The sequence below is a fragment of the Nicotiana tabacum genome, chromosome 24 (assembly GCF_000715075.1).
Source record: "Nicotiana tabacum cultivar K326 chromosome 24, ASM71507v2, whole genome shotgun sequence".
Lineage (NCBI taxonomy): Eukaryota > Viridiplantae > Streptophyta > Magnoliopsida > Solanales > Solanaceae > Nicotiana > Nicotiana tabacum.
The window spans coordinates 71539355-71611443 of NC_134103.1; the positions used below are offsets into that span (position 1 = coordinate 71539355).

A 72089-nucleotide genomic window follows, 5' to 3' on the forward strand; every position below is an offset into this window, starting at 1 on the left:
GGGCTTACGGTATTTCCGCGTCCTTAATAATTCTACATGTTAGTACAAGCAGGGTCACAAAAATAATTTCAGAATATTCGGGGTGCTACAGTAAGTTCTTACAATGCACCACCGGTAGGGGATTCCTATGATGGTTATTCCAGTTATCCGGTACATACTTAGTGTGAGCAGCCAAATCCGCAGAGGGGTTGTTATGAGTGTGGTGACACTAGGCACATTATGAGAGATTATCCCAGACTTGGGAGGAGTGGATTTCATCAGAGTACTCCAGCTACAAGCTTTATTCCAGTTAACACTCCACGTGCACATTCAGCTAGAGGTGGAGGACAAGCGGGTAGTGGGCGCCTAAGAGGTGGTGGCCCGACCCGTTGATATAATCACTATGATTTGGCTGAGGCCGATACACTAGATGGTGTCGTTACATGTACGATCCTGATTTTTGTTATAAAAGGACTTCCAAATAAAATTCCGAACACGCTCCTAAGACCAGAATCACAATACGGAGCTATTCCCAAGCTCGAAATTTTAAACGGACTTCGATTACTCCAAAACCTACTCCAAACCAAATTTTAAGAGTATTAAACCTTCAAATAGTTGAGTTTTACTATTAATCGCCGATTCGAACATATGCCCAAGTCCAAAATCATCATACGAACCTATTGGAACCGTCAAATCCCGATTCCGGGGTCATTTTCTCAAAATGTTGACCGAAGTCAAACTTGCCTTTTTAAAGCCAAACTAAGGAACCAATTGTTTCGATTTCAACCTGATCACTTCCAAATTCTGAACCAACCGTCCCCGCAAGTCATAAATAATAAAAGCACATACTGGGAGTCTTATTTAGGGGAACAGGGTTCTAACAGTCAAAACAACCGGTTAGGTCATTACATTCTCTCCCACTTAAATATACGTTCGTCCTCGAACGTGCTAAGGACTGTTCCGGAGTTGTCCAAAATCACTGTTTAACACTTCGAGCACCTACCCATGTTACCACACCCAGTTGAGCACATTAGCTCGAGGCAATCTGAAGATTCTCACCTTTATTTAGGCAATTAAGCCTTAGAGCCCAATTCTAACATCCAGAATTCTCCACCATGCCTGTTCCCAACCTACGAATATCGTATTAATCACTACACGACGCTCTAATACAGGATTGCATACCTTTGTTTAATTTAGACCATGCACCGCACCATTCACATGCCCATAATAACATCCTCCGTTAACAATAGCCGAAATTCCACGAATCGGATATTCACAACACACCTCATGATACATATAAGTCCTGTTCCAACTCTTGAAATGCTTCCACGATGGAAGAAATGTGTAGAAATTCATAACCAACTGTCGAGTCAACAAATTATTGAGTTTCTCTTTCTGACAAGAACCATTGCCTCATTATGAACCAAATAACGATATTTGCTCCTTAATATGTTTCATATAAATCTGCTCGCACTGATCCCGGGTCCAATAATCTCGTCTCCCCCAACATGAACCACTCAGGAAATAAGCTACCTCAGATATTGCCAAAAATCTCCTATGATGCCATAATGTGCCCAACAACTACAAACTCGAATGTGATACATAAAGAAAAATGAACTCTGGAAAGAGCTACTCAACTCGCGTAACTAATTTAACAACTCAAAAGATGTCATGAATCTTTCTCAGAAAATGCGAACAAAACACATAGGAATAGATATAGGGAACTGTGCTCAACATCACGCTATTTCGGCGTGCAACCCAATTCACATATGTTACCCGTGGCGGTGTGCCACTCGATCCAACCATGTTACCCGTGGTGGCATGCCACCCGATCCACACACAATAATCTAAGGAAAACACACCTCGAACCGTAACGCTTATACTCACGAATTCCTGAATTTCATCCATAAGCACGCCAAGTGCATAATGTAAATACCGGGAAGACGGGTAGCATCATACGCCATGAAATTCAAGCACAACTAAGGTGCGATATATGATCTGCATCTCGAGAGCCATCCTGCTCACATAACACCACTCCTGTGCGGGACCTCAACACATTGTAGAAATAATCAAGCTGCCTCACAGTTCACATGGTACAATAAAGTATCACATGAAATAGCTGGCGAAGAAATTAACATCCCACACCCGAATATTCTCCCATAAGGAATGCTATGCTGAATGAATACGCCCAGGCTGGTGTAGAGCACACATCCACATTTGGACCCATCAACGGACCTTAAACCGATTTTGATCATACCATGCTTGGTAAATAATCTCTCAAGGATCCACAATGACCCCTTTTCCATAACACGCAAGAACAACCGTCGAATTCGAAACAAACTTTCACAATTCTCAACCAACTGAATATAGAGCCCTTCAGGCATAAATTCTCACATTAGCGATAGTACCAAAAATCTCCATATTTGGTTGTCAAATATTTAATCAATCAAGTGACTACTTGTCACATTTATACAATCTTCCCGTGGAATACGCTCCCACAACCTTCCGCAATAGATAACAAGTTTGCACATCCATACCACCAACCATACTAATGCTGTAATTAGAATCAAGGATCCGCAAATCAATACACAAAGCCTCTTACACATAACACCGATCTCAGGTGACGCTGAAGATAATACCATCTTGCTTTAAACCTCTAAATCCTTTCCTGCTCGTCCGAGCTCTAAACATTCTTGTCGACATCAACTGCAACCTTGATCCTTAACTTCCAATTCCCATGCCGTTCACTGCACCTAACATCCCGATATGCAAGAGTACAAGAATTTCATCATAACTCCCGAACAACCAATAGGGTACACACTTCCTCATATAGAAACCTTTCATTTAACTCATTTCAGGAGAACCATTGGCACACGTGACTGAATTCTCATAACCGCAGAAACTACCACCCCACGTAGTGGTCTAAACCACCATGTCCTTTACGAGATCCATCTACTCAGAACAGGCCATAATAACTAAATACCTCCAAATAAATCAAATTATGGCGGCCGTCAAGCCTCGCACATACCGCCACAACCACATGTAAAACTTAACACATTGAAGGAACTGATCATTGCCACCAGCATGCCAATTCAACCATTACTATCCGACCCCGCTTCTTCCAATTTATTCTCTACTTGCCTTAGAAATAGTAACAATAGCTCCATTCCAACGTAACGAACCAAATCCGCACTCGTCCTGAGTGACCCTTTTTCACGGGATCACATTGTCTTAAAACCCACAAACCATCTCATACCCTCCTTGTGCGCACATTCGCATCTTCAGCTGATACGCCAAATTCTGATATTTCCTTTATGAATCCGAAGTCATATTTTCCCATTCCTCCAATGCTACACCGCAGACCGAAGATAACATAGAAGATCCCAAACCCTTTTCAAAATCTGCTGCAAAAGCTCAATACTTATCCATACTACAGGCTCGAAATCTTTAGGCACCACACTTTAACGTTTTGAATCCACTAGGACCATTGTTAAGAGTCACCCATTCCGACCTGGTGTCACGACCCGGAATTCCCACCGTCGGGACCCTGATGGCGCCTAACATTTCACTTGCTAGGCAAGCCCATTAGAGAATCATTAAACCAAATCCTTATTTCCATTCCGTAAATAACAATAATTAGCTAAGATGAAATATAATAAGTGCGGAATAATACAAAAACTGTATTTAATTACTACCACCTGGATCTGGAGTCATAATTCACGAGCATTCTAGAATTTACTACAAGTAATAGTCTGAAAGAAATACAACTGTTTGAATGAAAGAAACAGTAAAACAGAAGGATAGACGAGGACTTCAAGGTCTGTGAACGCCGACAGATCTACCTTGAGTCTCCGGATAGCGGGTCCAACAACTAAAAATCTCGATCAACCCGAGCCGGTACCAAAATCTACACAGAAAGTGCAGAGTGCAGTATCAGTACAACCGACCACATGTACTGGTAAGTGTCGAGCCTAACCTCGACGAAGTAGTGATGAGGCTAAGGCAAGGCACCTACAAATCAACTTGTACAATTTAACAGTGTTTATACAAGTAACAGTAATGAAGAGCTAGACAAGAATTATCGGGAGGGGGAGACATGCTGGGGGGAAATACGAAATAAAGAGCTACAACAGAATGAGAACTGGAACAACCAATATACTATGAATCAACAGGAGCACGAATACAGTAAGGGAAAAATGCACGGCATCACCCTTCGTGCTTTTACTCTCAATCTCACCATAAAATCAATAGAAACGACACAACATCACCCTTCGTGCATTAACTCTCATATCATGGCACGACATCACCCTTCGTGCTTTTACACTCACAATATGGCACGACATCACCCTTCGTGCTTTTACACTCACAATATGGCACGACATCACCCTTCGTGCATTAACACTCACGATATGGCACGACATCACCCTTCGTGCATTAATACTCTCCCTTACCATAATGCAATGCATAAATAACAACAGGGATATAGGATAACAAGTACAAGCCTTACTTCAACATTTGGTTCCACAATATCAATCTCAACTTTAAAATAAATGCTCTATTATCACCAAAAAAATCTGTAAACATGATAAGAATGAACATTTTAACAACACTAGTCTAAACACATAACAATTAGGCACATGAAAGAGACAATATAAGAAAAACGGGAGAAAACAAGGGAAAACAGGTAAATTGACGGCGCATAAGTACTCGTCACCTCACATATACGCCGCTCACATGAATTTCACATAGCAAATAATCTAAGGTTCCTAATTCTCTCAAGTCAGGGTTACGCACGACATTTACCTCGCTCCGAAGGCCACTTAATACTCAATCACAGCTTTTTCCTCTAGAATTCACCTCCAAACCACTCGTATCTATTCAAAAACAACTCAATAATATAAAATATTGCCAAAGGAATCAATTACATTGCTTAAATTTAGATTTCCCAAATTTTCCTCCAAAAAGTTAAAAAATATCGACCCCGGGCCCGCTTGGTCAAAACCAGAGGTTCGGACCAAAATCTATTTACCCATTCACCCCTGAGGCCGGATATATAATTAGTTTTGGAATCCGACCTCAATTTGAGGTCTAAATCCCCAAATTTCTGAAATTCCTAGTTTCTACCCAAACCCCCTAATTCTACCATGAAAACTCTAGATTTTAGGTTGATAATTCATAAAATGTAATAGGTAATTGAAAGAAAATGATTTAGAATCACTTACCAATACTTTGGGGAAGAAAAAACCTCTTGAAAATCGCCTCTAGCCCGTTTGTTTTATGAAAAGTTGGAAAAATGGCTTAATCCCGTGTTTGATTCTGTTTTATGTTCTGGGCGACAGTGTTCATCGCGATCGCGTGAACACTGTCGCGTTCGCGAAGAGAAGCCTCCTAAGGACTTACTCGATCGCGAAAGGCTCTACGCATTCGCGAAGGTTTAACCCGCCTTACCTTCGTGTTCGCGAGACAGGGCTCGCGTTCGCATAGAATTTTCCCAGGTCCCCTGCCCAGCCTAGCTAAAGCTACGCGTTTGCGTTCGACGGGTCGCGTTCGCGTAGAGCAACTCCCCCAATGCTCCGCGTTCACGACCATGGTCTCGCGTTCGCGTAGAGTAAATCCTCCCCATCCCAGGTTCCCCTTCGCGATTGCGAGAGTGACTATGCGATCGCGAAGCACAATATGTATGATAACAGATACAGCAGAAACACCAGATTTTCTTAACTCTAAAATATCTCATGGCCTATCCGAAACTCACCCGAGCCGTCGGGGCTCCAAACCAAACATGCACACAAGTGTAAAAATATCATACGAACTTGCTCGCGCGATCAAATCGTCAAAATAACCCCTAGAACTACGAATTTAGCACCAAATCAAATGAAATTCTCAAGAACGCTTTTAAATTTCTATCTTTACAACCGGACGTCCGAATCACGTCAAATCAACTCCGTTTCTCACCAAATTTCATAGATAAGTGATAAATATTATATTGGACCTATACCGGGCTCCGGAACCAATATACGGACCCGGTATAAAAAATGCCAAACATCAACCAATTCTTAAAAACAATTAATTTTTAGACTTTTAATTTTCATCAAAAATTCATAACTCGAGCTAGGGACCTTCGAATTCGATTTCGGGCATACGCCCAGGTCCCACAATTCGATACGGGCCCACCGGGACTATCAAAATATGGATCCTGGCCCATTTATCAAAAATATTGACCGAAGTCAACTAAAATCAACTTTTAAGGTAAAAATTCTTATTTTTATCAATTTTCAACATAAAAGTGTTTCCGGAAACACGCCCGGACTATGCACGCAAATCGAGAAGGGTAAAAATGAGATTTTTAAGGCTTATGAGTGCAGAATCGAGTTCTAAAATATAAGATGACCTTTTGGGTCATCACACCTGGTCCTGAATATAGTCAACTCCAAGGCTTTGCTAGCAGTTGAACACTCTCTCAAAGAAGCACACAGCCGAATCATCTTCCTTGTACATCACATCAGCATGAAGCATAGACTCTGAGTCTTCCCAAAACCTGAACATGAATCGATAAGGCCAAATATGGCACACATTCCCCAAATCCTTTGCTCAAATTACCACTGATGTTTTCTTTCCTTAGTTGAAATGACCCACCAATACACCGATAACCAGAAACCTCACAAATAGACAACCATGCAATCTAATTGTAGACGGTGGGGCTCTCCCACTTAGCTTAAAGCTACAATTATAAAACTCTGGAACCCACCAAGACTCCTTATCCCCTATTGACATAATCTCGCATAATCGACCCACCAAATACCTTGGAATCCTTATGTTAAACATTTCATGAACATTCTGAATCACTAGCCACATTCACATACTTGACCTCTTACTGGATAGTCAGTAAAATTCTTCGTGAAAGCTCCATCAACACCATTCAACTGCTAACCTGCTCACAGGAGATATCCCACCTATGGAAATTCCATGTTGACATCCTCCCACAACGCTGCACCGAACATTATTACCACGAAACTAATAAACCATCCTGAGCCCGTGCTCGTTCACCAACTGTACAAGTCCATTCACTCCCGATTGACATCAACTAAAGGTGCAACGCTACATCCCAACCCGAAGTCATGTTGCACTCCTCTTCATATCAGGCAAACTAATTTCTGTCGCATCCAATCTCCCCCCAGTATAACAGCCAACATTCCAAATTAAGTCTGTAGACCTAGTCACTGCCCACCATAAATCCCAAATCACTCCAAACTTTCCTCAAGACGTGTAGTTATCCTATCACGTAACCCATATGCTACCTTGCCACTCTCCCACTTTGGTCAAACCCTCTCCATTAAGCAACTACTTGACTTCTGTTTCTCACACCTGGCCTTCTAGGAACTTAACCACCACAAGACACCTCCCGCATATCCTTCCTCATCCTTCGCTGCCCAATTGTTGCCTTAACTCAAAATCCGTCTCTGTAGCACTTGAACCAATAAGTCGTTACCAGCTTTAAACCTCTCCAAAGACCATCCTTCTCGAGCCATCAACACTAGGAACACCGATTCGATCCTGAACCACTGCACGCTGTGATTTCTGACAACTGCTACCCCGATACCAATTCCTAACACCCCGCCGTGAAGGCGAGTTAAAGAAAACCATAACACCGGCGAACCTTAATGCATATAACAAGGCGATGACACCACATCACAATTGAAAACTCTACCACACTCGAAAATATCAAGCCTCATTACTCCATCAACCCCAAACCTGAATATTCATAGTATGATTACCTTTCCTTTGCTGGGATTAAACGTCGAACCTCTACATCATGTACTGAGAATAACCTTCTTTCAAGTCATTCACTACGCCGGTACATAAACGAGCACCCCGCCATTACATCAATTCCGCGAGATAATAACTCATGAATATCGTAGCAACCTGTGCATAGCCTCAAAACCATCCAAAATATAGCTACTAAGCTAAAATGATAGAATATTGTTCTGCAAGGCGACGACAATAGCCCAATCAATTACGCAGGGAGAAACATCCGTCACCACATTTGTAGTACCATTACAATTCCTCAATTCTCGATCTATAACAAGCGTTCTACGTCGCACAAGATTGAATAGGAAAGAAACAAAGGCATAATCCTCAAAGGAATTAAATCGCACGATGAGGAATCAAGAAGGGAAGTGCTCCTAACAGCCGTGTAGGCTCTCGAAAAAAAGTACAGATGGCTCTGTACCGATCCGCAAGACTCTACTAGACTTGCTCATGACTTGTGAGACCTAAGTGAACCAGTACTCCGATACCATGTTGTCACGACCCAAAATCCATTAAAGGTTGTGATGGTGCCCAACACCACTTTCAGGTAAGCCAACCATAATTGATTAACTTAATTACTCATTTTAGAAATTTTCAAATCATAATTTCCTTAAATTTAAATAGTAAAAGATAGAACTCACAAAGTAAGTGATAAATATTTTCTCAACTAGAATACCAAACAACCCATAACCACTCCCAAAACTCGGTGTCACAAGTGCATGAGCATTTACTAGGGAGTTAAAATAAAATACAAAATCTGTCCGGAATACAAATTAAACAGGAAAAATATAAATAACTCTAAAGGAGACTTTGTTAGTTGCGGATCGTAATATAGAATGCAGCTCACCTATGTCCCGGCATTTTTAACCACACCTCTGCGCCCACAAGGCCGCTAGACATATCTGTACCTGTACAATAAAATATGCAACAAGTGTAGCATGAGTACGTAAATAATGTGTACCCAGTAAGTATCAAGCCTAATCTCGAAGAGGTAGATTCGACACTCACTAAGGGTTAATAATAATAATTGACATAAAAATAGAAATATTTAAATCAACATGATTCACAGAGTTAACAATAATTTTATTTAACCAACAGAAATAATTAAATTCCTTCAAATGCAACAATTCCCAATCCATTAATTAGATTCACAAGCTGCAATTAAAATAGCAAAGTATAGTGTAATTATTATTATTATTAGGCATGATTTCTGCCGAGGTCCTACGGCCCGATCCAGAGTGTCATGTACACTGCCTAGGGATGTGCAGCGCGATCCATATATGCATCTATACTGCCGAGGCGTTCGGCCCGCTCCACAAGAAAGGAGGACATTTTCTTATATAACTTCGAAATGAAGGTTTATTTATTATAAGATTAATTCGAGAGGATGAACAATTTCTTTTAACAATTAATTAATTTAAACAAAAAATTAAGTATATGAGATTTTCATCTTTTAATATCTTTCCCTAACAATTCACGATATATTTCTAATAATTTAATTAAATAAGGAATACAATTTACTCACGTAATTCATGATTTGATTCCTAAACTACCCGGACTTTAGCATAAATAGTAGCTACGCACGAACTCTCGTCACCTCGTGCGTACGTAGCCTCCGCAATTAGCAATAATTATTAATTTAATCACCTATGGGGTAAATTTTACCTCACAAGATTAGACAAGAGACTTATCTTGTCTCAAGGTACAACCTTCCGATCAAAATATCGTGTAAAACCTCAATTCGGTGTTTATTAACAATGAATAATAATGAAAGTTAACAATCCGAAACTAACCAAAAATTCGGATTCAAAAATTCGAAATTCACCTATTAAATAAATTACTGTCACGACCCAAAATCTAACCATGGTCGTGATGGCACCTATTGTGTTACAAGGCAAGCTTACTTTTCAAAATATTACTACTAAACCGATTATAAGAATTTAATAAAACATTTCAACATTTAAATTTTTCATAAACTAAATCAACTCTAAATATAATATAGAAAAATACGGAAACGAGCCCCAAACATCGGGATGTCACTAAGTCATGAGCATCTAAAACTATGAACTAAGATATATAAGCTGTCTAATTGTCCAAAAGAAGAAATGATAAGAGGAGTAACAAGGTCCTGCGGACGCTAACAACTACCTTGCAGTCTCCAAAGATAGCCAGCCTGAACTCAACGATCGTCACCTTCTAACTCACCTGGATCTGCTCATAAAGTGCAGGGTGTAGTATGAGTACAACCGACTCAGTAGTAACAGAAATAACTAAGGAACTGAGCAGTAGTAACGAGCTAAGCAAAATAATCCAATTATTATTTCCACAATTAAGTACAAACAGGAGTAGACAGGTAATTTCATAAATCAGTAAGACTACAAGGAAAATTAGCAGGTAAATGCAGCAACAACAAAAGTAAATGCAACCTCACAGCAATGTCACTCCATCACTCAGCACTTGCACTCAGCACTCAAGGCTCAACACTTTGCGCTCACTAGGGGTGTGTACAGACTCCGGAGGGGCTCCCAAAGCCCAAGCGCTAAGCACGGATAACTCACGTGCCATCATATCAATACCTGAATCCGCATGGTCAACTCACGTGCTATGCGGACAACTCATGCGCTATGGTATCATAACCTGGACCCACAAAGTCAACTCACGTGCTACGCGGACAACTCACGTGCTATGGCATTAATATCCTCAAAACCAGGCCCTCAGCCTCACTCAATCATGTACCTCACTAGCCTCACCATCATCAACAAATAAGGCAACACAACCCACATCAAGTATCACAGCATATTAGCAAATAATAGAGACTAAGGTAAACACGTACAATAATTTCTATGACTGAGTATAAATAATGTGAGCATGAATAAAGCCTAAGCATGATCTCTAACATAAAGGCAGACAAGTTCAACAACAAGTAACTATGTAAACACAGATGATGGCCATGAGGCCTCACGGGATGGACCAAGTCTCAATCTCTCGCGGTACAAACCCACACGTCCGTCACCTAGCGTGGGTATCACCTCCAAACAATCACGTGATATCAAATCTCTGGGTTTATACCCTCAAAGCAAGAGTTAAAACTGTTACTTACCTTAATAGTGTAAAATCCTACTCCGGGATGCCCTTGTCTCTGGACTCGGTCTCCAAAAGCTCCAAATCTAACCATAATCAGATTAATACCATCAACATAGGCTAACGAATCGAATTTCACAATAAAAACTATAAAATATGCCTCTGAAACCGGCCAGAACCCGGCCCCCAGGACCACATCTCAAAATTAGTCAAAAATTACAGAATAATAAACCTCGTCCTCTCCCGAGTCTAACCATATAAAATTCATCAAAATCGGACTCCGTTTGGTCCCTCAAATCCTCACTTAAACTCTCCAAAACTCAAACCCTAACTTCCTCAATTTCACTTTGAAATCATCAATCAAATCCCAAAAACGAAGATGGATTCATAAAAAATAACCAAAACCAAGTAGAGAATACTTACTCCAATCCCTATGGTGAACATTGCCTCCAAAATTGCCCCAATCCGAGCTCCCCAACTCAAAATATGACCGAATGAACAAACCCTTATTTTATAATTATTTCTGCCAGATATTTTGCCTCGTTTCTCATGCCAAACGATCCCAACACTCGCTTTTTATGCCTCCAATGGATTGCTTGTGAAATTCTAGTCAAGTTAGGCTTTTGAATCACTCCATTTGACCTTATAATGAAGGAGATATGTAGGTTTTAATATTTGCAAATCGTGCAGATTTTTAAATAACCGTCAGTCGCAATTTAGTAATTAATCTAAAAAATCCGGCAACCTAATTCTTAATAAAATGAAAATAAAATTCTCATACGATGTCCAAATTCGATGATTCTTTTTGCTACGGGTCCGTAATTATGATACGGATCTAATGCTTCAATCAAAAAAGAAATCGGAGCTTATTTGTTCAATATAATATCATTTATTCTTGAAGAAATCGTGTCGAAACATAAGAAAAACGAGCGCAACACAACCCAAACCTATCCGAAACTCACCCGAGACCCTCGGGACCTCAACCAATAATTCCAACAAGTCATATATTACTACCCGAACTTAGTCGAACCTTCAGAACACCCAAAACAACACCAAAACACCAAATCAACATCGGATTCAAGCCTAAGAACTTCTAAACTTTCAACTTTCGCCAATTCAAGCCTAATTCTACCACGGACCTCCAAATTACATTCCGGACACACTCCTAAGTCTAAAATCACCCAACGAAGTTAATCGAATCATAAAAATCCACATTCGAATTCGTTTACTCATAAGTCAACTTCTGGTTGACTTTTCTAACTTAACTTTCTAACTAAGAGACTAAGTATTCATTTCACTCCAAAATTACTCCGGACCCAAACCTACCAACTCGATAAACTCAACACCGCTGAACAACGCATAAAGAAGCAGGAATAGGGAAACAGGGCTATAACTCTCGGAATGACTGGCCTGGTCGTTACATCCTCCCTCTCTTAAAAGAACGTTCGTCCTCGAACGTGCCAAGAGTTGTTCTCAAAACCATCAAGAACTCTCTCCGAACACTAATGGCACAAAACCAATCCGTCAGGACTGAATCCTTCTAACTCAACCAAGCTACGCAGACCACCAAAACCCCAACGACATTGCCACAAAACACTTGTAGAACTCATTACCTCATACACACCCAAAGAACTAATCATACCCATTACCATGCCGATCCAACCTACTACCAAGATGTCTTATTTGTCCGAATTCCTTCTGAATTACCTTCAGACTGATACTTTGTCCCACCATAATACCACAATCCTCAAACCAGACTCACCACACGAGACCCAAGCATAAAACCACACCGCCCTAAGGCTCATAAGCCGCTGAATACTCTCTTTAATATTCCCAAAAGTACCACAAGCATGCGCTCACACAATCAATACCTCAGTGCTCAAGCTACAGTCAAAACCCGGCCTCATGTCCTCCAGATTGACCCGACATCAACACACAGAAATCACATCTCGCACCTCATCCAGGGAATCACAAGCCATCGATGCACAACTGATACTGAGCGCCCATGTGCGCATACGAATGCGTGGAAGGAATTCAAAAAGTTACACTTCAAACTGAATCAATACCGCACGAAAAGAATTCAAGAATGTGAAATTTTCCTAAAGGTTCTGCATCCTCTCAAAGATAAGTACAGATGTCTCTGTACCGATCCGCAAGACTCTACTAAACCCGCTCATGACTCATGAGACCTATGTAACCTAGGTTCTGATACCAACTTGTCACGACCCAAAATCTAACCATGGTCGTGATGGCGCCTATCGTGTTATAAGGCAAGCCTACTTCCCAAAATATTACTAGTAAACCGATTATAAGAATTTAATAAAATATTTCAACATTTAAATTTTTCATAAACTAAATCAACTCAAAATATAATATAGAAAAATACGGAAACGAGCCCCAAACATCGGGGTGTCACTAAGACATGAGCATCTAAAACTATGAACTAAGATATATAAGTTGTCTAACTATCCAAAAGAAGATATGATGAGAGGAGTAATAAGGTCCTACGGACGCTAACAACTACCTTGCAGTCTCCAAAGATAGCCGGCCTGAACTCAACGATCGCCGCCTTCTAACTCACCTGGATCTGCACATAGAGTGCAGGGTGTAGTATGAGTACAACCGGCTCAGTAGTAACAAAAATAACTAAGGTACTGAGCAGTAGTAACGAGCTAAGCAGAATAATCTAATTATTATTTCCACAATTAAGTACAAACATGAGTAGACAGGTAATTTCATAAATCAGTAAGACTACAAGGAAAATTAACAGGTAAATGCAGCAACAACAAAAGTAAATGCAACCTCACAGCAATGTCACTCCATCACTCAGCACTCGCACTCACCACTCAACGCTCAACACTCTGCGCTCACTAGGGGTATGTACAAACTCCGGAGGGGCTCCCAAAGCCCAAGCGCTAAGCACGGACAACTCACGTGCCATCATATTAATACCTGGATCTGCACGGTCAACTCACGTGATACACGGACAACTCATGCGCTATGGTATCAATACCTGGACTCGCACGGTCAACTCACGTGCTACGCGGACAACTCACGCGCTATGGTATTAATATCCTCACAACCAGGCCATCGGCCTCACTCAATCATGTACCTCACTAGCCTCACCATCATCAACAAATAAGGGAACACAACCCACATCAAGTATCACATCATATTAGCAAATAATAGATAGTGAGGTACACATGTACAATAATTTCTATGACTGAGTACAAATAATGTGAGCATGAATAAAGCCTAAGAATGGTCTCTAGCATGAAGGCAGACAAGTTCAACAACAAGTAACTACATAAACAAAGATGATGGCCATGAGGCCTCACGGGACGGACTAAGTCTCAATCCCTCACGGTACAAACCCACACGCCCGTCACCTAGCGTGGGTATCACCTCCAAACAATCACGTGATATCAAATCTCCGGGTTTATACCCTCAAAGCAAGAGTTAAAACTGTTACTTACCTTAATAGTATAAAATCCTACTCCAAGATGCCCTCGTCTCTGGACTCAATCTCCAAATGCTTCAAATCTAACCATAATCAGATTAATACCATCAACATAGGCTATCGAATTGAATTCCACAATAAAAACTATAAAATATGCCTCTGAAACTGGCCAAAACCCGGCCCCCGAGCCCACATCTCAAAATCAGTCAAAAATTACAGAATAATAAACCTCGTCCTCTCCCAAGTCTAACCATATAAAATTCATCAAAATCGGACTCCGTTTGGTCCCTCAAATCCTCACTTAAACTCTCCAAAACTCAAACCCTAACTTCCTCAATTTTACTTTGAAATCATCAATCAAATCCCAAAAATGAAGATGGATTCATGAAATATAATCAAAACTGAGTAGAGAACACTTACCCCAATCCCTATGGTGATAATTGCCTCCAAAATCACCCCAATCCGAGCTCCCCAACTCAAAATATAAACGAATGAACAAACCCTTATTTTATAATTTTTTCTGCCAGTTATTTTGCCTCGTTTCTCATGCCAAATGATTCCAACACTCGCTTTTTATGCCTCCAATGGATTGTTTGTAAAATTCTAGTCAAGTTAGGCTTTTGAATCACTCAATTTGACCTTATAATGAAGGAGATATGTAGGTTTTAATATTTACAAATCGTGCAGATTTTTAAATAACCGTCAATCGCAATTTCGTAATTAATCTGAAAAATCTGGCAAGCTAATTCTTAGTAAAATGATCATAAAATCCTCATACGATGTCCAAATTCGATGATTCTTTTTGCTACGGGTCCGTAATTACGATACAGATCTAATGCTTCAATCAAAAAAGAAATCAGAGCTCATTTGTTCAAGATTATATCTTTTATGCTTGAAGAAACCGTGTCGAAACATAAGAAAAACGAGTGCAACACGACCCAAACCTATCCGAAACTCACCCGAGGCCCTCAGGACCACAACCAATAATTTCAACAAGTCATATATCACAACCCGAACTTAGTCGAACCTTCGGAACACCCAAAACAACATCAAAACACCAAATGAACCTCGGATTCAAGCCTAAGAACTTCTAAACTTCTAACTTTCGCCAATTCAAACCTAATTCTACCACGGACCTCCAAATTACATTCCGGATACACTCCTAAGTCTAAAATCACCCAACGAAGCTAATCGAATCATAAAAATCCACATCCGAATTCGTTTACTCATAAGTCAACTTCCGGTTTACTTTTCTAACTTAACTTTCTAACTAAGAGACTAAATGTTCATTTCACTCCAAAACTACTCCGGATCCAAACCTACCAACTCGATACAACTCAATACCGCTGAACAACATATAAAGAAGCAGGAATGGGGAAACAAGGCTATAATTCTCAGAGCGACTAGCCGGTTTGTTACAATTATCCTATCAAAAATGGTAAAATTCCTAAAATTCACCTCGGGCCCACGTGCCCAGATTTCAAAAATTTTCGGAGGGAATCGTTACCCATAATCTCAAGAACTTAAATATATAATTTATTCCCAATTCCATGTCCAAATTTTGTGGTAAAAATCCAAAATACCAAGTTCTAGGTCTTTCTTCAAACTCTCAAATTTTTACTAGTTTTCATATCTAAATCCGTATATAAACCTTGTATTTAGCTTGCAATAGGTGGGAATCACTTACCTTGATATAGATTATGAAGATGGAGCTCCAAAATCACTCCAATACCGGCTCCCACGGAGGAAATGAAGTGCAAATGAGCCAAAACCTCAATTTTTTAAAGAATACTTCCCAGGTCTTTCCCCTTCGTGATCGCGGAAATCCACTCGCAATCGCGAAGGCCAAATGAACAGCTGCCTAAAAGTTTCTCTTCGCGAACGCGATGCCCAGAACGCGATCGCATTGCTCAGCCCCTTCCTTTTTCGCGATCGCGAACACCTCTATGCGATCGCATAGAACAACCTTCACCAAATGGGCCAGCCCCATTAACACAGCGCGTTCGCGATAGCCCCGACGCGAACTCGAATAACCTCTAGCTCGACCCTCCGCGAACGCGAACCATTATACGCGATCGCGTAGAGTAAAAATCCCACCAGTCCACTTAACCTTTCGCGATCGCGGACCTTTCTTCGCGATCGCAGAAGAGGAAACCAGATGCCCAGAAACCAGCAATTCCTCAAAGTCCAATATCCGTCCGAACTCGATCGTGATGGGATTGCTTCTGTTAACTCTAGTTCCTTTTCTGGTGTGGTTTCAATCAGTGTCTGAATTCCAATATTAGCAATTTTAATCAAGAGCAGACATTTCTACTTTTCAGATTTTAGAGTAGTGGTTGGTAGAAACACAACTAAAAGATTACTCGTTTAAGATTAAAATATGTATAGCACGCATGAACAGCTATATATGTTGATGTTAATTCTTCAATGGTGACATTGTTTATTCCCACAGTAAGCCACTTTTGTAATTATGTATGAATTGTTTTCAGCATCTTTGGACCATGTAGATTCCATGTTGTATATAATTTTAGCACATCACGGTTTCAACACGAATGCTGCAATACATGTAGCTACTATGACAAATAAATGTAGCTATTATGTCCCAACAATTGCTATGAGATTTGAAAATTGAAGCAAGACTATTCTTTTAGCTATAAAATATGTGCAAACAAATATATTGTGGCTAGAATATTACAATAGCTACAGTGATGTCAAATGCATAGCAAAAAATTAGAATTAGCTACAATACTTATTGTAGCTATATAAATTCGTGGCTATATTATTTTGCCATGATATTCCATCGTAGCTATTGACCCCACTATTGCCATGCTTTTTATGACTTGAAGCAAAGATGTTCAATATTTTATTTGAAATAATTTGTCAGGGCTAAAACATTATTATTGCTACAATAGTTCAAACACGTGGCATAAACTAATAATTAGCTACAAAATTTTAGTATAGCAATAAATTTGTAGCTATTTAGGCAGTTATTGCTATGACATAAATTAACTATAGCAAAAATGAGGTATTAGCTTTGTCAATTTAATTTTTGTAGCTAAGAAATTTCACCAATTTGTGAATAGCCACGAAACTCTAATTTTTATAGTAATAACCACAAATTTTATATTCGTAGTTGTAGATGCAAAATGTTGCAGTGGCGACATTCCCTATTTGTCTGCTTTAGTTGTCGAAGCACTAAGCTGCTTATGCTGATCCTATAGAGCCTAGCCTATCTTTAGAGAAGTATACTCAACTTTCCAAGCAAATGTTATCACTGTATTATATTGATAAATGCTCTTCAATTTCTTCGTTATCTCTTCGAGTGACATCTCTCCAACACTTTAGTAGGAGTTATTAGTTTAAGCTTTCTTGATAAACTTCTCCTCTATATGTGTGTTAGAACATTTTCTGCTGAATGTAATTTCTTTGAAAAGCTTAAAACTCAATCTCCTCTTTCTTAACATGTAGTAATTGGTTTCTCCATAGTTAAGGGATGTAGCGTGTATAGGTATTCCGTCCGCATTAGTCACTTCCCAGGGTTTTTTGGTGTCTATTTTAGTTAACCAGAATGCTATTTAGAATTCTAACAAAGTATTTGTGGATTGTAATATTTCACTTAACTGCTTTCTGCTGAATTTTAGCTTGCCATGTTGCAGAATACAGAGGATACTAACATTCTGGACATAAGTTATTTAAGCTAACAGGACCATAATTGAATTTATATTGTTGTGATTGATGTTGCATCACTTCTACATGAAAGGATTTAATTATCATGACTTAAACTATTCTTTTGAGAAGCTATTAATTAAAGGATCGAGAAGAATAATAATGTATCCATTTAAAACCTGTTTGTATCATTATAAAGTAGGAAATAATTTTTGAGAAGTGCTTCTTTTGGCGTTGTTACAGGCTAAGCCTGACACGATTTCCTCTGGAGCAAAACGGAAAGCTATAACACCAACAACGGAAGTTGCTAACAAGCCTTCATCGATCAGTGCTCCAAAGAAAAATGTCAAGGAGTGGACTTGTGCACTTTATAGGTAAGTGCTACAAGTGAAGCTGGCCTGAAAATGCACTGCGAAGGAAAGAAACATAAAAGCAAGGAGGCTGCTTCAAGAGGAGAGAACTCCAACGTTGGTATTTTTCCGAAGAAACCTAAGTCCATCTCGCTTGTAGAATCTTGCGATGATACGAGTCATCAGGTTCAAGCGACAACGTTGCAAATGCAGATGACTTGAAAAAGAATGCAAATAATACAGTCGACAAAAAGCAAAACAATAAGGAGCATCAGAATAGAGAGTACAAGTTTTGGTGTGAGACATGCAAAGTAGGCACCTTCTCTGAAAAGGTAATGGAGGAACATAGGACAGGAAAGAAGCATGCTCGGCATCTGCAACAACTTATTAGCAAGGACAATCAGTGTTCATAGCAAATGACAAGGGAGATTATTATTACTCCTCTTTATGTTTATGTAATTGTGTTAAAACTGCAGAGGAATGATTGTGTTGAGCAAAGTAAAATGTGGGAGCTTCTGCCAGCCAATTAGTGTAGTAGCTTATTTTTGTTGACAAGGAAATTTGGATGTTATCAACGTTACCTTTGAAAGTAAGTGGTTTTTTATTCTTCGGTATATTTTTCAAGAAAATACATCAACTTAAAGCAGGTAAAGTACTTTTAACTTAGGAAAAAAGAAGTCCAAAACAATGAGATTTTGATACCCTTAAAACCTCCCTGCTAACAAGAAATCCACTCTTTCTCTATACTTGTAGTTAAACTATTGTAAAAGTTAATAAAAAAGTTCTTTTGGTTCTGACTAATTATCTCAAGCTGGTCAGTTGTTATAATAACAAATTTTAGCAAAATTAGAAAACAAGACACTAAGTTGTTGTGCTAACTAGCTAGCGCTAGTGCACTACAACATTTCAGCCTCCTACAGTTCCCTTCATTCCCTATGCCTTAAACAGGCTTAAAATTTTTATTATAATTTAATCAGCCTCGTGAAGAGGTGCACTTCGATATCATTGATGTCCAATAGCTTTTATAGTAATGGCTAGATGTTTTTCAATCGCATATCTGTTCGACATATATGCCTTCACTCGGGCCTCAAAAAAGCAGAGAAATGTTGATGTGACGTCTAAGCGTGTGGTCGCAATGCCGCCTCCATGCAAGCCCTCGGTCACCGAGTTAGTTACTTACTGATTTGGTTGTTAGCGAATTTTTTTATATAGTCAGGTTACCTAAAAGATAATTACGAAGGTAACTGCCTATAATTAGGATACGGAAGAAACATTACGCTATATTAATATCATTTAATAATGAAACGTCTATTGAGATCCGCCAACATCTTGTTGTTGCTTAATTGCAATACACAAACTGATAAACAAAAAACTCAGACCAAAGGCCACCAGTGAGGTGCCGGCTAGATTAACTTAACCAAAATAAAAGAAGGGGGGAAAGATTAAAAGAATCCATGATCATAATCCAAGGTATGGTTATGAGTGTAATTTGATGCATCCATAAATGGCTTGATGTCATAGTTATCAAAAATCCCAACACCATTTGCAATGAAAGAGGAACAAATACTATTCTGATGAGTGGTTACATTCTTGTTCAAGTCTTCCATTGAATCCTTTAAATGCTCAAGCTAATGTAAAGCAAGTTTACCTACAGGGGCTTCCCACCAATATTCGTTTTGCCTAGTTTTCCTCATTTGATCAAGTGTTTCTCCCTTTTTCTTCTCAACTTCAAGTTGAGCAAGAATTTGAGTGAGTTTCAAGTTGAGGTCAAGGATATTGACATGTCGTTGACCCTCGACGAAATGAAGTCGATTGGAGATTATTGGATGAGGATTTCTTGAAAGAAACCTATCAATAATGGACTCAACATTAGGGTGGCCAAAGGAGCAAACATTTTTTGCAGGGGAAAAAACTATAATGGCGATTTCAACTCCACACAGTGTACATAGTTCACTAGCTTTCTTGAAAAGTCCTGAACGACGTTTGGAGAAGGTAACTTGGAGGTGATTCTTCATCTCTATTTTTGCAATTTTTATCTTTTTCCTTCCCATGCTAGGCTTTTTGCCATGTCTAGAACTATAAAACCAAAGACAATTGTTCTTACAAAAGAATGCAAGAGACCAATTGTGTGGATTGAGTGTAAACATGTACTACTATTTAAAGGGGGTTTGGAGTTTAATCAAGTTTTTGCTACTATGTTTTTTTTACATAACTCATTTATGTATTGATTTGGGAGTTACAATATCTTAGCGTCTTAATGCATGGATAAAGGGAAACTGAATGCACCTTAGTTGGCATATTATCATGTAATAATCAATATTCCTCATAGAAGTCAACAATATATTATAAATATTTTCCTCATATGAGTCAATAATTTATTCAATATATCCCATAATCAATACTTACAGCTTGAGCATTTGTATTTAGCAATTGTCAACCCTTTTATTAGTTGCTCCTAATGGAGCTAGTGAGGTTAATGATGATAATCAAGTGGAGTGAATAACCTCTCAAAAATAAATGATTATTGTTTACCCGCAAAATGGTACAGTTGAATTTGTTCGTGGTTTCTAGACAAGTTAATTAATTTGATCCAAAAAGTAACAAAATAAATGATGAAATATAAAGTACTTAGCCTTATAATGCAGAGCTGACGAGTCCGGGAACAGGGTTTTCGGGCACAATAATGATGAGATCAAAAAGCGAGAAAGCAGAATGGTACTTAAATTCTGTATAGAATGTAGTACAAGTTAGCCAGAAAATTCATGTCACTTACAATGATTATTGAACTTATTATTTATAGCTATGAAGAAGGTACTAGGGCCGTGCCCTTCTTTAATGTCAATTATGAGGAGCATTGACGGAGACATAATGGTGAACATAAATGCCAAATTCTCTCACTACTAAAAATCTGCTAAAAACCGACCAACTATTTCCGACCAACGTTGGTCGGTTAAAAAAAGCGACCAAAAACCGTCCAGGTTGGACGGAAACTGGGGAAAAAAACATTTATATTTTTTATAAACTAAATACCGACCAACGTTGGTCGGTAAATTGGTCAACGAATTGACCCAGCTGGTCAGACAAGAAAATTTTGGATTACCGACCAACGTTGGTCGGTAATCTGGATCCAATTTTTTAAATTTTAATAATTATTTTATTATTTAAAATATTTTATAATATTTAAGAATTTATATTTAAAATTACCGACCAACGTTGGTCGGTTAATGTAGGGGAAGCATTTACCGACCAACTTTGGTCGGTAATTATTATTTTCTGCAAAATAACCGACCAAAGTTGGTCGGTTATTATGTCAACATTGATCAAACTCTCGAATTACTTTTATATTTACTATCTAAATAATATAAATATAATTCGTTAACACTTTTGTAATACAAATAATGAATACACTAACATATACTATATATAACATGCTATTTGTAAATTGATTCATCGACTTATAACTTACTTAGATGCATCGATGAATATTAAAAACAAAACGTTTGACCTATATCGACTAATAGTAAAAACAAAACGTCTCGACTTATATCGATTAATCTAGATATGCCATGTATTATTAGTGATGAATGAATGAAAAATAAAAGAATTAATACTAAACATCTTTGACTATATATATATATGGATCACAAATTAAATAAACGAAAGAAGATATTAGTATTAAGTAAACGAGTTAAATTAATAGGTCAAACATGGTCAAATTTTAACAAGCTATATATATACACACTAACATATACTATAACAAGCTATATATATAGTTAAAGTATTACAGTGAAGTGTGTTTGTATGTGTATATATATATATAAGAACACGAAGCGCTAGGACCACAGGGTCGGGTTCTTTTAGGGATAGACTTGGGAAGATACTAATTAGTATATATACTTTATCATCAAATATATCTATTTGTAAATTGATTCATCGACTTATAACTTACTTAGATGTATTGATGAATATTAATCGATGATTCATCAAAACGTCTCGACCTATATATCGATTAATCTATGTCATGCATTATTAGTGATGAACGAATAAAAAAAGAAGTTATTAGCATCAATTACAATATAGTGTATGTGTGTGTGTGAGAAATTACTCACATACTTAATTATAACTTAGAAAATTTACTTAGATAGATGCTATTATAATTTATTAAAATTAAATAGTTAATATAATTATTTATAAAGATTATGCTTATAGTTTATAATTATTTATAATAATTACATAGTTAAATAAAATAAATGCTTGTAGTATATAATATTTTTTTTATAGTTCATAATATTTTAAGAAAAAAAACACAAAAAAAAAGGAATTTAAATTTTTTTTTAAAACAATCCAACCAAAGTTGGTCAGTTTTTGGTCAAACGGTCAACACTTAATGTACCGACCAAAATTATCGACCAACTTTGGTCGGTAATTCTAAAATCAGAGAAGTGAAAAACGGGGGAAACCTCCATTTCTCTGAAATTTTTCCCTCTTCACTCAAAACCTTCCCCTTTCTCCTTCTCCCAGCCCTCGCCCTCGCCGTCCAGCCCTCACCCTCGCCGTCACCGCTGCCACTGCCACTGCCACCCCTCTCCTTCTCCATCTCCTAAAAATTCTAGGTTTGAATTACAACCCATTTATTTATTATTTCTAGGTTTTGTTAATTAGTTATGAATTAGTTTCAATTGATTAGTGTTTCAATTATTTGAACATTGCATTTTATTGAGGATTAGGGTTTAGGTCTTATTTTAATTAGTTTTGTTAATTAGTCAATTAGTTATGAATTAGTTTAGTTTAGGGTATGGGTTGAATTTCTTTAGTTTAGTTAGTTTATGTTTAAACTCGTAGGATATGAATTGAAATTTTAGTTTTTAGGATTTGTTCTTGTGAATTGAACTTTTAGGATATGAATTGAACTTTTAAGATATGAATTGGACCTTTTGGATATGAATTGAACTTTTAGGATATAAATTGGTGTAACTAGGAAAAAATAATTATCTTGAATTAACTAAAAAAGATATAATTAATTTATAATTATAGAATAAATTAATTTGTTCCTGTGAATCGAATTTTTAGGGTATGGGTTGAATTTCTTTAGTTTAGTTAGTTTATGTTTAAACTCGTAGGATATGAATTGAAATTTTAGTTTTTAGGATTTGTTCTTGTGAATTAAACTTTTAGGATATGAATTGAACTTTTAAGATATGAATTGGACCTTTTGGATATGAATTAAACTTTTAGGATATAAATTGGTGTAATTAGGAAAAAATAATTATCTTGAATTAACTAAAAAAGATATAATTAATTTATAATTGTAGAATAAATTAATTTGTTCTTGTGAATCGAACATTTAGGGTATGGGTTGAATTTCTTTAGTTTAGTTAGTTTATGTTTAAACTCGTAGGATATGAATTGAAATTTTAGTTTTTAGGATTTGTTCTTGTGAATTGAACTTTTAGGATATGAATTGAACTTTTAAGATATGAATTGGACCTTTTGGATATGAATTAAACTTTTAGGATATAAATTGGTGTAATTAGGAAAAAATAATTATCTTGAATTAACTAAAAAAGATATAATTAATTTATAATTATAGAATAAATTAATTTGTTCTTGTGAATCGAACTTTTAGGGTATGGGTTGAATTTCTTTAGTTTAGTTAGTTTATTTTTAAACTCGTAGGATATGAATTGAAATTTTAGTTTTTAGGATTTGTTCTTGTGAATTGAACTTTTAGGATATGAATTGAACTTTTAAGATATGAATTGGACCTTTTGGATATGAATTGAACTTTTAGGATATAAATTGATGTAATTAGGAAAAAATAATTATCTTGAATTAACTAAAAAAGATATAATTAATTTATAATTGTAGAATAAATTAATTTGTTCTTGTTTTATTTGTATAGATGGAACATCGTACTTGGATGTACAATAGAAATTATCCTAATCAGCGGGGATTGCGGGAGGATTTTGTAGAAGGGGTTGATAACTTTATTAGACATGCAATGTCACTTCCACCATACCAAAGTGAAGGAGTAATTAGGTGCCCTTGTGTCAGGTGCGATTGTATGAAGTTTAAAAAATCGGAGGAAGTTAAGCTTCATCTTTATAGGAAGGGGTTTATAGAGAATTACTTTGTGTGGACTAATCATGGAGAGATCGATGGTAGCCGTGGGATATTTCATAACATGGTTGTTGGTGAAAGTAGTAGGTCGGTGGAGAATACAAATCTTGATTCTAGAATTCAGGATATGGTTGCGGATGCTTTTGGGGGTGAGCCCAATGAAAATGTTGAACAAACTCATAATGATAACGCAAAACGTTTTTATGAATAGTTAGAGGAAGCTAGTCGTCCACTACATGAAGGAAGTCCAAACTCTGAGCTGTCTGTTGCAGTTAGATTACTAAGTATCAAATCTAATTGGAATATTTCTCAAGCAGCCATGGACTCTTTCATTGACCTTATGAGTGAACTAGTTGACCCTAATATCAACTTACCTGGTGATTTCTATAAGGCGAAGAGATTGGTTTCTAAGTTAGGACTTTCGTCAATGAGAATTGATTGTTGTGAAGATGGTTGCATGTTATATTATAAAGATGATGCAACTTTAGACAGTTGTAAATTTTGCGAAAAGCCTCGTTTCAAGAGGCTTTCCAGCGGGAATATGGTCGCTGTCAAGGTAATGCATTATTTACCTCTTATACCTAGGTTAAAGAGGTTATATGCGTCGATGAGTTCTGCTTCTCATATGAGATGGCACTTTGAAAATAGAAGACCACCTGGTGTTATGTGTCATCCTTCAGATGGAGAAGCTTGGAAGCACTTTGATAGGACATATCCAGATTTTGCTAGTGAACCAAGGAACATTCGGTTAGGTCTGTGTGCCGATGGCTTCACGCCTTTTTCTATATCTGCGACACCATATTCATGTTGGCATGTCTTTCTTACACCTTATAATCTACCACCTGAGTTGTGTATGACTAGTCCATATATATTCTTAAATTGTATTATCCCCGGTCCACGTAATCCGAAAAGTTTGATTGATGTATATTTGCAACCTTTGATTGATGAGCTAAAATAATTGTGGTATGATGGTGTTGAAACATATGACATATCAACCAAGCAGAATTTTAATATGCGTGCTAATTTAATGTGGACTATTAATGATTTTCCTGCGTATGGAATGTTGTCTGGGTGGATGACTGCTGGGAAGCTAGCTTGTCCTTACTGCATGGAAAATAGTAAAGCGTTCACTTTGAAACATGGCCGAAAGCAATCATGGTTTGATTGTCACCGTCAATTCTTGCCTGATGATTATGAGTTTAGAAGGATGAAAAATGCATTCAAAAAGAATAAAGTGGAATATGATTCTCCACCTCCGATACTTTCAGGTGAGGAAATTTGGGAGAGGGTCCAGAACTTCAGTAAAGTTACTGAGGCTCCACCTTATAGATTCCCCGGATATGGTGTTAATCATAATTGGATGAAACAGAGTATATTTTGGGAGTTGCCTTATTGGAAGGATAATCTTCTCCGACACAACCTTGATGTCATGCATATTGAGAAGAATTATTTTGATAATTTGTTCAACACAGTGCTGGATGTTAAAGGTAAGACAAAAGATAACCCGAAGGCTAGAATGGACTTACAAGAATATTGCAGGCAGCCTGAATTATACTTGCAGACAGCAAACAATGGTAAGGTGTTCAAGCCCAAAGCAAGTTACACATTCACTTTGGAGGAAAGACGACAAATTTGTGATTGGGTTACGAAATTAAAGATACCTGAGGGTTATGCGTCGAATCTTGGAAAAAAAGTAGATATGGAGGTAGGGAAGTTGAGCCATTTGAAAAGTCATGACTGCCATGTTTTCATGGAGACCTTAGTGCCTATTGCATTTTTTGGTTTGCCTGAAAGAATCTGGAAACCCATCACAGAGATTAGTTTGTTTTTCAAAGACTTGTGTTCTACCACATTAAGGGAAGAAAACCTACTTCGGATGGACCAGAACATCCGTGTAATTTCTAGTAAGATGGAAAAAATATTCCCATGTGGTTTCTTTGATGTGATGGAACACCTTCCAATACACCTTGTACACGAGGCACGACTTGGAGGGCCTGTTCAATGCAGATGGATGTATCCCTTTGAGAGGTAATATTATAAGTTTGATGTAATATTCTATTTTATTTGAATGTTCTTGGCTAACATGAGATTATGTAGGACAATTGGCAAATGCATATAATTTGTTAAGCAGAGGAATAAGATTGAAGGATCTATATGCGAAGCCTATCTTGCAAAGGAAACTGCACATTTTTGTTCTTATTATTTTGAGAGTAACGTACCATGTTCTAGGAATAGGCCCAATAGGCACACGGTCGAATGTGTGAATGATCCATTATATCCACCAATGTCCATATTCAATCAACCAGGCCGATGTTCTAAGGATGTTAGAAAGAGAAGTTTGAGTGATATGGAGTACAAGTCAGCTACACTTCATGTGTTGCGAAATTGTCCCGAAGTTGTACCATTTCTCAAGTAAGTATTGATTTATTAGTTATCAAAATGTAAAATTTACTATGACTACATATTGATGCAACTACTAAAAATATTTGATATGTCACAGTCACTTCGTGGGTCAATTTGGCTATGATGCTGTATATACAAGATTTGATACGTGGTTCAAAGAGTTTGTAAGGTTCAAACAGTTTGTAAGTGTATATATATATATACATATGTAGTGAATGTATAAAAATTGATTCATAAGTTGTGCTAACTTATGAATTTTTTTAACTCTATGTAGGTAAATAATCCAAATAATGGTGTAAATCAATTTTTGAAAGATATATTTTGGGGACCTGGGCTTCAGGTCACAATAATGTCTAAGTACGTAGTGAATGGTTATAAGTTTCATACAGAGGATTGCTCTAAAAATAAAAATAGCAACAACAGCGGGGTGTGGGTTCAAGGTGGTGATGGCAACCAAGTTGGAGATATTGATTATTATGGTGTGGTCAAAGAAATATTGCAACTAGAATATACAGGTTGGCCATATAAGAAATTGATACTCTTTAGATGCAAGTGGTTTGACCCAAATCCAACAAGAGGTACAAGAGTACACAACCAATACAACATAATTGAGGTTAATCATACGAGGGAGTATGATCGTTATGATCCTTTCATAATTGCACATAACGTTAGGCAAGTGTATTATGCTCCTTATCCATTGCGGTGGAATAAGTCCGATTGATGGGTTGTAATAAAAACTAAGCCAGTAGGTAGGGTGGAAGTCGAGAATGTGTTAGATGTTGCATATCAAAACGATATCTCCAATGTTCACCAAATAGTGGACGATTAGTTAGAAAATAATTTGGAACATCCTGAACGCATATTGGAAGAAGTTGATATAAATAAAGTAACAATTATAGAAAATGAGGACGAAGAATCAACTGATGAAGCTCAAACAAGTGAGGACGAAGAATTCTCGGACGAGGAACAATACGTCGATGAGGATTAAAAAGTTGGTTTTTTAAAGCACTCTCGTTTTATAGCTAGTTTCTTATATGTTTCAATCTAAATGTGTATTATATTATGCAGATGGCAGGCAAGGGTCAAGGTAACAATGACCCTACTAGTTCTCGGGGTCGAGAAAAGGGTAGGAAGGGAAAGAGGAGGGTAGAAAATAATACTCCCTCTTAATCTCTCAAGTCTCAAGGGTTCACAGTCTCATACTCCTTAGCCCAAACACTAAGAACATGTAATATTAGAGTAAATGATAATGGAGACTGAGATATGATGTGTAAATGAAGGATCATGACTGAGCACATAATTACAGTTAAAGCAGATCACTTAAAACAACAGAAATAACCTCACTAGGCCTCAACATAATATGTTAATTGTTACTTAAATTTTATTATATCGTATCGTTCTATTTGTATAGTTAAATTTGTTATTACGTAAGGGTAGGAAGGGAAAGAGGAGGGTAGAAAATAATACTCCCTCTTGTCCACCCTTTTCATAGATGCCTATGTCTTATCCTCCACCACACGGCTATACTGAGCTGCCACAGCATCACGAGCCGTACACCTTCATTCAGACACCAAGTCTTCCATCACAAGGCCATAGGACTATACGTCCGACATACAGTCCAGCTGCCTCACAGCCATCTGCATCACATCCACATGGATCACATCCCTACATATCACAGCCACATGGATCGCATCCACCCATGTCACAGCCACTCGGGTCACAGCCACTCGGGTCACAGCCATCGGTATCACATCCACTTGGGTCGCATCCAGCTATGTCGCAGTCACAGGGATCGCAACCATCTTCATCATCGACTCCATCTATTGCAGGCCTTCGCCTGCGAGGCATTAGCTCTGACCCGCCTACACCGTCTTCACATACCTCTGATACACATGCTTCGGATGGTGATGACGAGGTAGTGCATTATGATCGATATGGCAGGATCATCATAGTCCCTGAGGGTGATGGGTAAGTGTTATTCATTATTTTTGCGTCTATTGATTTGTAACATTTTTACTAAGATATTAATGTGTTTTTATTGTTAAATTGCAGGTTCAGGCCGGGTAATAAGACTACGAGGATAATCACCAATGTCATCAGAAAGCTTTATGATGGCCCTTATGCGACTTGGACTGATTGCCCATTCTCACTGAAGGAGCAAATTTTCAATCAATTTAAGGTATAAATGTTCTTTTAAACAGTTTAATAATTTATATTTATGATGTTTCCATCTAATTTAACTTTTGAAATACAGAGCAAGTATGTATAGGAAGACCGCTATAGTGCGGAAGTGGCTACAAATTTTCATCATAAAGCTCGCAAGAGATTGGCGGATGCTTTCTCGGATGCTAGAAAGAAGAACAAGAGGCCTGGCTGGTTACTTGAGAATTTGCGGAATGATTTGCAAAGGCAATGGCTTACCGCAGAGTTCTTAGAGAGGAGCGTAAAAGGAAAGAAAGCTCGCGCATCCGAGAAGGGAGGCTCCTTGCACACTGGAGGTGCGATTAGTCTAGGGACAATAAAAAGAAGATTGGTACATAATTGCTTAAATTATTTTACTTTTCTAAGTATATCTATTCTGTTTATTAACTAAATTAATTTATTTTCAGGAAAAGAAGTATGGGCGTCCAATGAGTCATGATGAGCTATTCAAGGAGACACATATTGTGAAGAAGAAGAAAGAGGGGGATCAAGATAGGTGGGTAGAGGACCGGGCCTCGACTGCATATGTAAGCTTTCAATTTTATTTAAGTATTATAATTTAATTTTATAAAAAACTTGAAATACTGATTTAATTTAAAATAATATAGGGTCGCTACCAAAGTAACGTAGAGGAATTCATCCGTAGTCATCCAGCTGGTGAATCGGGTAAGCCAACCCAACCTTCGGACGAGGATGCTGAAAGAATATGGTTGGAGTCTGTTGGCGGTCCAAAATGGGGGAAGGTATACGGGCTTCCTACTAAAAACTTCCATCGCTATAAGTGTGGAATGCGAGGAATAGGGACTTTCTCGCAAGGCGAGCAACTTAATAGGGAGAGCCTCTCCGCTATGCGGGAGACAGTGACAAAGCTCACATCAGAGCTAGAAGCGGCCAAGGAAAGAGAAAGGCTTAGAGATGCTCAATTCCTTGGCATGCAAGCTCAGATCATAACTCTCCTATCTAGTGGAGCTTTTCCGTTGCGCCGATCTCGTGAGTCATCTCCAGAGGGTCGACCTCCACGTGATCGTTCCTCCCGTCCTGCTCGTGATCGTTCCTCCCGTCCTCCCCGTGATCGTGCTTCCCGTCCTCCACAAGACCGTTCTCTATATCGTCTTGTAAATGAAAGTTCATCAGACGGTGATGATGATGTTGTAGAAAATACCCCTTGACTTTTATATACTTTGAACTAGACAAATAGAACCAGTTTTGAACTAGTTGTAATTAGTTTTAACTTGGTTTTGGATTTTTATGTTCAATTGAACTTTAATTTGTTAGTTTTAAAGTATTTATTGAATGCTTTGGTTGTTGTTGTTGTGTTGTTGTTGTTGTTGTTGTTGTGTTGTTGTTGTTGTTGTTGTTGTATTTTTGTTGTTGTTGTTATTATTGTTATTGTTGTTGTTGTTGTGTTGTTGTATTGGTATGCTGGCAGGTGGTGTAGCTGTTAAAACAAGCATTTTATGCAAAAATTAAACCTAGAAAAACCGACCAAAGTTGGTCGGTTTTTAATAAAAAAAATAAATTATTCCAAAATACCGACCAAAGTTGGTCGGTTAATGAACATTGAATTCCCAGAATTCAACACTACCGTCCAACTTTGGTCGGTATTTTGCTTGCATTGTTGAGATTACCGACCATAGTTGGTCGGTAATATTTAATTTTAATTATTTTTAAAAAATATATATTTTCAATTACCGACCAAAGTTGGTCGGTTTTTTTTAATTTTAATAATTAATAAAAAAAATATAATTTAGTTAAACCGACCAACTTTGGTCGGTAAAATTAAATTAATAAAATATGTTTCTGACCAAAGTTGGTCGGTAAGTAATTAAACTTGTCAGATGGTCGTTTTAATATACCGACCAAAGTTGGTCGGTAATTTCCGATCAACTTTGGTCGGTAAGCCATTCCGACCATCAAAATACCGTTCACACCGTAATGGTCGCGTTTTGGTCGGTAATTTGCCATAACCGACCAACGTTGGTCGATTTTTTTTGTCGGTTTTTAGCGAATTTCTAGTAGTGTCTGTAACGGGCCGTTGCTCTTAATGTTATGGAATATTCCTCATTGAATGCTACCGGGCGCAGAGTATTCAATGCTTTCATGATCGTTATCTTTTCCGGTAACATACGGGATAACTGCGTCCAATTTCGTCCTCCCGGCTTAGGTTCCACATGTCCTCTTCTTGGGTGACCACGTACCATAACATATTTTATCCAATACAATTATAACGGGAGAAAGAGAGAAAACGTTCCCCTAACATTAGATACATATGATTAGTTATAAATCATTTATTCCAGTAATGAGTTGCAACATAAAGCCAAGCTAGTAAATTCTTATAGTTGGATAATAATTATGACGTCATAATTAAACACTAATTAGGTGACCATAATTGTAGATATTGATGGATGCTAATCATATAATTTACACAAAATAGAGATAAAAATGTTAAGAAAGTGTTGAAATTTGTCTTGGAAGGAAATTGGTGGAGATGAATTCGACAGTGTAAAAATTCTACATTATTGAATTCTAACTTGGCCAATGTCCTTCTCTTTAGACTAATTCTAAATTTAGTCATTCCTGCTCTGTCCATATTATCTTCTATATTACCAAATTAAGCTTATTATAGGAAAATATTTGTTATATGTTATTATTATTATTTTATATTTTATATATATAAAACTTATTTTTCACTTTCACTTTCATATTATATTGAGGATATGATTTGAACTTAAAGAAAGAAGTAAAAATTCTTATAGTTGATCCAACTCATTTGGGGACGAACAACTTGTTTGGATGGTTGTTACATATCGTTTCATAATGTATCGTATCGTATTATATTATATTGTACTTTATCGTTTGATGAATACAATGTTTGGATAGATTATATCGTTTGCCGTTGTTTCATGATATCATGCACCAGCAATATGAAGAATAAACTTGCACTATTATAAAGAAAAATTATGATACGGGATAAAATTATTATATAAAAAGGTATGATAAATGATGAAATAAAATTATTAATAATAATGAAGGGTGAGATGAGAGAAAGAGACCAGATAACGACGCCACCACACCAAATCGGGCGTTACATAAAGTGGCACATTTCGTTGTTACGTAATGACGGAATAAATTGCGTCGAGAAAATAAAATCAAGACCGAAAATATCATAATAATCGTAGTATTTTATTTCAAATATTTGAGTGTTACAATCTCTATGAATCCTCTGATTCTACTTTTCAATTCAAGGGCCTTTGAGGTTGATCTTGAATTTGAATTTGATTTATCCGTCGCGAACGCTTTGATTGTTGCCACGAATTTTATCACGAAAAAGTAGCCTTGATCTTGAATGCCTTGCATTTGATTTGACTTCGTTCTTGATTTTGACTACTTGAAATTTGTGTTGAAATGCTTAGATGCTTGAACACTTGCAGTTTGTGTGGACTTTGATCCACGAGGTGTCTTCTTGTTATAACTTCTAGTGTCTTTTTTGGGTTATGAAGACACCCTTTTATAGTTGTGGAAGGGAAGAGTTATGATAAGAACAAACTCTTTCCGACCAATCAAATTGAAGTATGACATGGCCGCATTTGATTGGTCAGAACATGTCACTTGCACATGTGGCGCGATTTCATTGGCCTTTTAATGTGACTTGGCATGCCTCGTCATTTTGACACGTGGTGTGATCCTATTGGTTCTTCCACTTGACTTGGCGCGCCACGTCATTTGACACGTGGCACCAAACTGGACCTCTAGCAAAATGACATCTTGGGCTTAATGAAGTGAGCTCATCACTTTAGTCCAATTAAATGGGTTAGCCCAATGGATTAAGACTTATTTATTTAATTCATATATGTTGAACTTATATAATTAATCCAATTATATTAGCTCAATAAATTTATTTGAACTAATATATTTTGAATTTAAAATTATTTTACGAATTTAATTTCAAAAAAATTTATATGTCTACAAATGCCCCCATTCAAGACTTGTTGAGGTATAGACATGTCGCACTAAATACAAGAATTGAAGTATTACGACACCAAATAGGATGACTTTGGGCCCCAAATTTATTAGCCTAGGCAATTTGTCTGTAATGAAAAGAACCTGACAGTTGTTTGAAATGATTCTTCTTTTGCTTAAAATAGAAATGCATTTTCTTTATGAAGACAAAGAAAAGCCACGTAAGCTTGAAACTTTGGCATTTGAACTTCAACTTTGCCAATGATAATCACATTTGCTAACTGGAACAATGATTGCACGTGACCACTTTTTTTTGCATTTGAAATTCTTACTTATTAACCTTTGGAGTCACATACAGATACTCCTTTATCACATAGTTTAATGTAGAACATTTTGTAGTTCGACTCTAAACCAAATTGCTTTGGTCGATTTCTATTCAAACACGGATTAATCAAGCTACGGAGTCCATATCGGAAACAGCCGCCGCCTTTAACATGATCCCACATCGGATCAAACTTCTTTATGCCATCCTTTTGACCCCTATATACCATACATCCTTCAGTGTAGTAGTACCAATTTCAGTACTAATTTCAGCGTTTGCAAATTATTTTGAGTCTACTTTTAATGATTTGGAGGTATTAACGCGAAGGTAATTTCTTCTTTTTTTCTTGTGTTTTTTTCTTTGTTTTACTCTGTTGTCTCTTTTTTTACTTTTTAGAAGTAACTTCGTAAAACTGCGAAGTCATTTATAAGTTCGAGACGAAAATCTTTAAAAGTTCACGATGAAAACCTTTAAAATTTGTGGTGGAAACCTATAAAAGTTCGTGATGAAGACCTTTAAAATTTGTGGGGAAGATCCATAAAAACTCGCGCAAAGATCCTTAAAAGCTCGTGGTCAAGATCTTTAAAAGTCCACAGTGAAGACCTTTAAAAGTTTGCCGTGGAGACCTTTAAAAGCACGCGATGAAGACTTTTAAAAATTCGTAGCGAAGACCCTTAAAAGTTCGCATAAATATCCTTAAAAGCTCGTGGTCAAGATCTTTAAAAGTTCATAGTGAAGACCTTTAAAAGTTCGTGGTAAAGACCTTTAAAAGCACGCGATGAAGACTTTTAATTATTCGTGGCGAAGACCCTTAAAAGTTCGCATAAATATCCTTAAAAGCTCGTGGTCAAGATCTTTAAAAGTTCATAGTGAAGACCTTTAAAATTCGTAGTAGAAATCTTTAAAAAATCAGCAGTAGGGACTCTTTAAAGTTCGTCACGAACACCTTCACAAATACCTTTAAAAGTTCGAAACATACACCTTATAAAAGTTCGGAACGAAAACCTTAAAAATCCGAATGCCTTTAAAAGTTCGAGACGAACACCTTTAAAAGTTCGCAACGAAAACCTTTAAAAATTTGAATACCTTTAAAAGTTCGAGACGAACACCTATAAAAGTCCGCAACGAGAACCTTTTAAAAAAACACTTTCAGAATTGTCCCGGACAATATTTTAAAACCAACTTTATATTGCACCAAGCTGGCAATTTCAGATTTACGCAATCTTATCAAAATATTCGTATCTTGGTATAGAAACATCGAAATTACGAACCGTTTGATTTTTTGAAAACTAGACTTCAAAATCTAAAAATATGTCGAAAAAGTCGGATTTAATACCTTAAGGATAGTTTCAGATAATCTTTCAAAATTAACTTAAAATTTTGATATGCTAACGATTTCAAACTTGCATGACTTCACCAAAACTCTTATATCTTGATGTAGGAATGTTGAAATCATGAACCGTTTAATTTTATAGAAAATAGATTTCAATATCTAAGACATATCCAAAATTTGGAATCAAAAGTTTTGATTATCGCCCCAGATATTATTTTGAATCTAACTTTAGATTCTGACATATTGATAGTCTCAGATTTGCGCAGCTTCACCAAAAAATTTATTTCTTGGTGTGAAAATGTCGAAATCATGAACCGCTTGATTTTATGGAAAATAGTCTTCAAGATCTAAGACATATCCAAAATTCGAAATCAAACATTTTGATAATCATCCCAGATATTATTTTGAATCTAACTTTAGATTCTGACACGTTGATAGTTTCAGATTTGCGCAGTTTCACCAAAACATTATATCTTGATGTAAAAATGTTGAAATCATGAACCGTCTGATTTTATGTAAACAAGACTTCAAAATCTAAAACATTTCTAAAACGTAGGATTTAATACCTTAAGGATAGTTTCAGATAATATTTTGAAATCAACATCAAATTTTAATATACCGACGGTTTCGAATTGGCGCGACTTCGCCAAAACTTTTATGTTTTGGTATGGAAGCCTTGGGATCACGAGACATTTTTCTTGTTATCAATCGAAATTCAAGAGCTCCATTCTCACAAATATCTTGGGTTCAAGTCTCACTGAATTTGAAATATTGTGCCAAGGAATCTTGCTTCTTATATTTGTGTTCCCTTTTGACGCCTCTCTTTCTCTTCCCCCCTTTTTTTGCAGTAAGCGAATATGAAGTCCAACAAACTTGAAGGTTATGTGAACATGAAGACATAGCGAATCCCCAAACTTTGATGCAAACATTGTCATCATTTCAGTAAAGACACTATTTTACCATAGCAGCTTGCCCCCTTTAAATCAAACAGGACACAAAGTTTAACAGAAAAATGGTATCTCAGCTCGATTTTCAAGTGCTGATTGAATGGATTACATTTTATCGTACTTCATTCGAATAATGATTGGGGCACTATGTATCTTTTGAACTTATGCGACTGAACTTAGAATGAAATTGTAAGCTGCCTACGTACCTCTGTGAAGAGGATCAAGTCATATCATAGTTCAGAATGGGTGGATTTTTTTTTATGTCCTAACTTTTGCCTAGACCGCCTCTTTCGAGCTTTTCAACCTAGCATTTTTTTTATGCCCTAACTTTTGCCTAGGCCGGCTCTTTCGAGGTTTTCAACCTAGCTGACTCTTTTTTTTTTCTTGGTGGGACGTACACAGTATAGACTCATGCGGTCCAGGTGTGTAGGAACGTGCAGTTTAAGCTCATGCATCAAGGAGCGTTGTAACTTCAAGGATAATACTTCTTCAAAAATATGCCATTGATAGGGATGATTCTCATGCCATCTGCATCAACCAGCTTGTAAGCCCCACCTGAATAAGCTTCTTGCACGACATATGGCCCATCCCATTTTGAAGTGAACTTCCCTACAGGTTTATGGGAAGTAATAATGGGTCTTCTTATGTTAAGGACTTGATCTCTTACTTGAAAGGATCTTGGGCGAACTCTTTTATTGATGGCGCGAGACAATCAGGCTTGATAACATTCAAGACTCTGTTGAGCTTCCAACCTTTTCTCATCAAGAGCCTCCAACTCTGCTAATCAAAGTCGAGCATTTTCTTCATCAGTGATGCCTTCTTGAATAGCTAATTGTAATGAAGGTATTTGACACTCGAGTGGCAAGACGGCTTCAACTCCATAAACGAGTGCATAAGGGGTCGCTTGTGTTGGCGTGCGATGAGTTGTCCTATATGCCCACAGAGCTTCCTCCATACAGTCATGCCAATCCCGTTTGGATTTGGAGACGAATTTCTTTAAAAAGTTGCATAGAGTCTTGTTGAATGGCTCAGCTAGACCATTGGCGGCAGCATTGTACATAGAAGAGTTACGTTGCTTTAAGCCAAAGAGTTCACAAATCTTGTTCATCAACCTATAGTCGAACAGCTTGCCATTATCCGTTATTATGTAACGAGGAATGCCAAAGCGATAGATAATGTTTACTTGGATGAAACTTGCAATATTTTCCTTCTTTACTTCCTTAAGAGCAACAACTTCAGCCCATTTTGAGAAGTAGTCAGTTGCAACCAAGATGCATAGGTGCCCACCAGAGGACTTTGGCAGTGGTCCAACAACATCCAATCCCCAAGCATCAAACGGCCAGGATGCAATAGTCAGGTGCAACACTTCAGGAGGTTGATGAATAAAATTCGCATGAAATTGACAAGCCTTGCATCTTCGAGCGTAGTCCAAGCAATCTTTTACCATCGTTGGCCAATAATATCTCATCCTTTTTATATGGAAGTGAAGCTTTGGTCCAGACTTGTGTGACCCACATACCCCAGAATGTGCCTCTTGCAAAGCTTGGAGTGCTTCTTCTTCCCCTAAGCATCGCAAGAGTACTCCCTCAAATGACCTTCTGTATAAAGTATCTTCGTAGTAAAGGAAGCGAGGTGCACAACGACGGATTTCAGTCCTTCTCCTCGGATTTTCTAGAAGCATCCCACAGCTTAAGTAGTCGATAATGGGTTGTCGCCATTCTTCTTTCTCGACTTCAGAAACAACGACAAGATGCTTGAGTTCATTTCCTTCACCTTCAACCTCATTTGGCGGCGGTACTACCCATATTTGACAGACAGTAACTTGCGCTTGATCAGGCAGGGTTAACGATAAAGCTAGGGAAGCTAAAGTATTAGCCTTCTTATTTTCTTTCCTTGGCACATGTTGAATAGTCACGTCACCGACCCATCCCATTAACTTTTTAGTATAATCATGATATGGGCGTAGTTCAGGTTTCTTGACCTTGTAACTACCTAAAAGCTGGTTGATCACCAACTGAGAGTCACCAAAGACTTGCAATTGCAACTGCTTTATTTCAACAGCCATTTTAAGCCCAAGTATTAGTGCTTGATACTCATCGACGTTGTTAGAGCAGAGTTGCGTCAACGTAAAAGAGTAGGGAAGAACTTCACCTTGAGAAGTGAAAAATACTACACCAGCACCAGCTCCCCCGCGATGTGCAGTACCATCAAAGTACATCTTCCATGGAGGTTGAACTTCAATGACCATTGCGTCCTCATCAGGTAGTTCATCAGTTAGCTCCCAATCATCAGGTGTAGGGTGATGTGCCAAGAAGTCTGCCAATACTTGTCCTTTTACAGCCTTTTGAGGGATGTACAAAATCTCGAATTGTTGAAATTGGAGATACCATCTCACTAGTCGATCACTAAGAACAGGTTTTGACATCACGAACTTGATGGGATTTGCTTTACAAACAAGACGAACAACATGAGCTTGAAAGTAGTGCTTTAACTTTTGAATTGAGAAGACTAGCGCCAAACACAACTTTTCAATTGGCGAATAATTCAGCTCATTTGGTGTCATCATCCTGCTCAAGTAGTAAAGAGAGTTTTCTTTTCCCTTACTATTTTCTTGGGCCAATAGCGCTCCAACAGACCTTTCTTGTGCTGAAATATATAGTATCAGCGGCTTTCAAAGTATAGGGGCTGCTAAAACCGGAGGTTTCATCAAGTAGGATTTAATGCTCTCAAAGGCATTGCTACACGCTTGGTCCCATTTGAAAGGGACACCTTTCTTCATAAGGCAACTGAATGGTTGGCACCTCCCAGCTAGGTTTGAGATGAATCTCCTAAGGTACACTAACTTTCCTTGCAGACTTTTCAATTCGTGAATATCCCGAGGCTCAGGAATTTTCAAAATTACATCTACTTTGGCTTGATCAATTTCAATCCCTCGATGTCGGACAATGAAACCAAGGAACTTTCCGGAAGTAACTCCAAAGGCGCATTTCAATGGATTCATCCTAAGTTGGTACCTCCGGAGCAACTCAAACACTATTCTTAAGTCTTTCAAGTGGTCGCCCCTCTTTCTTGATTTACCACCAAGTCAACCATATAAAATTTGATATTTTTGTGGAGAAGGCCGTCAAAAATATTCTGCATAGCCCTTTGATAAGTAGCACCAGCGTTCTTCAAGCCAAAAGGCATTACCCTGTAGCAATAAGTACCCTTGGGGGTGCGAAATGCAGTAAGCTCTTCATCTTTTGGTGCCATGCGAATTTGATTATAGCTTGACAAACCATCTATAAACGACATTTACTCATACCCAGTAGTAGCATCGATCATCATATCTGGAATAGGAAGCGGGAATTCATCTTTGGGACACACATTGTTGAGATCCCTGAAGTCGACGCACACTCGAATCTGGCCATTCTTCTTCCTTACAGGGACAATACTTGAGACCCATGTTGGGTATTTAACTTCATGAATAAAGACAACTTCGATGAGTTTGGTAACTTCGATTTCAATCAAGGGAACCAAGTCTGGCCTAAAGCGCCTTTAGGCTTGTTTAACAGGGCGAGCACTATTCTTGAAGGCAAGGTGATGGACTGATACTTTCGGGTCCAAGAAAGGCATCTCTTTGTATCTCCAAGCAAAGACATCCCTGAACTCCTTGAGCAACTCAATATAAGTGCCTTCTTCATCCACTTCTAGTAAAGCACTTAGGTAGGTGGGTCTTAGTTCTTCATCGGTGCCAAGGTTAACTTTTTTTAAGGCATCAACTGTAGTCTTCACTCTTTCTTGAAGTTCAGGTGGAGCATCTTTGGCATCTTCATCTTCTTGAGGGTCCCCATCGTTGAAGGATATATGATAACATGGTGAAACATCGTCCAATTTCTCATCATCCTCCATTGGAGATAAAACACCATGCTCGCTTTGTGCAGTAACATGATACAAAGAACCCACACTTTCTTCGTCTTCGTCACGTTCTTTAGTGTAGACCACAGTGTATGGCTTCACCTTCAGTACCTCATCACACGAAACCATGCCTTTTGTTTGTCGCTTCATTCTAGAAGGAACCAGACTTTGGAAATCTTTAGATATCTTCTGAATTTTGGGCAAAGCGACTGTTTTTGTATTTCGATAATTTCTCTAGAACTTATTACCCTTCTTTAATGGACCCAATCTCTCAAATACAGAAGTTCTCACAGTTGATTTTCCAAGTCGATCAAAGACAAAAGGCCTGTTAGAAGCGGCAGATTCGTCTTCTACAGTGATATAATTGCTGCTCTCCCTTCTTATGGAGATGCGCACTGGTGACGGTTGCTTATATCCCAAACCTTCACGTGGTTGCCTCGTCGCATCTTCTGATGTGAGCTTCCCTAACTTTGATGGCTCATTGGGATTGTATCCAGCTTTTGCAAATAACCTGTAAGCATTAAGATCAAAAACTTCATATGTTCGCTTTGTAGGGAGTGCCACATTTTGCAAATGATTTTGGGCTACAAACCCTGCAAGTGGCTTTGATGACAACTTTACTGCCTCAATTCTTTTTACCGGAAGAGTTAACTCCTTTAGCATGTTAGTTTGGAGAATAGATGATTCGCCTTCATCTTTATTTCTTTTAGGGACATATTGGAGTGCAGGACTTACTTTCTTTCCATAAGACGCAATATCCCCTCTATGAGATTTATTCTTGTTGGGTTGTACCTCCTCAGTAACAGCTTTGGCTCTACCAGCAATCACCTCAGCTCTTTTAGTTGTGGGCTCGTCATTCTTGCTTTTCATGCCATCATCAGCTTTTAGCTCCTTCACAATGCGGTTCTTCAAGTAAAACTTTGCATCGGCGAAGTGTGCCTCAGCCTCGGTGAATGGCTCATCATCTGCAACTATCTTCTTCTCGACTTCACCCTCGCAGTACTTCAAACATTGATGGTAGGTAGATGGAACCACTTTATTCTCATGTATCCAAGGCCTTCCGAGAAAGACGTTGTATAAAGTCTTTGCATCGATAACATGTAGCCATGCACTTGATTGCATATCTTTAATGGTGATTCCCAACCTGATCGCACCTATGGCTCTTTGCCCCCTTGGTTGAATCCTTGGATCATCACACGACTTTCTGAGAGTTCGTTCATGGGAATACCAAGTTCTTTCATAGTGCGAATTGGCAAAATGTTCAATGAGGATCCTCCATCAACCAAAATTTGATTTACCCTTTTATCACACATATAGCCAACCGGGTACAATGGGTGGTTATGAAGAGTGTCACTGTCACGACCCAATTTCTCCCTCCATGAACCGCCGTGACGGCACCTAGTCTCTACGACTAGGTAAGCCTAACACTTTTGCGGGAGTGAAACTAAAGCATGGACATTAACTACTGACAGTAACAAATATCTAATAAACAACTAAATGCTACTCGACATGTATAATTATCACCTCTGAAAATGTACAAAATAATTTTCCAAAACCCAGAATACCGTAAGTCACAAGCTACTAAGAAGTTTTAACCGTTCTATACATTATTTCTACAGAAAGAAGGAAAAATGAACATGGGGGGATAGAGGGGGACTCCGAGGATCTACGGGCGCGAGTAGATGTACCTTGAAGTCTCCAATAAGCAACAACGACTGCAACTAGTGATGAGGCTGGTAAGATGAACCTAGATTTGCACACGAAAAACATGTGCAGGAAAGGGCGTGAGTACACCACAACGGTACCCAGTAAGTGCCAAGCCTAACCTCAGTCGAGTAGTGACGAGATCAGGTCAGGGCCCTACTGGTATAATTATAATGAAATAAGACATAATGAAATATCGCAGAAAAATAAATATGAAAATTTAACAGGAATAGAATCAATGAAAGACAACATCTCAAAAAACAATGATAACAACAGGGGATCTCCCGAGATACCATCTCGTAGTCCCAAATGTAAATGTGTAGGGGGTCTCTCGGAATACCGTTCCGTAGTCCCAAAATAAATATGCTGGGGGATCTCTCGGAATACCGTTACGTAGTCCCAAAATAAATATGTTGAGCAGGGGGATCTCCCAGAATACCGTTCCGTAGTCCCAAAGTAAATATGCAGTACATGAGGATCTCCCGGAATACCGTTCCATAGTCCCAAAGTAAATATGCAGCGCAACCAATCGAAATAACAATTATAGCAGGAAATCCTACATTTTAGACTCAGTTCAAGTCAAGGAAAACAGGACATTTCACTAAACATGTTGCACAAAGTTCAAATAGGTAGTTAAATAAGTAGGCATGATGTTTTAGCCTAAACATGATAGTTACATATGCTAGTGTTTCAAATAAGGAGAAAACAAGTTATGACTTAGTGAAAAATGGAGTTTTACAACAAATAGCCCGTGTACGTACTCATCACCTCACGTACACGGCGCTCACATATCAATCAGTACCAAATCCTAGGGGTAGTTCCCCCACACAAGGTTAGGTAAGCCACTTACCTCGAACCAAGATCAATCAATCAGTCACAATGCCTTTCCCACGAATATCCGGCTCCGAGTGGTCCAAATCTAGCCAAAATCAAATACATAGCATAAATATAACTACAAGAAACTAATCTAGCTAATGAAATCAAAGCTAACACAAGAAATTGAAAAATCGCTCAAAAAGCCTTCCCGGGCCCACATCTCGGAATCGAGTAAAAGTTACCAATTAAGAACACATATTCACTCACGAGATCACTCGTACCAAAATTATCCAAATCCGATGCCTAAATCCCACTCGACACTCAGAAATTCGGTTGGGTAATTTTTCCCCCATTCTCCCAACTTTCTCACTCAAATTCCTTAATTAAATGGAGAAAACGACCATAGATTAATGAAATACAACCAAAAACAAGTTAGAAATCGTTACCCCAAAGCTTTCTCTGAAAATACCTCAAGAAATCTCCTTCTCCCGAGCTCAAAAATCAAATTTGTGAAAATGAACCTCAACCCTCGATTCTGCCCCTTTTCTGCCCAGTGATCTTCGCATTTGCGGGCCATGGGTCACACCTACGATGCCGCATCTGTGGAAAATCCCTCGCAGGTGTGAAAATCACTTAAGATGGCTGGGTCAGCATCTGAGCCAGTAGGGGCCGCACCTGCGCATGCACGCCTGCGGAACACTGTCCGCTTCTGCGGTCTTCCTTCGCGCCTGCAAATCCTTGGGCGCATCTGCGGGCATCACAGATGCGGAAATTCCTCGCACGTGCGACCCTTGGTCAAGCCTCCAAATTCCGCATCTGCACCTATTCCTTCGCACGTGCGAGCCCGCACCTATAGGATCCCCCCTGCAGGTGCGAAACACCAGAACCAGCAAAAACTCAGCAACTTCCCTAAGTCCAAAATTCATTCGTTAAGCATCTGAAACACACCTGAGACCCCCGGGACCTTAACCAAACATACCAACCAATCCTAAAATACCATACGAAATTAGTAGACCTCAAATCACATAAAATAATGCTAAAATCACGAATCACCCTCCAATTCAAACTTAAAGAACTTGAAACTTCCAAATTCGACAACCGATGCCGAAACTAACCAAACCACGTCCGATTGACCTCAAATTTTGCACACAAGTCATATTCAACAATACGGACCTACTCCAACTTCCAGAATCGGAATCCGACCCCGATATCAAAAATTTCACTACTAGCCCAAATCTCCAAAAATTCGACTTTCGCCATTTCAAGCCTAAATGAGCTACAGACCTCCAAAACACAATCCGGACATGCTCATAAGACCAAAATCACACAATGAAGCTAACTGAATCGATGGAATTCCATTCTGGAGTAGTCTTCACACAGTTCTGACTACGGTGTCAATCCTAAGGCTTAAACCTCTATTTAGGGACTAAGTGTCCCAAACACTCCAAAAAACCCAAAACGAAACCTCCCGGCAAGTCACAATAGCAGAAAAAGATATGGGAGAAGCAGTTAATAGGGTATCGAGACTATAACTCTCAAGACGACCGATTGGGTCATCACATCCTCCCCCTCTTGAGACATACCTAAAGCGGTGAAAAGATGAGGATAACGGTTGCGCATATCCTGCTCGGTCTCCCAAGTCGCCTCCTCGACCGTCTGACCCCACCACAGAACATTTACTGATGCAATGTTCTTTGACCTCAGCTTCCTGCCTGTCCAAAATGGCCACTGGCTCCTCAATGTAGGATAGATCCTTGTCCAACAGGACTGAGCTGAAATCCAACACATGAGACGGATCTCCGTGATACCTCTGGAGCATCGAAACATGAAATACCGGATGAACTCTTGCTAGGCTGGGAGGTAAGGCAAGCTCATAAGCAACCTCCCCAACTCTCCGCAACACCTCAAAGGGGCCAATAAACCTTGGGCTCAGCTTGCCCCTCTTTCTGAACCTCATAACACCCTTTATAGGCGAAACCCGAAGCAGGACCCGCTCTCCCACCATGAATGCAACATCGCGAACCTTCCGGTCCACATAGCTTTTCTATCTGAACTGGGCTGTGTGAAGTCTGTCCTATATCACCTTCACCTTCTCCAAGGCATCCTGAACCAAGTCCATACCCAATAATCTGGCCTCGCCCTGCTCGAACCAACCCACTGGGGACCGACACCACCTACCATACAGAGCCTCATACAGTGCCATCTGAATGCTGGACTGATAACTGTTGTTGTAGGAAAACTCCACAAATGGAAAGAACTAATCAAAAGAACCTCCAAACTCCATCACACACGCACGGAGCATATCCTCAAGAATCTGAATAGTGCGCTCGGACTGCCCGTCCATTTGAGGGTGAAAAGCTATGCTCAACTCGACCCAAATACCCAACTCATGATGTACGGCTTTCTAGAACCGCGATGTAAACTCTGTGCCCCTGTCAGAGATGATAGATACCGGCACGCCATGAAGTATGACAATCTCTCGGATATAAATTCGAGCTAGCTGCTCGGAAGAATAGGTAGTCATCACCGGAATGAAATGAGCTGACTTGGTCAGCCTGTCCACAATCACTCAAACTGCATCAAACTTCCGCTGAGTCCGTGGGAGTCCAACAACGAAGTCCATAGTGATCCGCTCCCATTTCCACTCCGGAATCCCTATCTTCTGAACAACCCACCCGGTCGCTGATGGTCATACTTCAGCTGCTGGCAATTTAGACATCTAGCCACATACTCTACTATGTCCTTCTTCATCCTTCTCCACCAATAATGCTGTCTCAGGTCCTGATACATCTTCGTGGTACCCGGGTGAATGGAGTACCGCGAGCTGTGAGCCTCTTAGAGAATCAACTCACGCAACCCGTCCACATTGGGCACACATAACCTTCCCTGCATCCTCAATGCACCATCCTCCCTAATAATGACCTCCTTAGCATCATCGTGCTGGACCGTGTCCTTAAGGACAATCAGATAGGGGTCATCATACTGACGCTCCCTGATACGATCATAAAGAGATGACCGAGAGACCACACAAGCTAATACTCGACTTGGCTCAGAAATATCCAATCTCACAAACTGGCTGGCTAAGGACTGAACATCTAATGCCATAGGCCTCTCTGCTACTGGTAGATATGCTAACATCCCCAAACTCTCTACCCGGTGACTCAAAGCATCGGCCACCATATTGGCCTTCCCCGGGTGGTACAAAATGGTGATGTCATAATCCTTAAGCAGCTCTAACCACCTCCTCTAACGCAAATTAAGATTCTTCCACTTGAATAGATGCTGCAAACTCCGGTGATCAGTGTAGATTTCACAAGGAACGCCGTACAAATAGTGCCTCCAAATTTTCAAGGCATGAACAATAGCTGCTAGCTCAAGGTCGTGGACAAGATAATTCTTTTCATGCAACTTCAGTTGTCTGGACGCATAGGCAATCACCCTACGGTCCTGCATCAACACCGCGCCGAGGCCAACTCACGACACATCACAATAAACTGTATAAGACCCCGAACCTGAAAGCAATACCAATACTGGGGCGGTGGTCAAAGCTGTCTTGAGCTTCTGAAATCTCTCCTCACACTCCTTTGTCCACCTGAACGGAGCACCCTTCTGGGTCAGCCTGGTCATAGGTGCTGCAATAGAAGAAAATCCCTCAACAAACCGCCTCGCCAACCCATGAAAACTCCGAATCTCTGAAGTTGAGGACGGTCTGGGCTAACTCTGCACTACTTCCACCTTCTTCGAATCCACCTTGATCCCCTCGCTCGACACAATATGACCCAAAAATGCCACGAAATCTAACCAGAACTCACATTTTGAGAACTTTGAATACAACTTCCTTTCTCTCAAAGTGTGAAGCACCGTCCTCAGGTGCAGCTCATGATCCTCCTGAGTCCAGGAATACACTAGAATGTCATCAATGAATACGATGATGAAAGAATCAATATAGGGCCGGAACACACTGTGCATCAAGTGCATAAAGGCTACTGGGGCATTGGTCAGCCCAAATGACATCACAAGGAACTCGTAATGGCCATACTGAGTCCTGAAAGCAGTCTTCATGATATCTGGCTCCCGAATCTTCAACCGATGATAACTTGAATGCAAGTCAATCTTAGAAAATACTTTGGCACCTTGTAGCTGATCAAATAGGTCATCAATACGAGACAAGGGATACATGTTCTTCACTGTGACTTTGTTCAACTGGAGATAATCAATACACATACGCATAGAACCATATTCTTTCTTCACAAACAACACAGGATCACCCCAAGGTGACACACTGCGCCTAATAAAGCCCTTATCAAGCAACTCCTGCAACTGCCCCTTCAACTCCTTCAACTCAGGATGAGCCATATGGTATGGAGGAATAGAGATGGGCTAAGTGCCCGGCAAAAAATCAATGCCGAAATCAATATCTCTGTCGGGCGTCATGCCCAGAAGATCAGCTCGGAATACATCTGGATAGTCCCTCACTACTGGAACTGACTCAACTATAGGGGTATCAATACTGACATCTCTCACATAAGCTAGATACGTGTCACACCCCTTCTCAACCATTCGTTGAGCTTTAAGAAATAAAATAACTCTGCTGGGAGTATACTCTAATCCTGCTCCTTGACCATACTAATCGTGATACTGGGGTGGAGTTCCTCAATAAATCGTCGAACCATCTCTCGAACTGTGGCAACCAAGGCCGGTGCATGTCGGGCCAAATCACTGAAGCAGACTACATACTCTGACACAGTCATAGCACCCTAGCGCAACTGCTCAAACTCCGCGCGCCATGAGTCCCTGAAGCTCTGAGGGACATACTCTCTCAAAAATATGTCCGAGAACTGAGTCCAGGTAAGTGCAGCTGCCTCATCCGGACTGCTACACCCATAGTACGGAGAATACGATGGCACTCCTCCAGAAAACCCTAATCATCATCTGTAGCCAATCCACCGAAGGTAGGTGGGTGGTACTTCTGGTACCTCTCAAGTCTCAGTTGCTCCGCCTCAGGAGCTATATTCCTAGTCTCATGCTGAACCGGGGCTACCGGCGGCATAGGAATGAACTCTGGGGCCTGGTCAACCTGGACCCTCTGCTCAGGAGTGTGGGCTGCGGGAGTCTGTGCCCCTCCCCTGGCCTGAGATGTGGCGGGAGCTAACGGAATCAATCCAGCCTGAGCTAAGGTGCTGAACATGCTCACGAACTGGGCTAGAGTCTCCTGGAGGGCTGGTGCAGCAATAGGAACCTCTGGTGCCTGCCCTCTAGCTGGAACTGCTGGGGGCTCCTCTATCGCAGCTCGCGCGGGTGCTTTGGCTGCACTGCGTGGCCGTACTCTACCCCGGCCCTGGCCTCTAGCGGCTCTAGCAGGGAGCGTGGGTGCCTGGTCGTGAGATCCTCCGGTACGGGTCCTCACTATCTGCGGGAAAGAATAAAATAAAGAATTTTTAGAATTTGATGCCAATAACTCGCACGACAAGGAATCAAAGAAGTATGTTTGTTTCTAACAGTTCCATAGCCTCCCGCAGATAGGTACAGACGTCTCCGTACCGATCCGCGAGACTCTAATAAACTGTCTTGTGACTCAAGACTCTTATGAACCTAGAGTTCTGATACCAACTTGTCACGACCCAATTTCTCCCTCGGTGAATCGTCGTGATGGCACCTAGTCTCTATGACTAGGTAAGCCTAACACTTTTGCGGAAGTGAAACAAAAGCATGAACATTAACTACTGACAGTAACAAATATCTAATAAGCAACTAAATGTCACTCGACATATACAATTATCACCTCTAAAAATATAAAAAACAATTTCCCAAAACCTGGAATACCGTAAGTCACAAGCTACTAAGAAGTTTTAACCGTTCTATGCATCATTTATACAGAAAGAAGGAAAAATGAACATAGGGGGATAGAGGGGGACTCCGAGGATCTGCAGGCACAAGCAAATGTACCTTGAAGACTACAAAAGGCAGCAACGACTGCAACTAGTGATAAGGCTGGTAAGATGAACCTGGATCTACACACGAAAAACATGTGCAGGAAAGGGCGTGAGTACCCCACAACGGTACCCAATAAGTGCCAAGCCTATCCTCGGTCGAGTAGTGACGAGATCAGGTCAGGGCCCTACTGGTATAAATATAATGAAATAAGACAGAATGAAATATCGCAGAAAAATAAATACGGAAATCTAACAGGAATAGAATCAATGAAAGACAACAGATCAAAACACAGTGATAACAACAGGGGATCTCTCGAGATACCGTCTTGTAGTCCCAAACGTAAATGTATAAGGGGATCTCCCGGAATACCGTTCCATAGTCCCAAAATAAATATGCTGGGGGATCTCTCGGAATACCGTTACGTAGTCCTAAAATAAATATGCTGAGCAGGGGGATCTCCCGGGATACAGTTTCTTAGTCCCAAAGTAAATATGCAGTACAGGGGGATCTCCCGGAATACCTTTCCGTAGTCCCAAAGTAAATATGCAGCACAACCAACCGAAATAACAATTACAGCAAGAAATCCTATATTTTAGACTAAGTTCAAGTCAAGGAAAATAGGAGATTTCACTAAACATGCTGCACAGAGTTCAATTAGGCATGCTGTTCTAGCCTAAACAGGATAGTTACATATGCTAGTGTATTTCAAATAAGGAGAAAACAAGTTATGACTTAGTGAAAAATTGAGTTTTACAACAAATAGCCTATGTACGTACTCGTCACCTCACGTACACGGCGCTCACATATCAAACAGTACCAAATCCTAAGGGGAGTTCCCCCACACAAGGTTAGGTAAGCCACTTACCTCGAACCAAGCTCAATCAATCAGTCACAATGCCTTTCCCACGAATATCCGGCTTCGAGTGGCCCAAATCTAGCCAAAATCAATTACATAGCATAAATATAACTACAAGAAGAGCTAATGAAATCAAAGCTAACGCATGAAATTGAAAAATCGCTCAAAAAGCCTCCCCGGGCCCATGTCTCAGAATCGGGTAAAAGTTACCAATTAAGAACATACATTCGCTCACGAGATCACTCGTACCATTTTAATTATCCAAATCCGATGTCTAAATCCCACTCAACACTCAGAAATTCGGTTGGGGAAGATTTTCCCTATTCTCCCAACTTTCTCACTTAAATTCCTTAATTAAATGGAGAAAACGTACCATAGATTAATGAAATACAACCAAAAACAACTTAGGAATCGTTACCCCAAATCTTTCTCTAAAAATCCCTCAAGAAATCGCCTTCTCTCGATTTCTAAATATGAAACTCAACCTTCGATTCTGCCCCTTTTCTGCCCAGCGATCTTCGCACTTGCGGGCCATGGGTCGCACCTGCGATGCCGCATCTGCGAAAAATCCCTTGCAGGTGCGGAAATCACTTAAGATGGCTGGGTCCGCATCTGCGGCAGTGGGGGCCGCACCTACGCGTGCGCGCCTGCGGAACACTGTCTGCTTCTGCGGTCTTCCTTCGCGCCTGCGAATCCTGGGACGCATCTGCGAGCATCGCAGATGCGTAAATTCCTCGCACCTGCGTCCCCTGGTCAAGTCTCCGAATTCTGCATCTGCGCATGTTCCTCCGCACGTGCGAGCCCGAACCTGCGGTCTCCCCCCGCAGGTGCGAAACACCAGAACCAGAAAAAACTCAGCAATTTCCCTAAGTCAAAAATTCATCCTTTAAGCATTCGAAACACACCCGAGACCTTAACCAAACATACCAACCAATCCTAAAACACCATACGAACTTAATAAAGCCCCCAAATCACATCAAACAATGCTAAAATCACGAATCACCCTCCAATTCGAACTTAAAGAACTTGAAACTTACAAATTCGGCAACAGATGCCGAAACCAACCAAACCACGTCCGATTGACCTCAAATTTTGCACAGAAGTCATATTCAACACTACGGACCTACTCCAACTTCCGGAGTTAGAATCCGACCCCGATATCAAAAATTCAACTACCGGCCCAAAACTCCAAAAATTTGACTTTCGCCATTTCAAACCTAAATGAGCTACGGACCTCCAAAACACAATCCGGACACGCCCCTAAGCCCAAAATCACAAAACAAAGCTAACAGAATCGATGAAATTCCATTTCGGAGTCGTCTTCACATAGTTCTGACTACGGTGCTAATCCTAAGGCTTAAACCTCCATTTAGGGACTATGTGTCCCAAAACACTCCAAAAAACCCAAAACACAACCTCCCGGCAAGTCACAATAGCAGAAAAAGATATGGGAGAAGCATTTAATAGGGGATCGGGGCTATAACTCCCAAGACGACTGGCCGGGTCGTCATAGTCACCTAGCAGAAGATTGTCATTTGTGAATGTGACTTTTTTCTCACAAGCATTAACTTATTGAGGAGTGGACTCGATGAGCTTTTCTGAAGATGGTGCCAACAATAGGTCATCACTCTTTTCTTCCCCTTCGTCAGCGTGGAAACAGGAGGCTTCAATACCCCCACGGGAAATCTTCGTGCGGAATCAACTTGGTAAAAACTCCTCCGAGGTCACTGGATGTCATGGATTTTGAGGGTGGTGCACCTCCACTTTTGCTTTCTTTAAGTGCTTAACTGGATTCCATCTCCTTGGTATTTTTACCATCATTTTCCTTGTTGGTTGTTCTACTGATTCTTTTCGTGGGCTTCTTCTGTGGTGCCTACGACGAGTCACCAACGTCCAACCTTCATCATCCTCAAGTTGATCGTCTTCAACTTTGTTGTTCTCCAGTAATTCTTCATCTTTAATTTATTTAAAACTACATAATTCTTCTGGACTGAATGAGCCAAATGTGATAGAGACTTGGTTTGCGCTTGCTTTCTCATCTTCAAGCACGATCTTCTTTTCATGAGCCAAGTCCATAACTTTGTCCTTGAAGACAAAGCACTTCTCCAGAGGGTGGCTCACAAGTCGATGATATTTGCAGTAATTTGGGTCATCAGTTTTCCCAGCTTTATTTGGCCGCTTCATCTCCGAAAGCTCAATGAGATTTAACTCGAGGAGTTCTTCGAAAATGGCTAGCACATTAGAATCCAGAAATGGGTACTCTTTATCTTGCATTTCTTTTAGAGTCAACTTTCCACTTGGCTTATCTTGAAACGAAGTGGATTTCATACTCTGCTTCTTGCTCACCTTCGTCGTGAACTTCACAGGTGATATGTTGACATTCATAGCTTCTTTGTTTTCAGATCTTAGTACAAACTTGCTCCATTTTCTGACTTTTTGCTTGTTGTTCCCTTTGCGAGGTTCATAGATGGGCATCTTTTCATTTCCAGCAGAGGCCATGCTCAATTCCATGTCATGGGCACGAGTTGCAAGTTCTTCAAATGTGCTAGGCTTGATAACTTGCAAGATGTAGCGCAATCCCTAATGCATGCCTTGGATGCACATCTCTATGCTAGAAGCTTCACTAAGCTTGTCTTTACAGTTGAGGCTTGCGTGCCTCCAATGATTGATAAAGTCGATAACTGGTTCATCCTTCTGTTGAAAAGTATTTGTGAGTTCCACCATGCTCACAGTGCGCCTTGTGCTATAAAAGCAATTAAGGAATTCTTCCTCTAGTTGATCCCATTTATCAACAGATCTAGCCTCGAGGTCCGTATACCAATCAAAAGCATTTCCTTTTAATGAGAGGATAAACTGCTTGACGAGGTAATCTCCATAAGTCCCAGCATTATTGCATCTCTCAACGAAGTGCGCCACATGTTGATTTGGATTTCCTTTGCCATCAACCTGTTAAAATTTTGGAGGTTGATAGCCAGCAGGCATCTTCAACATATCGATCCTTGAAGTGTACGGCTTTGCGTAGGTAAAGGAGGACCTGGAAGCGACTTCATATTTGTTTTTTATAGTCCCTTCAATGAACTCCTTTAGTTGATTGATTGGAATCATCCCTTCCAAAGAGACTGGAATTTCCTTAGTGGATGCAACTTGTCGTGGGGGAGGATCAATCTCTTGAACTTCTAGGAGTTTGCCAGGTGCATAGGTGGATTATTCTTCCATCAAGATTCCCACCCTATCTGTTAGCTTGTCGATTCTAGCATCTTGATTTTGCATGCACTTGGTCAAGCCAGCGATTGCTTCCGTCAAGTTTGCCAACTGCTCCTCTACAGATGAAGTGCTTGTCACCATGGCTTGCATGATTGTCGTGGACGATGGAGAGTAGCATGGATTTTCACACCGATGTATCTTTGATTGGCTCACGCTATGTGGTGTAAGTGGGGAGGATCCATCACTTGAAGCATCATCATCTTCCTTCACAGCAGAGTGCTTGAATTCGGAGAGGTCAAGCAGAGCAAGAGTTTTCTTGATCTTTTCAGCAACATCGCTTCCTCCTTCGGGTGCGTTTGTGAAAGATCTTGCTCCTTTTAAGGATCAAGATCCAAAAACAGGGGTTGATGCGGATGGCACTTGGGGTGCTTGTTGTCCTAACGAGCTTTCTTTACTATTCGTAACTGGCCCAAAGCTTTCAAAAGTAACATCGAGGATGCTTTCCACATCAGGATAGAACCTGGAATTAACAGCCTTGGTGACAGTTGAACTGGAGTTGATTTTCTTTGAAGCCATTTCAATGTTCTTGAACTTTGGTGATTGAAAAGTTGATATGAGAGGTAGAGATTGTCCTACTGGGCGTGCCAGAATTTGTAGACAATAAATTGCGTCGAGAAAATAAAATCAAGACCGAAAATATCGCAACAATCGTAGTATTTTATTTCAAATATTTGAGTGTTACAATCTCTATGAATCCTCTGATTCTACTTTTCCAATATAAATTCAAGGGCCTTTGAGGTTGATCTTGAATTTGAATTTAATTTATCCGTCACGAACGCTTTGATTGTTGCCACGAATTTTATCACGAACAAGTAGCCTTGATCTTGAACGCCTTCCATTTGATTTGACTTCGTTATTGATCTTGACTACTTAAAACTTGTGTTGAAGTGCTTGGATGCTTGAACACTTGTAGTTTGCAGAGAATTGTGGACTTTGATCCACGAGCTCCTTTGTATCTTCTTGTTATAACTTCTAGTATCTTTTTTGGGTTATGAAGACCCCTATTTATAGTTGTGAAAGGGAAGAGTTATGATAAGAACAAACTTTTCCGACCAATCAAATTGAAGTGTGACATGGCCGCATTTGATTGGTCAGAACATGTCACTTGCACATGTGACGCGATTTCATTGGCCTTTTAATGTGAATTGGCATGCCTTGTCATTTTGACACGTGGTATGATCCTATTGGTTCTTCCGCTTGACTTGGCGCGCCACGTCATTTGACACGTGGCACCAAACTGGGCCTCTAGCAAGATGACATCTTGGGCTTAATGAAGTGGGCTCATCACTTTAGCCCAATTAAATGGGTTAGCCCAATGGATTAAGACTTATTTATTTAATCCATATATGTTGGACTTATATAACTAATCCAATTATATTAGCCCAATATATTTATTTGAACTAATATATTTTGAATTTAAAATATAGTCCAAATTATTTTACGGATTTAATTTCAATAAAATTTATATGCCTACATATATAATAAAATTTAAGTAACAATCAAAACAAACATCGTATTTAAAGTAACAATAAGATACAATACAATAGGTAGCAACCATCCAAACAAGCTGTAAGCCGTTGTTGATATTATTATAGTTTGATTGTCACGACCCAAAATCCCACCACAAGCGTCGTGATGGCACCTAGTCTCTAAAAATAGGTAAACCGATTTTAATTATATTTTTGAAGCTATTTTTTTTATAAGTAATCAAAACTAATAACAGAACAAATGTAAATATGCAACCTTCTCAAGATTGGTAGTACTGAGTCACGAACTCTAACTGAATACATGGAATGATCACGAGGACCGAATATACAATACTGTTTGATTAAAAATTAACAGTACAATGAAATGGAAAGGCTCCAAGGGACTGCGACGACCAAGCAGCTCTACCTTGAATTCTTACGGTCTCTCATTAACTCTGCTCAAGCCCGATATATCCAATACATGGCTCTGCACAAAAATGTTCAGAAGTGTAGTATGAGTACACCACGGTCGGTACCCAGTAAGTATCAAGACTAACCTCAATGGAATAGAGACGAGGTACAGTCAAGACACTCACTAGTCTAATAACTTGTGCAATATAATATACAAAATAATTGAAAACAAATAACATCAAGGCAACATAAAACAACCAATGATATGCACAGTAAGTTAATAAAATCACCATTTAATATCTCTCAACAATTAATAAATACAATTAAACCCAGTTAACTCAAGTTCTTCAATTAAATATCTTTCACATATAATTCTTACGAATAAAACTATTTTTCAAATATAATTTCGGCGAATAAATATTTTGAATATAAATCTTTCGATTAAAGAGTCACAATGTGACACCTCATTTCAAAATCATAAAAATACGGGGCTCAGCCCATTTTTATATTTTTCGTAAACATGGGTCTCAACCCATTTTTCATATTTCCACGGCACCTCGTGCCCATAATTAAATCATCATATTTTCCCGGCACCTCGTGCCCTCATTTTATATCACAACTGCACGGACAATTCACGTGCCAAATATCATTATCATTTCATCACAGCACCTCGTGCCCACATTTCATATCACAACTGCATGGAAAATTCACGTGCCAAATAACCTCATTATTTACTCACGACACCTCGTGCTCATGTTTCATTTTATAATCCGCCTGGCAATAGCCACAGGCTCTCAATTTCAACATAAATCAGATTGTTATCAATTTACCAACAACAAAATAAATTGCACAAGGTATAAAATTAAACACAAGAAAATTACAATATCACATGAAAATCATCAACACCACAACCCCACATCATCACATATTGTTCCTGACAATAGCCACCCTTATCGCTTCTATTGCCACCCCTATCACTCCTATAGCCACCCTTATCGCTCCTATTGCCACCCTTATCGCTCCTATAGCCACCCTTATCGCTCCGCCCAGAAAATATCCGAACAAACACAGCCACAATGAAATGAAATGCCACCCTTATACCCACATAATATCAACGGTGAAATGCCACCCTTATATCCTCAAAATAAAATTAACACAATACAACAATTTACACGGAAAATTATCACGGCAACATAACAAAATCAATTCATATAACAATTTGCACAATGGCCACAATCAAATTTCAAAGCTACAACCAAGTCAATTAATTTTACAACAAATAGCCAAAAGCTCCACACAATGTGTACAACACCCAAAAATAATCAATAGAGATAGAAATTACTCAACATAAAGCGAAGTCTTCATTAAATTTAAATTTTTCAATAATTATATAAACACCTCTTCTTAAACTCATTTAGTTAATTATTTGCAGAGGGAAAATCCATAATAAAAATTAAATTCCAATACTTATCAAACCAACAAATTCACGGAATTACATAAATAATCAAGTAACAATCACCTCAAATTGTCATATAAAACAAATTCAACAACAAGGATTTAGGCATGGCAAATAGATGATTTAATAAATACCAACAATTATCCAATTTACTACACAATAATACCTTAAGATATTAACCCAATAAAATTTACACATATAAGCCCAAGTACGTACTTGTCACCCCGCGTACATGGCTTTTCACATTTTTTCCCCACTCGAGGTTAGGCATGACACTTACATTTTTGAAGTTATGCCGATATTCCAAAAATCGCCTTCTTGCTTGAATTGACTTCCGGACCGCTCAAATCTATCCAAATTAATTCCATAACTTCATTAAAAGTCATCGAAAATAATTTCGGATAATAATATGTCGACTTAAATTTTTTTTCAAAAAGTCAACAAAAGTCAATGCGGGGCTCGCCTCTCGGAACCCGACATAATTTTCACAAAATCTGATCACCCAAATCTCTCAACTTCTATGTTTTGCGCCGAAACGTATCAAATAAATCCGAAATGACTTCAAATTTTGCACACAAGTCATAAATGACATAATGTAGGTCATAATACGTATCAAATAAATCCGAAATGACTTCAAATTTCTTTTAAGCTTCTTAAATAAGAATTATTCTTTTAATAAAATTCTGAATCTTTCGGAAATCAAACTCGACCACACCCGCAGGTTATAATACTTAATACGAAGTTACTCGAGACCTTAAGTCACTGAACGGGGCGTAATTCTTAAAACGACAAGTTGGGTCATTAGTTTGATGGGGCACAAAATTTTAAAATGTAAAGAATAAAAGAAGATTTTTGAATACTGCAGTTTTATAATAAATGTGTGTATAACACAAAAAATTTCCTTCGAATTTTGTGGTTTTAAGCATGTTATGTCATTCTATAAGGGAACTTCGCAAGCTGTAATTGCTGATATTAAAATTTTACTAATATAAAATTAGGCTTTTTTTTTTACATATACTAAAATAGAAAATAAGACATAAAACTAAATGTAACAGACAGAGTAAAAATATTTATTAAATAATATTTAGAAATAGTAATAAATATATTCTCTCTATTAATAAGGGAGAATAAGTAGGCAGCAAGTCAACATGCCTGCTTGGGATTGAAAGGGTAAATTGGTCATTTTAGTTAAAATGGAAGAATATGATTGCTTAAAAACGAATCGTACTGTAGCTTATGTATAACATTTTGAACTCCTTGACTAAACTACCCTTAGGCTTATGTCATTAACCATCACCACACTTATTCACCCAACAACTTTATGCTGCCCAATTTTGTTTCTGGGTCCCACGTTCGAACCCCACCCACATTTTTGCCCTTTTAGATTTGGTGTAATTTTTGTTTCTAATTAATTAAATGATTATTTTGTCTAGCGTGAACTCTATTTTTAAAGCGGTAAAAAAGGCGAACGGTATTTCGCTAAGGGCTTTCGTGCTTTTAATATAGTATTTTTAAAGGGATAAAAAAGGCGAACAACATTTCGCTAAAGGCCGTCATACTTTAAATATAGTATAGATAGATATATGTGACTTGAATATGAAAAACAAAAGATTTAAATTATAAAAAACCCAATGTAATTTTAATAAAAAGTTCATAACACTTCGTACTAAGAGGAAACTTGAAAAAGATGAAAAAGTGATGTTATGACAAAATTGCATCTAAAAGTATAAACTCAATTGTCTTTCTTGTTAGTGATTTTCAATCCAAACGAATTTAAGACGAATTATCATAATACAAAAATCGTCTATATATATATATTCCAGGAAAAACTTCACAGAAGCTAACAACTCAAGATGAGTACGAATTTATATAAGTATGATCATGAATCTATTGGCAAGAGAAGGAAGCTTTGGAAGAAAATCAGGGAACCTAGGCATCTTGTCAAAAATATCGAAATATTTTAACCAAAATTAAAGATTACCTTTCCAAAATTATTCCATAATTACAGTTAGGAATGTTTGTTTATTTGTACGGTACAATATTTAGATATTTTAATTCGGTATTCGATTTCTTAAAATGTTATACCAATACTATACCTAATTAAACTCGATATGATTCGGTTTCAAATTGTAACTGTCATAAAATACACTTCCAACTCAAACAGTGCCTTACACGCTCTTCACCTTCCTCTATAGTCAATCAATTTATTCCCCCCTTTAATTTTCTGTTATTTTTCAAAAACTCTCATCACAGAAATAGCAACAACAACAACAATATCAACCCAGTAGTAATCTCATTAGTGGGGTCTGGGGAGGGTAGAGTGTACGCAGACCTTACCCCTATCCGGGGGTAGAGAGGTTATTTCCGGGAGACCCTCGGTTCAGAGACAAAAGATCTGTAACAACACAGAAACCAGACCAATAGAATCAACACCGTAAGAGACAACAAATAAGTGGAAGGGCAATAAGTATATCAATAATAAAATTGAAAAATGCTAGTAGACCTAGACCAACCTCTATCAGACTAGCTGGAAAAATGCTCAACTACCCCCTAACCTACCACCCTAATACTCGACCTCCACACCAATAGCAATGAAGGATTTTACATCCCCTGAATCTGATCAACAACCTTCAAAATCAAGGAGTATAATACAACATCAGATTTCAGGCCTCACTCCTTCCACTGATCAACAAACCATCCCATTCCCAGGTTTGTATTAATATTTGAAAATATTTTTAGTTTCTGAAGTGAAGGTTTGGCGAAACTGGTAAAGTTACTGCCATGTGGCCAGAAGGTCACGGGTTCAACACGCGAAAATAGTCTCTTGAAGAAATTTAGGGTAAGACTGTAGTCTGGCCCTTCTCCGGACATGGCATTTTTTTTTTAAAAGTTTTTATCTGCGCTTTCCTTGAGCCTAGTTTCTATCAGAAATAACATCCCTATATGCACAAGATGGGAGTCTACACATACACTACCCTTTCCAAAACTCACTTGTGGGATCACGCTGGATATATATTGTCATTGTATTTTCATTTTCTATCCTAGAAAGGCACAAAATTTTCACTCTCTTTATTGTTTTTATTTTTATAGTTGGTTACATGGTCCCTCATATTGGTAGTCATTTTCAAGACTCTATTAGCAATGCCTATGAGTCAAATAAATAGAATTGATATTGTCACGACTCGAAATTCCCACCTTCGGGACCGTGATGACGCCTAACACTTCACTTGCTAGGCAAGCCAACGTTAGAATAATATATTCTATTTTAAAATAATTTTTAAATTTGTTAATAACAAATAAAGAAACGCGGAAGCAAAGTCTGAAATGTAGTGAATAATCCATAAAAACAACAGAGTCTAAATACCATCCCAGAATTTGTGTCACAAGTGTACGCGCTTCTAGAATAATACAAATAAAGGTCTGAATAAAATAAAGCTGTCTGGAAATAAATACACAGCTAAAGTAACTCCGTGCAGTTATATCTCAAGTCTCCTCTGGTAGCTGAAATCCGAGCAAGTCTATGGTACGCCGCTAGGACCAACTCCGAAATCTGCACAAGAAGTACAGAATATAGTATCAGTATAACCGACTCATGTACTGGTAAGTGCCGAGCCTAACCTCGACGAAGTAGTGACGAGGCTAAGGCATGTCACTTACATTAACCTATACGCAATAATAGTAATAACCATAATAATTGAATTAAATCAGGTAACTCATTTCTAATAGTTGAAGCCAACTCAGCAGTCATAACCAATTATTATTTCAACAAATTTCCATTGCAGCGTGTAATCCGTTCCCACAATATATTCATTTTCAACCCTCCAATATTTTTATTTTAATCAAGCATATATATAGACTTTTAAATAAGTCTGTTGCGGCGTGCAATCTGATCCCCCAATATATGGACTTTTTAATAAGTATGTTGCGGCGTGCAATCCGATCCCCAATATAGACTTTTAAATAAGTCTGTTGCGGCGTGCAATCTGATCCCCCAATATATGGACTTTTTAATAAGTCTGTTGCGGCGTGCAATCCGATCCCCCAATATAGACTTTTAAATAAGTCTGTTGCGGCGTGCAATCCAATCCCCCAATATAGACTTTTAAATAAGTCTGTTACGGCGTGCAATCCGATCCCCCAATATAGACTTTTAAATAAGTTTGTTGCGGCGTGCAATCTGATCCCCAAATATATGGACTTTTTAATAAATCTGTTGCGGCGTGCAATCTGATCCCCCAATATAGACTTTTAAATAAGTCTGTTGCGACGTGCAATCCGATCCCCCAATATATATATATATATATATATATATATATATATATATATATATATATATATATATATATATATATATATAACTTTAAACAACTCATAAATGTAATAAAAATTACTTCAATAAATACCACGTCCAATGAGAAACTATTAAGCATCAAGACACACAATAATTATAATTTATTTATGAACAAACAATGGCAATTAGCAATTAATTGTGAAAATCGTGAAGAAAATAGGCAGTTTAATATTTAGTATGCTAAATGTCAAATAACAATTAAGACACATAAATCAAATAGTATGTAACAATTATCGCAGGAACTCAAGAATTAATATTTGACAAAGAATAGGAGAGAAACAATTATTATAACAATTAATTCGTGTCTTAGAACAATTTATGATTTTCAAATATTTATGCAAACAATAAATTTGATAACGTATAGACACTCGTCACCTCGCCTATACGCCGTTCACATGCATTTCACATAACAAATAATTTAAGGGTTCTATTTCCTCAAGTCAAGGTTAACCACGACACTTACCTCGCTTTGCAATTTCAATCAATTGCTCGACCACGGCTTTTCCTTTTAAATTTTACTCCAAAAGTTTTAAATCTATTCACAAACAATTCGATATACTCAATACAAATCGTAGGAATTAATTCCATATGAATTTACTAATTTTTCGGATAAAATTTGAAATTCACTTTAAAAATTAACTGTGGAGCCCACGTCTTAAATCTCGGAAAAACTTACGAAATCCGAACACCCATTCCGAGACGAGTCTAACCATATAAGAATTATCAAATTCCGATGTCAAATGGACTTTCAAATCTTAAATTTTCGTTTTTGGAAGATTTTATAAAAATCTATTTTTCTCCCAAAATTTAACGGATTCATGATATAAAGGAGTATGGGATCATGAAATATAATCAATATAGGATAAGGAACACTTACCCTGATGTTTTTCCGTGAAAATCGCTCAAGAATCGCCTTACCCGAGTTCAAAAATAGAAAATGGTTGAAAATGGGACGAAATCCCATTACCAGAACTTAAGTTCTGTTTGCCCAGATTTGACCTTATGCGATCACGTACAATGCTTCGCGATTGCGAAGCACATTTTTGGCTGCCCAGCTTTTTTCTCTACCTGAACGTGGCAGTGCTCTCGCGAACGCGATGCACAATTTCTTAGCCTTCCGCGATCACAGACATCATTGTGCGATCGTGTAGTACAAATTTCATCTGTGACCATTAAACCTTTGCAATCGCGGATACAGTCACGCGATCACATAGAAGGAAACCAGTAGCAGCAGGTTCAGCAGTTTCATGCGTCGATCCTGATCCGAATTACACCCGAGCCCTCGGGGTTCCAAATTATGCACACAAGTCTTAAGACATCATAAAAACTTGCTCGCATGATCAGATCGCCAAAATAACACCTAGAACTACGAATCACACACCAAATCAAAGGAAATTTTCAATAAAACTTTAAAACTTATATTTTCACAACCGGGCGTCCGAATCACGTCAAATCAACTCCGTTTCTCACCAAATTCGGTAGACAAGTCATAAATATTATAGTGGATCTATATCGGTCTCCGATACCAAAATACGGACCCGGTGTCAATAAATCCAACATCAGTAAATTTTTAAAACTCATTAAGCTTTCAAACTTTTAATTTTTTTTATCAAAATTCCATATCTCGGGCTAGGGACCTCGGAATTTGATTCCGGACATATGCCCAAGTCCCAAATCATGATACGGACCTACCAGAACCGTCAAAATACTGATCCGAGTCCGTTTGCTAAAAATTCTGACCAAAGTCAACTCAATTGAGTTTTTAAAGCTCTATTTCACATGTAATTCATTTTTCACATAAATATTTTCCAAAACATTTTACAGACTGCGCACGTAAGTCGAGGAGTGATAAAAAGTACTTTTCGAGGTCTTAGAACACAGAATTAATTATTAAATTTAAAGATGACATTTTTGAATCATCACATTCTCCACCTCTAAAACATACGTTCGTCCTCGAACGGAGTTAGAAAACGTACTTGAGCTGGTGAATAAGTGTGGATATTTACTCCGCATATCCGACTCGGACTCCCAGGTAGATGACTCTACCGACTGACCTCTCCAGTGCACCCGAACTGAAGGAAAACTCTTAGACCTCAACTGTCGGACCTGCCGGGCTAGAATAGCCACCGGCTCCTCCTCGTAAGTCAAATCTTTGTCCAATTGGACTGAGCTGAAATCTAACACATGGGATGAATCACCATGATATTTTCGGAGCATAGACACATGGAACACCGGATGAACCACTGATAAACTAGGTGGTAATGCAAGCCTGTAGGCTACTTCACCCACCCTTTCAAGAATTTCAAAGGGTCCGATATACCTAGGGCTCAAATTGCTCTTCTTTCCGAACCTCATTACACCTTTCATAGGTGAAACCCGGAGCAATACTCTTTCTCCAACCATGAATGCAATATCATAAACTTTACGGTCGGCATAACTCTTTTGCCTAGACTGAGCTGTGCGAAGTCGATCTTGAATAACCTTAACCTTATCCAAGGCATCCTGTACCAAATCGGTACCTAACAAGCGAGTCTCATCCGGTTCAAACCATCCAACTGGCGATCGGCACCGCCTTCCGTATAATGCCTCATATGGAGCCATCTGAATACTCGACTGGTAGCTATTATTATAAGCAAACTCTGCAAGTGGCAGGGATTGATCCCAAAAACCTCCAAAGTCTATAACACAAGCACAAAGCATATCTTCCAATATCTGAAAGGTGCGCTCTAACTGTCCGTCTGTCTGTGGATGAAATGTTGTACTCAACTCAACACGCGTGCCTAATTCATATTGTACAACCCTCCAGAAGTGTGAGGTAAACTGCGTACCTCGATATGAAATAATAGACACGGGCACACCGTGAAGACGGACAATCTCACTAATGTAAATTTCAGCTAACCTCTCTGAAGAATAGGTAACTGCCACTGGAATGAAATGTGCCGACTTGGTCAACCTGTCCACAATGACCCAAACTGCGTCAAATTTTCTCTGAGTCTGTGGGAGTCCAACAACAAAATCCATAGTGATACGCTCCCATTTCCACTCTGGAATTTCTAACTTCTGAAGCAAACCACCAGGTCTCTGATGCTCGTACTTAACTTGCTGAGAATTCAGACACCGAACTACATATGCAACTATATCATTTTTCATTCTCCTTCACCAATAATGTTGCCGTAAATCTTGATACATTTTGGCGGTACCTGGATGAATAGAATACCTGGAACTGTGTGCCTCTTCAAGAATTAATTCACGAAGCCCGTCAATATTAGGTACACAAATACGACCCTGCATTCGTAGAACTCCATCTTCCCCTACCGTGACATGTTTGGCATCATCGTGCTGCACCGTATCCTTAAGGACAAGTAAATGAGGATCATCATACTGCCTCTCTCTTATATGCTCATATAAAGAAGATCGAGCGACTGTGCAAGCTAAAACCTAATTAGGTGTTGAGACATCTAACCTCACCAACTGATTAGCCAAAGTCTGGACATCTACAACTAATGGTCTCTCACCAACCGGAATATAAGCAAGGCTGCCCATACTCACAACCTTTCTACTCAAAGCATCGGCTACCACATTGGCCTTTCCGGGGTGATACAAAATGGTGATATCATAGTCTTTCAACAACTCCAACCATCTTCTCTGCCTCAAATTAAGATCTTTTGTTTGAATAGATACTGAAGGCTACGATGATCAGTAAATACCTCACACGAGACACCGTAGAGGTAATGCCTCCAAATCTTCAGCGCATGAACAATGGCTGCCAACTCTAAGTCATGAACATGATAATTCTTCTAGTGAACTTTCAACTGCCGCGACGCATATGCAATCACCCTGCCATCTTACATTAATACTGCACCAAGCCCAATGTGAGATGTGTCATATTATACCGTATACAATCGTGAACCTATTGGTAACACCAACACTGGTGCTGTAGTCAAAGCAGTCTTGAGCTTCTGAAAGCTCAACTCACACTCGTCTGACCATCTGAATGGGACACCTTTCTGGGTCTGTTTGGTCAATGGGCTTGCTATAGATGAAAACCCTTCCATAAACCGACGTTAATAACCCGCCAAACCTAGGAAACTCCGAATCTCTATAACTGAAGTAGGTCTAGGCCAATTCTGAACATCCTCTATCTTCTTAGGATCCACCTTTATGACTTTTGCCGATACAACATGCCCTAAAAAGGCAACTGAGTCTAACCAAAACTTACATTTTAAAAATTTGGCATATAACTAATTATTCTTCAAAGTATGAAGCACACTCCGAAGATGCTGCTCATGCTCCTCTCGACCGCTGGAGTAAATCAAGATATCATCAATAAATACAACCATAAAAGAATCCAAATAGGGATTGAACACTCGATTCATCAAATCCATAAATGCTGCTGGGGCATTTGTCAATCCAAATGACATCACTAGGAATTCGTAATGCCCATACCGAGTCTGAAAAGCTGTTTTAGGGACATCAGATGCCCTAATCTTCAACTGATGGTAACCAGACCTCAAATCGATCTTCGAAAATACCTTGGCACCCTGAAGCTGATCAAATAGGTCATCAATTCTTGGCAGCGGATATTTGTTTTTAATAGTAGCTTTGTTCAACTGCCGATAATCTATACACATCCGCATAGAGAAATCTTTATTCTTTACAAATAGTACTGGGTCTAATGAATCCCTGATCAAGCAGGTCTTGTAACTTCTCTTTCAATTCTTTCAACTCCGGCGGGGCCATACGGTAGGGTGGAATAGAAATGGGATGAGTGCCCGAAGCTAAATCAATACAGAAGTCAATATCACTGTCGGGTGGCATCCCCGACAAATCTGTAGGAAATACTTATGGAAATTCACGAACAACTAGTACTGAGTCCATAGAAGGAACATCCGCACTGGGATCGCGAATATAAGCCAAATAGGCTAGACACCCTTTCTCTACCATACGCCGAGCTTTCATATAAGAAATATCCCTGTTGGCAGAATGACCATGAGTTCCTTTCCACTCTAACCGAGGTAACCCCGACATGGCTAGGGTCACTGTCTTGGCATGACAATCCAATATAGCATGATAAGGTGACAAAAATTTCATACCCAAGATGGAATCAAAATCTACCATATCAAGAAGTAGAAGATCCGCACTAGTCTCAAGACTACCAATAATAACTACACACGAATGATAGACATGATCTACTACGACAGAGTCTCCCATCGGTGTAGATACACACACAGAAGCACTCAGAGAATCACAAGGCACAACCAAATATGAAGCAAAATAGGAGGACACATAGGAATAAGTAGATCCTGGATCAAATAGAACTGAAGCATCTCTATGGCAAACTGGAATAATACCTGTGATCACAACATCAGATGACTCGGCCTCAGGCCTAGCTGGAAAAGCATAAAATCGGGGCTGGGCCCCACCACTCTGAATTACGTCTCTGGGACGGCCTCTAACTGGCTGGCCTCTACCTCTAACCGTCTGACCTCTACCTCTAATGGCCTGACCTCTACCTCTAATGGCCTGACCTCCACCTCTAGCTGCCTGATCCTTACCTCTAGCTGGCTGCGCAGGCAGTGAAACAACCGATGCCGGTATGATGGCACGAGAATCCTGCCGAGATCTGTTACTCGACAACCTAGGGCAATACCTCCTGATGTGACTAATGTTCTCACACTCATCACACCTATCCTAATGCTCTGGCTGCTGAAAATGAAGCTGACCCGAATGGGCCGGATAACCACTGTAGTAACTCTGGAGTGGTGGTGCATTTATAGGAGCTGAATGTGCACTAAATGCTGGCTGACTAGAATAAGGCATAATAGGACCGTGACTCCCTGAAGCACCGTGAGATGCCTGAAGTGCTGAATGAAACGGTCTGGGAGGATGACCTCTACCAAAAATACCCCTGCCTCCAGACGAGGCACCACTGAAACCACCGAACTGACGATGCCTCTTATTAGACCTCTGCCCTCTCTCCTATGCAAGAACCATATCGATCCTTCTTGCAACATTAGCAGCCGCCTGAAAAGAAATCTCACTTCCGGTCTCCTTGGCTATTTGAAGCATGATAGGGTAAGTGAGTCCCTCAATAAACCTCCTCACTCTCTCTCCCTCAGTAGATAGTAAAAGGAGAGCATGACTAGCCAAAGCCACAAAATGGGACTCATACTGAGTAACAGTCATACTGCCCTGCTGTAGACGCTCAAATTGCTTGCGGTAATCCTCTCTCGTGTGATAGGAAGGAACTTCTCCAGAAATAGCTGAGAGAACTGCTCCTAGGTAAGTGCAGGCGATCTGACTGGTCTGGTCAATGTATAATCTCTCTACCACCTCTTGGCGGAACCCATCATCTGAAATACAACAAAATCAACCCCATTGGTCTCAACTATACCCATGTTACGCAGCACCTCATGACAGCGGTCAAGATAATCCTATGAGTCCTCAGAAGGTGTACCACTATAGTAAACTGGAAAGAGCTTAGTGAACTTATCCAGTCTCAATAAGGCCTTAAAAGACATGGCTGGCCTATCACATGTCTGTGCCGCAACAACTGGCTGAACTACCCCAACTGGCAGTGCTGCTGGAGCCTGATTCTGGGGAGCCATCTGCTCCGGAGTGGGAGTAGTGGAAGATTGTGCTCCTCCCCCATCCTGTGAGACGGCGGGTGCCATTGGAAATGTACCATTCTAGGCCACACCCTCCATAAGACTCACCAAACAGACTAGAGCGTCCTGAAGCACTGGAGTAGCTATGAATCCTTCTGGGACCTGAACTGGTCCAACTGGTACATTCTGAACTGGAACCTCCTCCTGAGGTTCTACAACAGATGCAGTTGCTCGAGCTCTAGACTGAGCTCTACCTCTGCCTCTGCCTCTACCTCTAGCACGACCTTGGCCTCGACCTCTACCCCTAGCCAAAGTTGCCACCGGGGGCTCTAGTCCCTGTCCATCGGTAGATGTATTACGTGTTCTCACCATCTACGAGAGAATAAGAGTAGAATGATTCAATCATCGATGATAGAATAAAATCGCACGACATGATAAGAAAGAAGTGATATTGTTCCTAAACTTCATAGCCTCTAAGAGATACGTACAGATGTTTCTGTACCGATCCTTCAGACTCTACTAAGCTTGCTCGTGACTCGTGAGACCTATGTAACCTAGTGCTCCGATACCATCTTTCACGACCTGAAATTCCCACCTTCGGGACCGTGATGGCGCTTAACATTTCACTTGCTAGGCAAGTCAATGCTCGAATAATATATTCCATTTTAAAATAATTTTATAATTTGTTAATAACAAAGAAACAAACGCGGAAATAAAGTCTGAAATGTAGTGAATAATCCATAAAAATAACAGAGTCTAAATACCATCCCAAAATTGGTGTCACAAGTGCACGAGCTTCTAGAATAATACAAATAAAGGTATGAATAAAATAACATTGTCTGAAAACAAAAACATAGCTAAAGTAAAGTAGACGGGGACTTCAGAACTGCGGATGCCATGCAGTTATACCTCAACTCTCCTCTGGAAGCTGAAATCCGAGCAAGTCTATGGTATGCCGCTGGGACCAACTCCGAAATCTGTACAAGAAGTGCAGAGTGTAGTGTCAGCGTGCAACCCGTTCCCACAATAACCAATTATTATTTCAACCATTTTTCGTTGCAGCGTGCAACCCGTTCCCACAATATATTCATTTTAACCCTCCAATATATTTATTTTAATCAAGTATATATATAGACTTTTAAATAAGTCTATTGCGGCATGCAATCCGATCCCTTAATATATGGACTTTTTAATAAGTCTGTTGCAGCGTGCAATCCGATCCCCCAATATAGACTTTTAAATAAGTTTGTTGCTTCGTGCAATGCGATCCCCCAATATAGACTTTTAAATATGTCTGTTGCGGCGTTCAATCCGATCCCCCAATATAGACTTTTAAATAAGTCTGTTGCGGTGTGCAGTCTGATCCCCCAATATATGGACTTTTTAATAAGTATGTTGCGGCGTGCAATCCGATCCCCCAATATAGACTTTTAAATAAATCCGTTGCGGCGTGCAACCCGTTCCTCCAATATAACTTTAAACAACTCATAAATATAATAAAAATTACTCCAATAAATACCACGTCCAATGAGAAACTATTAAGCATCAAGGCACACAATAATTATAATTTATTTATGTACAAACAATGGCAATAAGCAATTAATTGTGAAAATCGTGGAGAAAATAGGCGGTTTAATATTTAGTATGCTAAATGCCAAATAACAATTAAGATACATAAAGCAAATAGCATGTAACAATTATCGCATAAATTCAAGAATTAATATTTGACAAAGAATAGGAGAGAAACAATTATTATAACAATTAATTCGTGTCTTAGAACAATTTATGATTTTCAAATAATTATGCAAAAAATTAATTTGACGACGTATAGACACTCGTCACCTCGCCTATACGTCGTTCACATGCATTTCACATAACAAATAATTCAAGGGTTCTATTTCCTCAAGTCAAGGTTAACCACGACACTTACCTCGCTTTGCAATTTCAATCAATTACTCGACCACGACTTTTACTTTTAAATTTGACTCCAAAAGCTTCAAATCTATTCACAAACAATTCAATATACTCAATACAAATCGTAAAAATTAATTCCATATGAATTTACTAATTTTTCGGATAAAATTTGAAATTCACTTTAAAAATTGACAGTGGAGCCCACATCTCAAATCTCAGAAAAACTTATGAAATCTGAACACTTATTCCGAGATGAGTCCAACCATACAAAAATTATCAAATTCCGATGTCAAATAAACCTTCAAATCTTAAATTTTCGTTTTTGGAAGATTTTATAAAAAATTGATTTTTCTCCCAAAGTTTCACGGATTCATGATATAAAGGAGTATGGAATCATGAAATAAAATCAATATAGGATAAGGAACACTTATCCCAATATTTTTCCCGTGAAAATCGCCCAAGAATCGCCTTACCCGAGCTCAAAAATGGAAAATGGTTAAAAATGGGACGAAATCCCATTACCAGAACTTAAGTTCTGTTTGCCCAGATTTGACCTTATGCGATCGCGTACAATGCTTCGCGATCGCAAAGCACATTTTTGGCTGCCCAGCTTTTTTTCTCTACGTGAACGCGGCAATGCTCTCACGAACGTGAAGCACAATTTCTTAGCCTTCCGCGATCGCGGACATCATTGTGCGATCGCGTAGTACAAATTTTGTGCTTCAGCTTCTGCCTCATTCCTTCTACGCGAATGCAGCTTGGCCCTCGCGTTCGTGGTGCTTTGCCTGCTGTCATTGTGCGATCGTGGACCTCACTATGAGATTGCATTGTACAAATTTCATCTGTGACCATTAAGCCTTCGTGATCGTAGACACAGTCACGCGATCGCATAGAAGGAAACAAGTAGCAGCAGGCTCAGCAGTTTCATGGTTCCAAAATACACCGATCCTGATCCGAATTACATCCGAGCCCTCGGGGTTCCAAATCATATATGCACATAAGTCATAAAATATCATACGAACTTGCTCGCATGATCAGATCGCCAAAATAACATCTAAAACTATGAATCGAACACCAAACCAAAGGAAATTTTCAAGAAAACTTTAAAACTTATATTTTCACAACCGGACGTCAGAATCACGCCAAATCAACTCCGTTACTCACCAAATTCAGCAGACAAGTCATAAATATTATAGTGGACATATACGTGGCTTTGGAACATAAATACAGATTTGGTGTCAATAAATCCAACATCAGTAAATTCTTAAAAATCATTAAGCTTCCAAACTTTTAATGTTTCATCAAAATTCCATATCTCGGGCTAGGGACTTCGGAATTCAATTTCGGGCATACGCCCAAGTCTCTAATCACAATACGGACCTACCGGAACTGTCAAAATATCGATCCGAGTTCGTTTGCTAAAACTATTGACCAAAGTCAACTCAGTTGAGTTTTTAAAGCTCTATTTCATATTTTAATTAATTTTTCATATAAAAACTTTCTGAAAAATTTTACGGACTGCGCACGCAAGTCGAGGAATAATAAATAGTATTTTTTGAGGTCTTAGAATACATAATTAATTATTAAATTTAAAGATGACACTTTTGGGTCATCACATAGATAAAGAAGGAGTGTATTAGGAAAGAGATTATTGCAGAAGAGGTTGCTCGAAGGCGCCTGTTGGAGTTGGAAGTAAGAAGAGAGCTAACAGAAACATCATGTAACGATCCGACAGGACATTTTGAGCATTTATGCTCCTTTCAACTATTTAAAGTCTTAAATAACTTCCTACGAGGTATTATGACTTGTGTGAATTGTCGGTTTTAGTTTTAAGGTATTTCGGAGTTAGCTTGGAAGAATAAATTTCATGTTGGAACCTTAAGTTGAAATAGTTGACCGGATATTGACTTATGTGTAAATGACTCTGTAATAGAGTTTTGATGATTCCAATAGCTCTGTATGGTGATTTTGGACTTAGGAGCGTGTTTGAAAAATTATTTGGCGGTCCGTAGTGAAATTAGACTTGAAATGGCGAAAGTTGAATTTATGGGAAGTTTGTCCGGGGGTTGACTTTTTGATATCGGGGTAGGAATCCAATTTTGAAAATTTTCGTAGCTCCGTTATGTCATTTATGACTTGTGTGCAAAATTTGAGGTCAATCGGAATTGATTTGATAGGTTTCGGCATCGAATGTAGAAGTTGGAAATTCTTAAGTTCCTTAAGCTTCAATTGGGGTATGATTCATGGTTTTAGCATTGTTTGATATGATTTGAGGTTTCGACTAAGTCCGTATGATGTTGTACGACTTGTTGGTATAATTTGACAGGTCCCGAGGGGCTTGGGTCTATTTCTGTTTTGATCATTGGTTAAGAGACTAGTAAGGTTAAGAAATTTGGGAGTTTGACCATGGTCAATATCGGGTCAAGACTACCTCTTTTCAGTATTTTGAGTGCGCGAGCAGGTCCGTAGCATATTTTATGATTGAAATTTATATATGGTTTGTGTCCGGGAGGTTTCAAGTGAGTTTCGGATGGTTAACGGATCAAAAATTTGGACTTAAACAGCTGCTGGAAATTTCTACGGCTGGAAACATTGAGGCCATGAAAAACCGAGGCCATGAAAAACAAAATCAAGGCTAAAGAAAAATCGAGGTCAAAAATCGAAGACCGAAGGCAGAAAATCGAAGATCGGAGGCCGAAGACCGAAGATCGAAGGCCGAAGACCGAAGACCGAAGGACGAAAACCGAAGACCGAAGGCCGAAAGCCGAAGACCGAAGACCAAAGACCGAAGGCAGAAAATTGAAGGCCGAAGACCGAAGGTAGAAAATCGAAGACCAAGGGCCTGGATAGAACTGTAAGTTATAAAGCAGGGGACTTCGTCCTATTTTCCATTTTTGTCAAATTGGAGCTTGGGGAGAGGCGATTTTTGAGAGATTTTCAGAGAAACCATCGGGGTAAGTGTTCTTAACTTCGGGTGAGTTTCAGATGGTTAACGGATCAAATATTTGGACCTAAATAGCTGCTGGAAATTTCTGCTGCTGGAAAAATCGAGGCCATGAAAAACCGAGGTCATGAAAAAAAAATCGAGGCTGGAGGAAAATCGAGGTCAAAAACCGAAGACCGAAGGCAGAAGACCGAAGGACGAAAACCGAAGACCGAAGGCCAAAGACCGAAGGCAGAAAACTGAAGGCCGAAGACCAAAGATTGAATACCAAAGGCCGAAGACTGAAGGACGAAAACCAAAGACCGAAGGCCGAAACCGAATGCCGAATGTCGAATGACAAATGGCGAAGACCGAAGACAGAATACCGAAGGCCGAAGGCAGAAAAACGAAGACAGAAGACTGAAGGTAGAAAACCGAAGACCGAGGGCCTGGACAGAACTGTAAGTTATAAAGCAGGGGACTTCGTCCCATTTTCCATTTTTGTCAAATTTGGAGCTTAGGGAGAGGTGCTTTTTGGGAGATTTTTAGAGAAACCATCGGGATAAGTGTTCTTAACTCAATTATAGTTAGATTACCCGAATCCATCATTCGTTTTCACCATTTAATTAGTGTTTTGAGATTGAAATTTGTGAAAATTTTAGAAATCTAAACGAGTTTTTGAGATTTCGGTATTCGGAGTCAGATTTGAGTGAAACTTGTGTGGTTGGGTTCGTAATTAAATGGGTTGTCGGATTTTGTGAGTTTTGCCGGATTCCGAGATGTGGCCCCACGGGCGATGTTTCAGCTAAAATTTGGATTTTTATGGAAAATTAGCATTTTCTTATGGATTTAATTCCAAC

The 72089-nt window shown here is 39.1% G+C and overlaps 1 pseudogene; it reads right to left on the bottom strand.

The window, feature by feature from the left end:
- Nucleotides 1-19765: 19765 nt before the first annotated feature.
- LOC142177962 (agamous-like MADS-box protein AGL62) lies at nucleotides 19766-20399 on the bottom strand (annotated as a pseudogene).
- Nucleotides 20400-72089: the final 51690 nt, after the last annotated feature.